The following is a 72089-nucleotide window of genomic DNA, read 5'->3' on the forward strand; positions in this document are numbered from 1 at the left end:
TCAAATCAAATTTCTATTTTTCACATGCTTCGTAAACAACAGCTGTAGACTAACAGTAAAAAGTTAATTTCTTGCAATTCTGCAGATTTTGCCATGAGGCAGATTTGTTTTGTGTGCAATTCTCTAACAAATTTCATGCAATTCTATTCATTTTGCCATGGGGCAGAGCGACAATTTTGCAGTTTTACAGCAAATTTCCTGCAATTCTACACATTTTGACATAGGGGTGGAGGCACGTTTGCAGTTCTTAATATGATAACTGATGAACAATGGGCCCCGCCCCGGTCAGTAATTGGACCATGCACACTACAAGTTTACATAGCTGGCCGCTAGACTAACTCACCAATGTATTTATTTTTTGCGGACATGTGTTAATTGAGCTACTGTTGATGAACAATCCCCAATAGACTCAGTGGTATAATCTAAAGCATCAACTCCATTGAATCCCCAGTAGACTCAGTGGTATAATCCAACACATATCTGGGGTTGTGGAGAGAGACAGATAACACAGTGAGTTGGAATGGTAGGGTTCCTTTTCCTGGATGTGTTTCTCGCTCTGTGTGTGTGTGTGTGTGTGTGTGTGTGTGTGTGTGTGTGTGTGTGTGTGTGTGTGTGTGATGACGGGGACCTCGTAGGATGGCAGTATCAATCTGAGGCCAAGTCTCCATTCGTCTGGTTTATCAACCTGAGCGTTGCTCTGCTGCTTTATGGGTCAGATTAGAGATGATCTGTCTTAATGTAAATGTGGCTCATCTAGCCTAGCGCTGCATGGCTTATTCTAACTCATATCTAGTCTAGCGCTGCATGGCTTATTCTAACTCATATCTAGCCTAGCGCTGCATGGCTTATTCTAACTCATATCTAGCCTAGCGCTGCATGGCTTATTCTAACTCATATCTAGCCTAGCGCTGCATGGCTTATTCTAACTCATATCTAGCCTAGCGCTGCATGGCTTATTCTAACTCATATCTAGCCTAGCGCTGCATGGCTTATTCTAACTCATATCTAGCCTTGCATGGCTTATTCTAACTCATATCTAGCCTTGCATGGCTTATTCTAACTCATATCTAGCCTAGCGCTGCATGGCTTATTCTAACTCATATCTAGCCTAGCGCTGCATGGCTTATTCTAACTCATATCTAGCCTAGCGCTGCATGGCTTATTCTAACTCATATCTAGCCTAGCGCTGCATGCCTTCTAACTCATATCTAGTCTAGCGCTGCATGGCTTATTCTAACTCATATCTAGCCTAGCGCTGCATGGCTTCTAACTCATATCTAGCCTAGCGCTGCATGGCTTATTCTAACTCATATCTAGCCTAGCGCTGCATGGCTTATTCTAACTCATATCTAGCCTAGCGCTGCATGCCTTCTAACTCATATCTAGTCTAGCGCTGCATGGCTTATTCTAACTCATATCTAGCCTAGCGCTGCATGGCTTATTCTAACTCATATCTAGCCTAGCGCTGCATGGCTTATTCTAACTCATATCTAGTCTAGCGCTGCATGCCTTCTAACTCATATCTAGCCTAGCGCTGCATGGCTTATTCTAACTCATATCTAGTCTAGCGCTGCATGCCTTCTAACTCATATCTAGCATAGCGCTGCATGGCTTATTCTAACTCATATCTAGCCTAGCGCTGCATGGTTTATTCTAACTCATATCTAGCCTAGCGCTGCATGGCTTATTCTAACTCATATCTAGCCTTGCATGGCTTATTCTAACTCATATCTAGCCTAGCGTTGCATGGTTTATTCTAACTCATATCTAGTCTAGCGTTGCATGGTTTATTCTAACTCATATCTAGCCTAGCGCTGCATGCCTTCTAACTCATATCTAGCCTAGCGCTGCATGGCTTATTCTAACTCATATCTAGCCTAGCGCTGCATGGCTTATTCTAACTCATATCTAGCCTAGCGCTGCATGGCTTATTCTAACTCATATCTAGCCTAGCGCTGCATGGCTTCTAACTCATATCTAGCCTAGCGCTGGCCAGGCCTAAAAGGAGAAGCAACCTTCTGTCTTCCAGAGGAGAGCTGATTCTACCTCACACCTTGTGCTGCATGCCTTATTTTAACTCATATCTAGCCTAGCGCTGGCCAGGGCTAAAAGGAGCTCCAACCTTCTGTCTTCCAGAGGAGAGCTGATTCCACCTCACACCTTGCGCTGCATCAGGCCTGGGGAGGAGGAGAGGAGCAGAGACATGGCTACTTTATCATCTTTGGCATGCCTCAGAATCTAAAAGGAGAACCAAAGCTCTCTCATGATGTATAGTTGTAACTTTAAACCTGTAACTAATGTCCTCCACTTTATCACTCGAACTCACACACACCTGACCTTGTCCTTACCCAGAGCTTCATGTCTGATACTGTAAGGAGAACCCAGCCTGTCTTCATATATAGCTAACCTGGAATTAATCTCCACCACTTCATCAAACTTAATCAAATAAAAAAATAAATCAAAACATGTAAAAAATTGATATCATCCACCAAGTGCATTAATCCCTCATTAGAATGAAGACATACTTGACCCTAAATCAAACAGGCCACGGCTGCGGATACGGAGCTTCTAGGCAGCCCAGCATGTACAGTGAGAGAAAAAAGTATTTGATCCCCTGCTGATTTTGTACGTTTGCCCACTGACAAAGACATGATCAGTCTATAATTTTAATGGTAGCTTTATTTGAACAGTGAGAGACAGAATAACAACAACAAAAATCCAGAAAAACGCATGTCAAAAATTTTATACATTGATTTGCAATTTAATGAGTTTGTTACCTGTATAAAAGACACCTGTCCACAGAAGCAATCAATCAATCAGATTCCAAACTCTCCACCATGGCCAAGACCAAAGAGCTCTCCAAGGATGTCAGGGACAAGATTGTAGACCTACACAAGGCTGGAATGGGATACAAGACCATCGCCAGGCAGCTTGGTGAGAAGGTGACAAGTTGGTGCGATTATTCGCAAATGGAAGAAACACAAAATAATTGTCATTCTCCCTCGGCCTGGGGCTCCATGCAAGATCTCACCTCGTGGAGTTGCAATGATCATGAGAACAGTGAGGAATCAGCCCAGAATTACACGGGAGGATCTTGTCAATGATCTCAAGGCAGCTGGGACCATAGTCACCAAGAAAACAATTGGTAACACACTACGCCGTGAAGGACTGAAATCCTGCAGCGCCCGCAAGGTCCCCCTGCTCAAGAAAGCACATATACAGGCCCGTCTGAAGTTTGCCAATGAACATCTGAATGATTCAGAGGAGAACTGGATGAAAGTGTTGTGGTCAGATGAGACCAAAATCGAGGTCTTTGGCATCAACTCAACTCGCCGTGTTTGGAGGAGGAGGAATGCTGCCTATGACCCAAGAACACCATCCCCACCATCAAACATGGAGGTGGAAACATTATGCTTTGGGGGTGTTTTTCTGCTAAGGGGACAGGACAACTTTACCGCATCAAAGGGACGATGGACGGGGCCATGTACCGTCAAATCTTGGGTGAGAACCTCCTTCCCTCAGCCAGGGCATTGAAAATGGGTCGTGGATGGGTATTCCAGCATGACAATGACAATGACCCAAAACCCACGGCCAAGGCAACAAAGGAGTGGCTCAAGAAGAAGCACATTAAGGTCCTGGAGTGGCCTAGCCAGTCTCCAGACCTTAATCCCATAGAAAATCTGTGGAGGGAGCTGAAGGTTCGAGTTGCCAAACGTCAGCCTCGAAACCTTAATGACTTGGAGAAGATCTGCAAAGATGAGCGGAACAAAATCCCTCCTGAGATGTGTGCAAACCTGGTGGCCAACTACAAGAAACGTCTGACCTCTGTGATTGCCAACAAGCGTTTTGCCACCAAGTACTAAGTCATGTTTTGCAGAGAGGTCAAATACTTATTTCCCTCATTAAAATGCAAATCAATTTATAACATTTTTAACATGCGTTTTCCTGGATTTTTGTTGTTGTTATTCTGTCTCTCACTGTTCAAATAAACCTACCATTAAAATTATAGACTGATCATGTCTTTGTCAGTGGGCAAACGTACAAAATCAGCAGGGGATCAAATACTTTTTTCCCTCACTGTATATCAGGACCGGTAACCAGAGTCTGACGAGTTCCTTATGCATCGCCCGACACGTTATTATTCAACTACTGCTTTAGACTGTCTCCTATTGGTGATGATCATCTTCATAGTTAACTACTGCTTTAGACTGTCTCCTATTGGTGATGATAATCTTCATAGTTAACTACTGCTTTAGACTGTCTCCTATTGGTGATGATCATCTTCACAGTTAACTACTGCTTTAGACTGTCTCCTATTGGTGATGATCATCTTCATAGTTAACTACTACTTTAGACTGTCTCCTATTGGTGATGATCATCTTCATAGTTAACTACTGCTTTAGACTGTCTCCTATTGGTGATGATAATCTTCATAGTTAACTACTGCTTTAGACTGTCTCCTATTGGTGATGATCATCTTCATAGTTAACTACTGCTTTAGACTGTCTCCTATTGGTGATGATCATCTTCATAGTTAACTACTGCTTTAGACTGTCTCCTATTGGTGATGATAATCTTCATAGTCAACTACTGCTTTAGACTGTCTCCTATTGGTGATGATCATCTTCATAGTTAACTACGGCTTTAGACTGTCTCCTATTGGTGATGATAATCTTCACAGTTAACTACTGCTTTAGACTGTCTCCTATTGGTGATTATAATCTTCATAGTTAACTACTGCTTTAGACTGTCTCCTATTGGTGATGATCATCTTCATAGTTAACTACTGCTTTAGACTGTCTCCTATTGGTGATGATAATCTTCATAGTTAACTACTGCTTTAGACTGTCTCCTATTGGTGATGATAATCTTCATAGTTAACTACTGCTTTAGACTGTCTCCTATTGGTGATGATCATCTTCATAGTTAACTACTGCTTTAGACTGTCTCCTATTGGTGATGATAATATTCATAGTTAACTACTGCTTTAGACTGTCTCCTATTGGTGATGATCATCTACATAGTTAACTACTGCTTTAGACTGTCTCCTATTGGTGATGATAATCTACATAGTTAACTACTGCTTTAGACTGTCTCCTATTGGTGATGATAATCTTCATAGTTAACTACTGCTTTAGACTGTCTCCTATTGGTGATGATAATCTTCATAGTTAACTACTGCTTTAGACTGTCTCCTATTGGTGATGATAATCTACATAGTTAACTACTGCTTTAGACTCTCTCCTATTGGTGATGATAATCTTCATAGTTAACTACTGCTTTAGACTGTCTCCTATTGGTGATGATAATCTTCATAGTTAACTACTGCTTTAGACTGTCTCCTATTGGTGATGATAATCTTCATAGTTAACTACTGCTTTAGACTGTCTCCTATTGGTGATGATCATCTTCATAGTTAACTACTGCTTTAGACTGTCTCCTATTGGTGATGATAATCTTCATAGTTAACTACTGCTTTAGACTGTCTCCTATTGGTGATGATCATCTTCATAGTTAACTACTGCTTTAGACTGTCTCCTATTGGTGATGATCATCTTCATAGTTAACTACTGCTTTAGACTGTCTCCTATTGGTGATGATCATCTTCATAGTTAACTACTGCTTTAGACTGTCTCCTATTGGTGATGATCATCTTCATAGTTAACTACTGCTTTAGACTGTCTCCTATTGGGATGATCATCTTCATAGTTAACTACTGCTTTAGACTGTCTCCTATTGGTGATGATAATCTTCATAGTTAACTACTGCTTTAGACTGTCTCCTATTGGTGATGATCATCTTCATAGTTAACTACTGCTTTAGACTGTCTCCTATTGGTGATGATAATCTTCATAGTTAACTACTGCTTTAGACTGTCTCCTATTGGTGATGATCATCTTCATAGTTAACTACTGCTTTAGACTGTCTCCTATTGGGATGATCATCTTCATAGTTAACTACTGCTTTAGACTGTCTCCTATTGGTGATGATAATCTTCATAGTTAACTACTGCTTTAGACTGTCTCCTATTGGTGATGATCATCTTCATAGTTAACTACTGCTTTAGACTGTCTCCTATTGGTGATGATAATCTTCATAGTTAACTACTGCTTTAGACTGTCTCCTATTGGTGATGATAATCTTCATAGTTAACTACTGCTTTAGACTGTCTCCTATTGGTGATGATCATCTTCATAGTTAACTACTGCTTTAGACTGTCTCCTATTGGTGATGATCATCTTCATAGTTAACTACTGCTTTAGACTGTCTCCTATTGGTGATGATAATCTTCATAGTTAACTACTGCTTTAGACTGTCTCCTATTGGTGATGATCATCTTCATAGTTAACTACTGCTTTAGACTGTCTCCTATTGGTGATGATAATATTCATAGTTAACTACTGCTTTAGACTGTCTCCTATTGGTGATGATCATCTACATAGTTAACTACTGCTTTAGACTGTCTCCTATTGGTGATGATCCTCTTCATAGTTAACTACTGCTTTAGACTGTCACCTATTGGTGATGATAATATTCATAGTTAACTACTGCTTTAGACTGTCTCCTATTGGTGATGATCATCTACATAGTTAACTACTGCTTTAGACTGTCTCCTATTGGTGATGATCCTCTTCATAGTTAACTACTGCTTTAGACTGTCACCTATTGGTGATGATAATCTTCATAGTTAACTACTGCTTTAGACTGTCTCCTATTGGTGATGATAATCTACATAGTTAACTACTGCTTTAGACTGTCTCCTATTGGTGATGATAATCTTCATAGTTAACTACTGCTTTAGACTGTCTCCTATTGGTGATGATAATCTTCATAGTTAACTACTGCTTTAGACTGTCTCCTATTGGTGATGATAATCTACATAGTTAACTACTGCTTTAGACTCTCTCCTATTGGTGATGATAATCTTCATAGTTAACTACTGCTTTAGACTGTCTCCTATTGGTGATGATAATCTTCATAGTTAACTACTGCTTTAGACTGTCTCCTATTGGTGATGATAATCTTCATAGTTAACTACTGCTTTAGACTGTCTCCTATTGGTGATGATCATCTTCATAGTTAACTACTGCTTTAGACTGTCTCCTATTGGTGATGATCATCTTCATAGTTAACTACTGCTTTAGACTGTCTCCTATTGGTGATGATCATCTTCATAGTTAACTACTGCTTTAGACTGTCTCCTATTGGTGATGATAATCAATGGACAGAAGCTATGTAGACAGCAGAGTAGAGCAGTGGAAACACTGGACAGAAGCTACAGTGGGGGAAAAAAGTATTTAGTCAGCCACCAATTGTGCAAGTTCTCCCACTTACAAAGATGAGAGAGGCCTGTAATTTTCATCATAGGTACACGTCAAATATGACAGACAAATTGAGAGAAAAAAAATCCAGAAAATCACATTGTAGGATTTTTAATGAATTTATTTGCAAATTATGGTGGAAAATAAGTATTTGGTCACCTACAAACAAGCAAGATTTCTGGCTCTCACAGACCTGTAACTTCTTCTTTAAGAGGCTCCTCTGTCCTCCACTCGTTACCTGTATTAATGGCACCTGTTTGAACTTGTTATCAGTATAAAAGACACCTGTCCACAACCTCAAACAGTCACACTCCAAACTCCACTATGGCCAAGACCAAAGAGCTGTCAAAGGACACCAGAAACAAAATTGTAGACCTGCACCAGGCTGGGAAGACTGAATCTGCAATAGGTAAGCAGCTTGGTTTGAAGAAATCAACTGTGGGAGCAATTATTAGGAAATGGAAGACATACAAGACCACTGATAATCTCCCTCGATCTGGGGCTCCACGCAAGATCTCACGCCGTAGGGTCAAAATGATCACAAGAACGGTGAGCAAAAATCCCAGAACCACACGGGGGGACCTAGTGAATGACCTGCAGAGAGCTGGGACCAAAGTAACAAAGCCTACCATCAGTAACACACTACGCCGCCAGGGACTCAAATCCTGCAGTGTCAGACGTGTCCCCCTGCTTAAGCCAGTACATGTCCAGGCCCGTCTGAAGTTTGCTAGAGTGCATTTGGATGATCCAGAAGAGGATTGGGAGAATGTCATATGGTCAGATGAAACCAAAATAGAACTTTTTGGTAAAAACTCAACTTGTCGTGTTTGGAGGACAAAGAATGCTGAGTTGCATCCAAAGAACACCATACCTACTGTGAAGCATGGGGGTGGAAACATCATGCTTTGGGGCTGTTTTTCTGCAAAGGACCAGGACGACTGATCCGTGTAAAGGAAAGAATGAATGGGTCATGTATCGTGAGATTTTGAGTGAAAACCTCCTTCCATCAGCAAGGGCATTGAAGATGAAACGTGGCTGGGTCTTTCAGCATGACAATGATCCCAAACACACCGCCCGGGCAACGACGGAGTGGCTTCGTAAGAAGCATTTCAAGGTCCTGGAGTGGCCTAGCCAGTCTCCAGATCTCAACCCCATAGAAAATCTTTGGAGGGAGTTGAAAGTCCGTGTTGCCCAGCGACAGCCCCAAAACATCACTGCTCTAGAGGAGATCTGCATGGAGGAATGGGCCAAAATACCAGCAACAGTGTGTGAAAACCTTGTGAAGACTTACAGAAAACGTTTGACCTGTGTCATTGCCAACAAAGGGTATATAACAAAGTATTGAGAAACTTTTGTTATTGACCAAATACTTATTTTCCACCATATTTTGCAAATAAATTCATAAAAAATCCTACAATGTGATTTTCTGGAATTTTTTTTCTCATTTTGTCTGTCATAGTTGACGTGTACCTATGATAAATTACAGGCCTCTCTCATCTTTTTAAGTGGGAGAACTTGCACAATTGGTGGCTGACTAAATACTTTTTTTCCCCACTGTATGTAGACAGCAGAGTAGAGCAGCAGATACATACAAAATCTATCCTGCACATTTGCAGAAATCTCCGTATCAATAGCCAAGGCAAGTCAGGTTCCAGAAATTCCAGAACCGCAGCCTCTCATCCTCTTCCTCATCCTCATCCTCATATCCACATCTTCATCCTCTTATCCTCTTCCTCATCTCATCCTCATCCACTCTGAATTCAATATGCCCTCATCCTGTAATAGAGAAACCAGACTTTCTGCTAAGCCACACCCACTTATCTAAAACTTTATTTCATTAGATAAAACGTGAGGCTTTGCGTACTTCCAATTGAAATATCCCATCATGCCCTAATCCCAAACCCCTGCTGTGTTCACACCTCTCTTCCTTCCCCCTGAGTGTACTCTCTCCTTCCATCTTTCGACAAGACTTCACCCCTCTCTCCCTCAGCAGGCTCAATCCCTCTTTAGACAAGATTTCTCCACTCCCTCTCAAGGATCACATCCCCCATTCCACAATGAATGTTATTTCTTTGATCCTCTCCTCTGTTCTCGTCCAGGTTACGGCCTGGGATATCTTCCTTAAAGAACAGAAGAAGAGGGTGGAGACCGAGGGAAGAAAGTTTTCTTCCGTCTTTAAATGAAGCTGCGTCCAAACAGAGCGGTTTCAAATCAGATCATTTAAATTCACTTAGCCCCTCATTAACCCTCTCTCGGTTTCACTGAGCTCCCCGCTAATGAAAGTTAGTCCAAAAGGAGAACAGTCTAGAACATATTCAGCACCCAGGCAGGCACGTCATTAGACAGGTGGCGTGCCTAAAACGGTTCACATGAATAGACTTCCAGCTGATTATATGCTGTAGATACCATGATAAAGGGCACACAGGACCTGGAGTTTTTTTTGTCCTTTAATATTGACGACGTGCCCAGAAAGAGAATCTGTAGTGGTGTAATACAGTTACCCTGTAAGTCAGAGCTGTTAGTCAGAGCAGTTAGTCAGAGCTGTTGGCCAGAGCTGTTGGCCAGAGCTGTTGGCCAGAGCTGTTGGCCAGAGCTGTTGGCCAGAGCTGTTGGCCAGAGCTGTAAGTCAGAGCTGTTAGTCAGAGCTGTAAATCAGAGCTGTTAGTCAGAGCTGTTAGTCAGAGCTGTAAATCAGAGCTGTTAGTCAGAGCTGTTAGTCAGAGCTGTTAGTCAGAGCTGTTAGCCAGAGCTGTAGGCCAGAGCTGTAGGCCAGAGCTGTAAGTCAGAGCTGTTAGTCAGAGCTGTAAGTCAGAGCTGTTAGTCAGAGCTGTAAATCAGAGCTGTTAGTCAGAGCTGTTAGTCAGAGCTGTTGGCCAGAGCTGTTGTCCAGAGCTGTAGGCCAGAGCTGTAGGCCAGAGTGCCAAAGACCAATTTCCATTTTGTGAGAACCTAACGCACAATAAAGTTTTTGTATTTTAGCTCATCTGAATAACAATTCATCATGTTTGATGGTGTATATGGTCTTTAATCATGCCTCAACATCTTCAACAAGATGTCCAACCATACGTGTTTATAATGGGTTTCATTCTCTCTTTACAGCAAGGACAGTAATTGGATGAGACGGAAAACTGAATTGAGCGCTTTATATTGTGTATAATATAGTATTCTCATAACTACAAGTTTAAAACTACTTCTCATGCTCGTTCTAATTTCATGACAGTTTTCTGTTTTCATTAAGACTGACTCATCAACACTCACTCAATTATTACAGGATAATAATGTCACATTGTTTGGATGAAACAATACCGGTTAACGGTCTCAAGGCACAAAGAGTAAGATAATCCAGAAGTACTGTATGAACTGTATACAGTGAAATGGCCGGCTCTTTCCTTCACTTGATCTGGGTCATCTTCTCAAATGAACACATTCCTGACAAGTACAGTAACAGATGTCTTTGAGGAACCTGTAAGCAATCTGCACAGTGATAGGCTGATTTTGGTGAGGTTTCGGATTGGTCACTTTGAATTGGTAACCATGGTTTCAGGCCATGGGCATCTGGTGATAGGCTGCGTAGTGACCAGTCACGTAATGGTAGATCTGGAAGAACAGAGAAACATGGAATAAGAAAAGAGGATTCATTAAAACAGTTAAAACACTGAGCTAGATAGAGTGGACCATTTAATTATGACCCCGTTGTTAATAAAAGGTCTGGAACAGTGACATGTAGAGGTTAAAAGGTCATGACTAACGGACAAACTAAACCATAATTGTAGAGGTTAAAAGGTCATGACTAACTGACAAACTAAACAATAATTGTAGAGGTTAAAGGTCATGACTAACAGACAAACTAAACCATAATTGTAGAGGTTAAAGGTCATGACTAACGGACAAACTAAACCATAATTGTAGAGGTTAAAGGTCATGACTAACAGACAAACTAAACCATAATTGTAGAGGTTAAAGGTCATGACTAACGGACAAACTAAACCATAATTGTAGAGGTTAAAGGTCATGACTAACAGACAAACTAAACCATAATTGTAGAGGTTAAAGGTCATGACTAACGGACAAACTAAACCATAATTGTAGAGGTTAAAGGTCATGACTAACAGACAAACTAAACCATAATTGTAGAGGTTAAAGGTCATGACTAACAGACAAACTAAACCATAATTGTAGAGGTTAAAGGTCATGACTAACAGACAAACTAAACCATAATTGTAGAGGTTAAAGGTCATGACTAACAGACAAACTAAACCATTATTTTCCTACAGTACCAAGCCATTCTGCTCTCAGCACTAATGTTATGGGACTTGTGTTGATAGGACCTGAGTGTGTGTGTGTGTGTGTGTCTCTGTGTGTGTGTGTATGTGTGTGTGTGTGTGTGAGTGTGTCTGTGTGTGTGTGTGTGTGTGTGTGTGTCTGTGTGTCTGTATGTGTGTGTGTGTGTGTGTGTGTGTGTGTGTGTCTGTGTGTGTCTGTGTGTCTGTGTGTCTGTGTCTGTGTGTGTGTGTGTGTGTGTGTGTCTGTGTGTGTGTGTCTGTGTGTGTGTGTGTGTGTGTGTGTGTGTGTGTCTGTGTGTGTGTGTCTGTGTGTGTGTCTCTGTGTGTGTGTGTGTGTGTCTGTGTGTGTGTGTGTGTGTACCTGTCTCTCTATGTCAGCCAATAGACTACTAGCGCCCAGTCTGAAGAGGTGAGGGCTCAGCCACTCGTCTCCCAGCTCTTCCTTCATCAGTGTCAGCCACACCAACGACTCCTTGGCTGTACGGATCCCTCCAGCAGGCTTAAAACCAACCTAGGGTACGATTCACAGGACAGGAACGACCAGCTTCGTCAGTAAGGCAACAATAAGACTTCATGAGGGGCAGGGCCAGTCAACAGGGAACATTGTTTAGGTAACTACATACATTTATATCTGATGTACATATCGTCTGTTGAATGGTATTGATTAGAACTGAACGGAATGAAATTCAGCTGACTTGACTGGATGGATTCTAAGAGAAGCACACACACACTAAAACCCACACCTTATGTCCAGTCTTCAGGAAGTAGTCCCGGATGGCTCTGACCATCACTATGGCGACAGGGTACGTAGCGTTGACAGACTCCTTCCCTGTTGACGTCTTGATGAAGTCTGACCCTGTTGTTACACACACACACACAGTTAAAGACATGACCTCATTTCCTCAACTGACCTTAATGACCTCTGTTTTAGAATAAGGCTGTAACATAACAAAAATGTGGAAAAAGTCAAGGGGTCTGAATACTTTCCCGAATGCAATGTATAACATGCGAGACAACATCCGGTGGACAATTTTGTGCTATTGTCACCATTACAATTCATTCTAGCCATCAATATGGAATCTATTCAGCTTTTCAACATCGTACAATTCCAGAAAGTTCCCATCCAAGCAGGATGAGCTATAGAAATAGGAAACTAGACTTATAGATGACCTAAAATACAGTACACACATTTAAAACACTCTACAATTCCAGAAATACATGTGATTGTATGAAAATAGGAAACTGGGATTTAGAGATGTCATCAGACTGGACTAAAATACAATACAATATAGTATTACTATAGTACTACTATAGTATAAGAGGTACAGCTATTTCTAAAGTATCTGACTGAAACAGGACTTTCCACTGATGGCCGACCTGCTCTCAGGGTCTCCTGGGACGTTCCACTGAGGACCGACCTGCTCTCAGGGTCTCCAGAGACGTTCCACTGAGGCCCGACCTGCTCTCAGGGTCTCCAGAGACGTTCCACTGAGGGCCGACCTGCTCTCAGGGTCTCCAGAGACGTTCCACTGAGGGCCGACCTGCTCTCAGGGTCTCCAGAGCCAGAGGAGAACATATGGTGTCTGTGACACTGTGGCAGGGCTAACAGAGGGTGTGTGCTGCCTGCTTCATCAATATAACCCTTCATTTATCCTCTTCCCTCCCTTCCCTTCATCTCTCCATTTCTCTACTTCCTTTCCTTCTGAGACAATTATGTCTTTATCAGCTTTCTGGATAAAAATAGAAGATGAAATGACAGGCTTTTAAATAGATGAACCACGAGCCCTGGTGAAACATCACCATCCCTCCATCCTCCTTTCCTTCTGTCTCCTCCCCCTGGTCTCTAATGACAGTTCATTACCAGGCTGATGAACACTTTACGCTCCATTACAGACATGTACTATGTATTTTTACATTACCAGGCTGATGAACACTTTACGCTCCATTACAGACATGTACTATGTATTTTTACATTACTAGGCTGATGAACACTTTACGCTCCATTACAGACATGTACTATGTATTTTTACATTACCAGGCTGATGAACACTTTACGCTCCATTACAGACATGTACTATGTATTTTTACATTACCAGGCTGATGAACACTTTACGCTCCATTACAGACATGTACTATGTATTTTTACATTACCAGGCTGATGAACACTTTACGCTCCATTACAGACATGTACTATGTATTTTTACATTACCAGGCTGATGAACACTTTACGCTCCATTACAGACATGTACTATGTATTTTTACATTACCAGGCTGATGAACACTTTACGCTCCATTACAGACATGTACTATGTATTTTTACATTACCAGGCTGATGAACACTTTACGCTCCATTACAGACATGTACTATGTATTTTTACATTACCAGGCTGATGAAGACTTTACGCTCCATTACAGACATGTGTTTTTACATTACCAGGCTGATGAAGACTTTACGCTCCATTACAGACATGTGTTTTTACATTACCAGGCTGATGAACACTTTACGCTCCATTACAGACATGTACTATGTATTTTTACATTACCAGGCTGATGAAGACTTTACGCTCCATTACAGACATGTGTTTTTACATTACCAGGCTGATGAACACTTTACGCTCCATTACAGACATGTACTATGTATTTTTACATTACCAGGCTGATGAACACTTTACGCTCCATTACAGACATGTACTATGTATTTTTACATTACCAGGCTGATGAACACTTTACGCTCCATTACAGACATGTACTATGTATTTTTACATTACTAGGCTGATGAACACTTTACGCTCCATTACAGACATGTACTATGTATTTTTACATTACTAGGCTGATGAACACTTTACGCTCCATTACAGACATGTACTATGTATTTTTACATTACCAGGCTGATGAACACTTTACGCTCCATTACAGACATGTACTATGTATTTTTACATTACCAGGCTGATGAACACTTTACGCTCCATTACAGACATGTACTATGTATTTTTACATTACCAGGCTGATGAACACTTTACGCTCCATTACAGACATGTACTATGTATTTTTACATTACTAGGCTGATGAACACTTTACGCTCCATTACAGACATGTACTATGTATTTTTACATTACCAGGCTGATGAACACTTTACGCTCCATTACAGACATGTACTATGTATTTTTACATTACCAGGCTGATGAACACTTTACGCTCCATTACAGACATGTACTATGTATTTTTACATTACCAGGCTGATGAACACTTTACGCTCCATTACAGACATGTACTATGTATTTTTACATTACCAGGCTGATGAACACTTTACGCTCCATTACAGACATGTACTATGTATTTTTACATTACCAGGCTGATGAACACTTTACGCTCCATTACAGACATGTACTATGTATTTTTACATTACCAGGCTGATGAACACTTTACGCTCCATTACAGACATGTACTATGTATTTTTACATTACCAGGCTGATGAACACTTTACGCTCCATTACAGACATGTACTATGTATTTTTACATTACTAGGCTGATGAACACTTTACGCTCCATTACAGACATGTACTATGTATTTTTACATTACCAGGCTGATGAACACTTTACGCTCCATTACAGACATGTACTATATATTTTTACATTACCAGGCTGATGAACACTTTACGCTCCATTAAGACATGTACTATGTATTTTTACATTACCAGGCTGATGAACACTTCACGCTCCATTACAGAACACTTTACGCTCCATTACAGACATGTACTATGTATTTTTACATTACTAGGCTGATGAACACTTTACGCTCCATTACAGACATGTACTATGTATTTTTACATTACCAGGCTGATGAACACTTTACGCTCCATTACAGACATGTACTATGTATTTTTACATTACCAGGCTGATGAACACTTTACGCTCCATTACAGACATGTACTATGTATTTTTACATTACTAGGCTGATGAACACTTTACGCTCCATTACAGACATGTACTATGTATTTTTACATTACCAGGCTGATGAACACTTTACGCTCCATTACAGACATGTATTTTTACATTACCAGGCTGATGAACACTTTACGCTCCATTACAGACATGTACTATGTATTTTTACATTACCAGGCTGATGAACACTTTACGCTCCATTACAGACATGTACTATGTATTTTTACAGTCATATTTTTTCTTTCTTTCCTTTTTTATTTATGTCTTTGTGTCTCTCGCTCTCTTCCTCCTCTCACCCCCTTTCTCTCTCTCCCCCTCCCTCTCTCTACCCCATAACGTCCTCTCTCTCTCTCTCCCTCCCTCTCTCTCTCTTCCACATAACGTCCTCTCTCTCTCTCTCCCTCCCTCTCTCTCTCTTCCCCATAACGTCCTCTCTCTCTCTCGCCATCTTTCCCTCTCTCTCATTCTCTCTCTCTCTCTCCTCAGACAGAGGAGTAATTCCGTAGATTGGTTATGGGGATGTTAATGACCTGATAATGGATAGAGGTTATTAAACGAGGATGGTGGTAATGGCGCTCTTTTCATTTGGCTAGCGTGGGCAAGCAGGCAGTGTGTGTGTGTGTGTGTGTGTGTGAGAGTGTGTGTGTGTGTGTGTGAGTGTGTGTGTGTGTGTGTGTGTGTGTGTGTGTGTAGGGGAGTAAAATAGCCTCCGTCATAGATTAATAGGCAAAATTATCATTCAATTTCTGGAATCTCATACGCAATTTATAGAACAAGGGGAGATTAAGGAGCAAGCGCGCCGACAAAAGCAATGTATTTTAATAACGATCTCTATCGGACCGGCTGACAATTTGGTACAGTAATCGGCTTATTATGTGACGGGTAGTTAAGTGTACAGTTCAGTGTGTGTGTGTGTGTGTGTATAAAAGAGAGAGCGTTCATCAGGTTAGCTAAGTACAAAGACAGAGCAGCCTGAACAACAGCGCCTCCCACAGGAGAACATGACAAACTGCACCATGTGTAATACAATATCACTGGGCCTGATTCAGAGGTGAGATGAGAGCACATACAACTCTTGATTTTCGCAAATCATTCATCAACAACGACGACAGAAAATGGGAGTTGGATCTCGAGTCAGAATAGCGCCCTGTGTGTGTGTGTGTGTGTGTGTGTGTGTGTGTGAGAGACGTGTGTGTGTGTGTGTGTGTGTGTGTGTGTGTGTGTGTGTGTGAGAGACTGTGTGTGTGTGTGTGTGTGTGTGTGTGTGTGTGTGTGTGTGTGTGTGTGTGTGTGTGTGTGTGTGAGACTGTGTGTGTGTGTGTGTGTGTGTGTCTGTGTGTGTGTGTGAGAGAGAGAACACGCTCACCAGCCATCATAGCCACCAGACTAGCCTTGTAGACGTTAGTGTACGTCCCCAGCTCTCCTATAGCCAGGATGGACTTCATGTGAGCCTCCCCACAGGCCTCTCTGAACTGACACACCTCATCATACACGGCTGAAGAGAGAGAGAGAGAGAGAGAGAGAGAGAGAGGTCATTTAAAATGGACACTCCACCACACACCTTCACTGTCATAGCAACGTCATAGCTCATACTGTCATAGCAACGTCATAGCTCATACTGTCATAGCAACGTCATAGCTCATACTGTCATAGCAACGTCATAGCTCATACTGTCATAGCAACATCATAGCTCATACTGTCATAGCAACATCATAGCTCATACTGTCATAGCAACATCATAGTTCATACTGTCATAGCAACATCATAGTTCATACTGTCATAGCAACATCATATTTCATACTGTCATAGCAACATCATAGTTCATACTGTCATAGCAACATCATAGTTCATACTGTCATAGCAACACCATAGTTCATACTGTCATAGCAACGTCATAGCTCATACTGTCATAGCAACATCATAGCTCATACTGTCATAGCAACATCATAGCTCATACTGTCATAGCAACATCATAGCGCATACTGTCATAGCAACATCATAGCGAATACTGTCATAGCAACATCATAGCTCATACTGTCATAGCAACATCATAGCGCATACTGTCATAGCAACATCATAGCGCATACTGTCATAGCAACATCATAGTTCATACTGTCATAGCAACATCATAGTTCATACTGTCATAGCAACATCATAGTTCATACTGTCATAGCAACATCATAGTTCATACTGTCATAGCAACATCATAGTTCATACTTTGTACACAATGTTTGTGTCAACTATGTTATAGAAGCAGCTGAAAGTATCATGTATGTTTTCAGGTTCCAGCTGACTGTATGTTTTCACGTTCTAGCTGACTGAATGTTTTCATGTTCTAGCTGACTGTATGTTTTCACGTTCTAGCTGACTGAATGTTTTCACGTTCTAGCTGACTGAATGTTTTCATGTTCTAGCTGACTGTATGTTTTCACGTTCTAGCTGACTGAATGTTTTCACGTTCTAGCTGACTGAATGTTTTCATGTTCTAGCTGACTGTATGTTTTCATGTTCTAGCTGACTGAATGTTTTCATGTTTTAGCTGACTGTATGTTTTCACGTTCTAGCTGACTGTATGTTTTCATGTTCTAGCTGACTGAATGTTTTCATGTTCTAGCTGACTGTATGTTTTCACGTTCTAGCTGACTGAATGTTTTCATGTTCTAGCTGACTGAATGTTTTCATGTTCTAGCTGACTGTATGTTTTCATGTTCTAGCTGACTGAATGTTTTCACGTTCTAGCTGACTGAATGTTTTCACGTTCTAGCTGACTGTATGTTTTCATGTTCTAGCTGACTGTATGTTTTCATGTTCTAGCTGACTGAATGTTTTCATGTTCTAGCTGACTGAATGTTTTCACGTTCTAGCTGACTATGTTTTCACGTTCTAGCTGACTGAATGTTTTCATGTTCTAGCTGACTGAATGTTTTCATGTTCTAGCTGACTGTATGTTTTCATGTTCTAGCTGACTGTATGTTTTCATGTTCTAGCTGACTGTATGTTTTCATGTTCTAGCTGACTGTATGTTTTCATGTTCTAGCTGACTGTATGTTTTCATGTTCTAGCTGACTGTATGTTTTCATGTTCTAGCTGACTGTATGTTTTCATGTTCTAGCTGACTGAATGTTTTCACGTTCTAGCTGACTGTATGTTTTCACGTTCTAGCTGACTGTATGTTTTCACGTTCTAGCTGACTGTATGTTTTCATGTTCTAGCTGACTGTATGTTTTCAGGTTCCAGCTGACTGTATGTTTTCAGGTTCCAGCTGACTGTATGTTTTCATGTTCTAGCTGACTGAATGTTTTCATGTTCTAGCTGACTGAATGTTTTCACGTTCTAGCTGACTGTATGTTTTCACGTTCTAGCTGACTGTATGTTTTCAGGTTCCAGTTGACAGTATGTTTTCAGGTTCCAGTTGACAGTATGTTTTCAGGTTCCAGTTGACAGTATGTTTTCAGGTTCCAGTTGACAGTATGTTTTCAGGTTCCAGTTGACAGTATGTTTTCATGTTCTAGCTGACTGTATGTATGTAAGTAACAGGCTGTTCTGAAGGCAAGGGGGGGTCCGACCCGGTACTGGTGTACCTAATAAACTGGCCAGTGAGTGTATATAATAATATATACCATACCTTCCCACTGTCCAGTGAGGGCCAGAGTCCTGTTGATGACTATATCTATCTCCATAGCTCCATCCTCTACGGCCATACGGACCTCCTCTAGCCTGGTCTTCAGAGGGGTCTGGCCTGCAGGGAAACCTGTCGCCACTGAGGACAGAGATAGACGTCACTGACTTTGCTGAGTCGGTCTCCATAGTTTTTCATGTCTAAAACATCCTGTTATTTCATTCGTGTTGTGGCTGTATGAGTCGCCTATGTGTGTTATAAATCATATATATCTATATTAATCGATCAATAAATAAATCAAAATAACAAAAGAAACGCACAACCAATCAGAGGATGACAGACGTGACAACTGTACTTCATTAGTGACAACATACACCCGGACTGTCCAACTAGAGAATGACACGGAGGTAGACTTCCTCCTCTCTCTTACCTGAGGCCACAGGTAGGCTGGAGTTGGCTGCTTTCAGGGACTTCACAGCATCAGCCACACGAGACGGGTACACACACACTGCTGCAGTAGTCACACCTAGATACACAGACACAACCAGAACATATAGTTACATACACCTCTTAGCTAACTGAGACAGGTACACACTGCTGCAGTAGTCACAGATACAACTTCACTCTTTGCCACCACCAAAGATAGGCCTATCATGAGAAACATAGTAGTACGTCGCCCTCTAGTGGGTAAATATTTCATGAGTTAAGGAGTACGTCGCCCTCTAGTGGGTAAATATTACATGAGTTAAGGAGTACGTCGCCCTCTAGTGGGTAAATATTACATGAGTTAAGGAGTACGTCGCCCTCTAGTGGGTAAATATTTCATGAGTTAAGGAGTACGTCGCCCTCTAGTGGGTAAATATTACATGAGTTAAGGAGTACGTCGCCCTCTAGTGGGTAAATATTACATGAGTTAAAGAGTACGTCGCCCTCTAGTGGGTAAATATTACATGAGTTAAGGAGTACGTCGCCCTCTAGTGGGTAAATATTGCATGAGTTAAGGAGTATGTGGCCCTCTAGTGGGTAAATATTACATGAGTTAAGGAGTACGTCGCCCTCTAGTGGGTAAATATTACATCAGTTAAGTCGTGACTTAAAGAACAAGTATGAAGTATAGAACATCAGTCATGTTCAGGAGGATGTAGCGCTAACATGCTAACACATTTCATACACATGCTTTATGAAGAGCCATGTAAAGCTAGTCTGTCTCTGGAGCAAGGGTGAGGTGGAGAGAGGGCGAGACGCGGACAGACCGTCGGACAGACGCCCCCCACCCACGCCATACCTTCGTTATGCATGTCCATGCTCTTCAGCAGGTCAGTGCGTACAGGCTGGGTAGCCTTCATACACAGCCGGTGGACGTTGCCAGGCGTGTCGTCACCAGCCAGGGTCGTCAGGTCAATACAGGTCACCGCCCGCAGCAGCCACGCCGCCTGGAGACAAGACAGAGAGCATCATGGGTTAATGTAGTGACACAGAGCCAGATGTCAACTCATACCGCGGTGTATAACTGTTTGTTCTCAATACAAGGGGTTGGGTGTGGACAACACTTCAACACTAGATAACATACAAAACCATACTGTACATCCCAATCCTTATTCTAACAGTAGGATACAAACTGAGCATCCTGTATATCCTTATTCTAATCGTAGGATACAAACTGAGCATCCTGTATATCCTTCTTCTAATAGTACAATACAAACTGAGCATCACTTTATCATTTCATCTTGTGTCTTCTTATGAGATTTATAGGAAAACATTGGAGATGAAGGTATTGCGCACACACACACACACACACACACACACACACACACACACACACACAGAGAGACCAATGCTACCCCCAAAGCCCCTACCTGCCACTGTTTCTTGTTCTTGTTGCGTCCTTGGATCTGCTGAGCTCTCTTCAGCACTGCCTGGGTGTTCACGCGCACCTTGGACACCCACTCCAGGTCTGACACACACACACACACACACACACAGACACACACACAGACACACACACACACACACACACACACACAGACACACACACAGACACACACACACACACACAATAACAGCAACATCAATATGGAAGGTTGATAAGAAACACTGAAGTTGGTATGTGGTCGCTGCCCACAACGCTTCCATATAAGTTTATATTGGAGGTATATGCAGGCCTATTTCTCACCGAATCCACTATTCTGTTCAGATATCTACCGAATATCAAGTAGGCTTACAGTAGTTAACAAACCGATGGTTAGGCCTGTATCGGAAATGTTTTCCGGGGTCTTAGTACAGTCAAACAACAAGAGATCACCGATAGATTAGTCACATGATTCACCCTGGCTGCACTGAGGTGTCATTGGAAACATATTAGCCAGGACATCATGAGAGTCAAGACCACCAACATACAGTAATTCAGCGTGTAACTAGCTACTATATTTACAGTGTTCACTAGACATGATACAAAGTATCTCTCTACATGTTACCTAACTAGACACATATTAAAAACGGTTGACATGCAAAATGTGCAGTGATTGTAAAATACATTGTGTACTTAAATTTACATCACGTGAGAGCGGTACTTCTTACATGCATTTGTTTGATTGAAACCAAACTCTTTCAGTTAGGCTTAAGTGTCACAGTCAAAACATTGTTTAGGACATTCTTGATAATCATAAAACACACTATGGTAGCAGCTAAAAGTTTATACTATCTGGATGCACGTGCTAACACAATCGATAGCTATTTAGCTGGATTTGACTAATGTTGCAGGATAAACGTGTATTTCCCACAATAAGGAAGCGAGTCTTACCAAGGGGAATTCCCGGGTTTCTTGCAGACATGATTAACGACGATTTAACGAACGAACGGTGTTATTTTTTCCAGCAGATTCACCTAGCTAGCTAATTTGCTACCAGAAGAGTTTACGGTCCATGGACCTCTTCCTGAATGTATAGTCACCGCCCCCCTCAATCCACCAATCACGGTTCAGCTCGAAGGGGCGTCATAATATGTACGTTTGAAGGATCTTTATCAATAAAAAAAGATGAACGATTACATATTTTCAATGATAATAGATATTTTTCGTAAGAATTTTTTTAACCAACAGTTCTACTTAAATATTCTGTATTTATTGTGCCAATAACTGATCCCTTTAATTGATTTTTGAAATATTCCAAATCAAAGCAATCGATTTGATATAATATAATATAGGCTATTTCTTAGTCCTTCATGTAACTAACCACATTTTAGTTCCTGCCTGTCTATCAAGCACATAGACATGACATCCGTCACCTGTTGCCGAAACCAGAACACGACCAGAATACTATGGAACAAGTTGAACCGACCGACACCATGCATTTCTACAGCGCAGTCAATCTGCCAAGATGCCAACAGCCTGTGGGCAAACCTGAGAAGTAGTACGTAAGCTATGGATGAAAACCAGACCTGATCTGGGATGCGTCCCATCCTAAATGGCTCTCTGTTCCCTATACAGTGCACTACTTTGGACCAGGGCACTCTATAAAGGGAATAGGGTTCCATTTGGGACCCAGACCTGACCTGGAGTCAGATCTGAGAGGAAGATCGAGTGAATGCTTTATTGCCATATCAGAGGCATCTCATTGGGCTGGGTAATCAGTGACTCAATCAGTAATTATGGTGATGGAAAGGAGACTTGACAGGCCTGCAGAGAGTGAGAGAGAGAGAGCGGGGGGAGGGGGAGAGAGAGGGGGAGGGAGAGAGAAAGAGAGAGAAGGTGAGAGAGAAAGAGGGTGAGACAGAGAGAGAGAGAGGGTGAGTGAGACAGAGAGAGAGCGAGAGAAAGAGAGAGAGAGAAAGAGAGGGAGAGAGAGGGTGAGAGAGAGAGAGAGAGAGAGAGAGAGAGAGAGAGAGAGAGAGAGAGAGAGAGAGAGCGAGAGAGAGGAAGAAGCTAAGTGCCAAGCTGGCATGCTCCACCATGGTTAATCCAACATTGTCTCTAGTACTGATTCTGTTTCTAGCTGTCTGGTTCTGATTCTAGCTGTCTGGTTCTGATTCTGTTTCTAACTGTCTGGTTCTGGTTCTGATTCTAACTGTCTGATTCTATTCCTAACTGTCTGTTTCTAGCTGTCTGGTTCTGATTCTCATTTTTTATTTGTTTGTTTTTTTACCCCCTTTTTTCTCCCTAATTACGATCTTGTCTCATCGCTGCAACTCCCCAACGGGCTCGGGAGGCGAAGGTCGAGTCATGCGTCCTCCAAAACATGACCTGCCAAACCGCGCTTCTTAACACCCGCCAGCTTAACCCGGAAGCCAGCCGCACCAATGTGTCGGAGGAAACACCGTTCACCTGACAACCGGGGTCAGCTTGCAGGGGCCCAGCCAGCCACAAGGAGTCGCTAGAGTGCGATGAGCCAAGTAAAGTAGGGTACTGGGCGGAGGCCGGCTAGTGGTGACTGTTTAACAGTCTAATGGCCTGGAGATTTGATGCACATGTACTGTCCTCGCCTTCTAGATGGTAGCGGGGTGAACAGGCCGTGGCTCGGGTGGTTGAGGTCCTTGATGATCTTCTTGGCCTTCCTGTGACACCGGGTGCTGTAGATGTCCTGGCGGGCAGGCAGTGTGCCCCTGGTGATGCGTTGGGCTGACACACCACCCTCTGGAGAGCCCTGCGGTTGCGGACGGTGAAGTTTCCTACAGGATTCTCTCAACGGTGCATCTGTATACATTCATGAGGGTCTTAGGGCCAAGGCGAATTTCTTCAGCCTCCTGAGGTTGAAAAGGTGCTGTTGCGCCTTCTTCACCACACTGTCTGTGTGAAGGAACCATTTCAGGTCGTCAGTGATGTGCACTCCGAGGAACTTGAAGCTTTTGACACTCTCCACTGCGGCCCCGTCGATGTGGATGGGTGCGTGCTCTCTCTGCTGTCTCCTGTAGTCCTGTAGTGTGTGTGTGTGTGTGTGTGTGTGTGTGTGTGTGTGTGTGTGCTAACTGTGGCTTGGGAGCGGAGTGGCAGAGTCCTGTGCTGGCCCCAAAGCATTCCACCACCAACCCTGTTGCCATGGCACCGCCCCACAATATTATGGAGCAGCCATATGTTAGGAGACCTTGTAATGTTTTATAGCCTTTTGTGAAAATCTATTAAATGGTATAAAGTTTCTTAGTTCCTTAGTCGCCCTGTTTCTAACTGCCTGGTTCTGATTCTGTTTCTAACTGCCTGGTTCTGATTCTGTTTCTAACTGCCTGGTTCTGATTCTTTTTCTAGCTGTCTGGTTCTGATTCTGTTTCTAGCTGTCTGGTTCTGATTCTGTGTCTAACTGTCTGGTTCTGATTCTGTGTCTAACTGTCTGGTTCTGATTCTGTTTCTAACTGTCTGGTTCTGTTTCTAACTGTCTGGTTCTGATTCTGTGTCTAACTGTCTGGTTCTGATTCTGTTTCTAACTGTCTGGTTCTGATTCTGTGTCTAACTGTCTGGTTCTGATTCTGTGTCTAACTGTCTGGTTCTGATTCTGTGTCTAACTGTCTGGTTCTGATTCTAACTGTCTGGTTCTGATTCTGTTTCTAGCTGTCTGGTTCTGATTCTGTTTCTAACTGTCTGGTTCTGATTCTGTTTCTAGCTGTCTGATTCTCTTTCTAACTATCTGGTTCTGATTCTGTTTTTAGCTGTCTGGTTCTGATTCTGTTTCTAACTGTCTGGTTCTGATTCTGTTTCTAGCTGTCTGATTCTAACTGTCTGGTTCTAACTGTCTTGTTCTGATTCTGTTTCTAGCTGTCTGGTTCTGATTCAGTTTCTAACTGTCTGATTCCATTTCTAGCTGTCTGGTTATGATTCTAACTGTCTGATTCCATTTCTAGCTGTCTAGTTATGATTCTAACTGTCTGATTCCATTTCTAGCTGTCTGGTTCTGTTTCTGACTGTCTGAATCTGTTTCAAACTCTTTGGTTCTGATTCTCATTTTTTCTTTGTTGTTTTTTTTACCCCCTTTTTTCTCCCTAATTACGATCTTGTCTCATCGCTGCAACTCCCCAACTGGCTCCGGAAGCGAATGTCGAGTCATGCGTCCTCCGAAACATGACCCACCAAACCGCGCTTCTTAACACCCGCCCACTTAACCCGGAAGCCAGCCGCACCAATGTGTCGGAGGAAACACCGTTCACCTGACAACCGAGGTCAGCTTGCAGGCGCCCAGCCAGCCACAAGGAGTCGCTAGAGCGCGATGAGTCAAGTAAAGCCCCCCCCGGCCAAACCCTCCCCTAACCACGCTGGGCCAATTGTGCGCCGCCCTATGGGACTCCCGATCACGGCCGGTTGTGATACAGCCCGGGATTCGAACCTGGGTCTGTAGTGACGCCTCTAGCACTACGAGGCGTCTAGAGTGACGCCTCTAAACTGCTGCGCCACTCGGGAGGCCCAGTGGTGTGTGAGTTTTGATGAGGTGGTCTGTGTTTCAAACAGTGGTGTGTGAGTTTTGATGAGGTGCTCTGTGTTTCAAACAGTGCTGTGTGAGTTTTGATGAGGTCATCTGTGTTTCAAACAGTGGTGAGTTTTGATGAGGTACTCTGTGTTTCAAACAGTGGTGTGTGAGTTTTGATGAGGTGCTCTGTGTTTCAAACAGTGGTGTGTGAGTTTTGATGAGGTGCTCTGTGTTTCAAACAGTGGTGAGTTTTGATGAGGTGCTCTGTGTTTCAAACAGTGGTGTGTGAGTTTTGATGAGGTGCTCTGTGTTTCAAACAGTGCTGTGTGAGTTTTGATGAGGTCATCTGTGTTTCAAACAGTGGTGAGTTTTGATGAGGTGTTCTGTGTTTCAAACAGTGGTGTGTGAGTTTTGATGAGGTGCTCTGTGTTTCAAACAGTGGTGTGTGAGTTTTGATGAGGTGCTCTGTGTTTCAAACAGTGCTGTGTGAGTTTTGATGAGGTGGTCTGTGTTTCAAACAGTGGTGAGTTTTGATGAGGTGCTCTGTGTTTCAAACAGTGGTGTGTGAGTTTTGATGAGGTGCTCTGTGTTTCAAACAGTGGTGTGTGAGTTTTGATGAGGTGCTCTGTGTTTCAAACAGTGCTGTGTGAGTTTTGATGAGGTCATCTGTGTTTCAAACAGTGGTGAGTTTTGATGAGGTACTCTGTGTTTCAAACAGTGGTGTGTGAGTTTTGATGAGGTGCTCTGTGTTTCAAACAGTGGTGTGTGAGTTTTGATGAGGTGCTCTGTGTTTCAAACAGTGGTGAGTTTTGATGAGGTGCTCTGTGTTTCAAACAGTGGTGTGTGAGTTTTGATGAGGTGCTCTGTGTTTCAAACAGTGCTGTGTGAGTTTTGATGAGGTCATCTGTGTTTCAAACAGTGGTGAGTTTTGATGAGGTGTTCTGTGTTTCAAACAGTGGTGTGTGAGTTTTGATGAGGTGCTCTGTGTTTCAAACAGTGGTGTGTGAGTTTTGATGAGGTGCTCTGTGTTTCAAACAGTGCTGTGTGAGTTTTGATGAGGTGGTCTGTGTTTCAAACAGTGGTGAGTTTTGATGAGGTGCTCTGTGTTTCAAACAGTGGTGTGTGAGTTTTGATGAGGTGCTCTGTGTTTCAAACAGTGGTGTGTGAGTTTTGATGAGGTGCTCTGTGTTTCAAACAGTGGTGAGTTTTGATGAGGTGGTCTGTGTTTCAAACAGTGGTGAGTTTTGATGAGGTGCTCTGTGTTTCAAACAGTGGTGAGTTTTGATGAGGTGCTCTGTGTTTCAAACAGTGGTGAGTTTTGATGAGGTGCTCTGTGTTTCAAACAGTGGTGAGTTTTGATGAGGTGCTCTCTGTTTCAAACAGTGCTGTGTGAGGTGAGGTTACTGGTCAAATACACACACAAAAAAATACTCACACACCACTCACAGACCACCTCATCAAAACTCACCACTGTTTGAAACACAGACCACCTCATCAAAACTCACCACTGTTTGAAACACAGACCACCTCATCATTAAACTACTTATGTCTGCATACTAACAAAATAAACATAACACAGTTTCATTAATCAATATATATATTTATGTTTTACAAAGAATTCGATGACTGGATTGGCTGTTCTGTGTTCTTTTGTCAATAACAAAGTAAAGTTGTTCTCAGTGCAGTATTCCATTGTGTCCACTAGATGGAGGTACACGCACGGTATTGGAGTTTCACGCGGCCAGTCCATGTCAATTGGCCAGTCAATCAGTTCAAAGATTATGATTTCCCAAAGATTGCAGAAAAAAATATTGATAGAATAATTTAGGACCGTTGCCATCACTGACTGTGACGATATTAAACCATGTAAGACCTTAAACACACAACATGGTTGGTTTTACATTTTAGCCAACCATGTGCAATTGCGAGCCATGATCACCTGGCAATTAGCTGAAATAAAGTTGAAGCGGCAATGCCATTTTACCAGCGCACATTGGTGCGTTTTCTTCCACTTTGGGAGCTCAAGCCAGGGTGCCATCCAGCAACGATTTTGGTAAGAGTTTACACAGATTTTACATTGCAAATCCACAAGGTCGATTCCCTTGCACACCGATAATGTCGCAGGGGGAGCTGATAAAATTGCGACCGACAGATGGTCTATAACAGTCCGGATTGGCTATAAATGACATTAACAACGTCAGTACAAACGGATATCTTTCTATTTGCGGAACGACAATGAAATAGCGTTGCACTGCTCATCGTCCTCGGTCAGCATTGTAGGCCAAGCTCCTGTTTAGTTCTGTGATAGACCTTTCCCCATCAGGCATTTCAATGTTGAGGCATATCAATGTAGGATCCGGTCTGAGGTCATCTGAAGTCCGACTGATCGTGTACGTCAGTATAATTCTGTTATTATATGTTTATAAGTCAGCATATGAAGCCTATGACATCATGAACATTCCTTGAACGTGTTCTACGTCGTTCTACAGGTATGTGATTCTCACCAACTCACCTGAGGACAACAACATAACCCTTCAACAATGACCTGCTCAGTAGGTGAGGCTACTGAATGTCCAGGTTAACTCTGTTTAGGTGAGGTTACTGAATGTCCAGGTTAACTCTGTTTAGGTGAGGCTACTGAATGTCCAGGTTAACTCTGTTTAGGTGAGGTTACTGAATGTCCAGGTTAACTCTGTTTAGGTGAGGTTACTGAATGTCCAGGTTAACTCTGTTTAGGTGAGGTTACTGAATGTCCAGGTTAACTCTGTTTAGGTGAGGTTACTGAATGTCCAGGTTAACTCTGTTTAGGTGAGGCTACTGAATGTCCAGGTTAACTCTGTTTAGGTGAGGCTACTGAATGTCCAGGTTAACTCTGTTTAGGTGAGGCTACTGAATGTCCAGGTTAACTCTGTTTAGGTGAGGTTACTGAATGTCCAGGTTAACTCTGTTTAGGTGAGGTTACTGAATGTCCAGGTTAACTCTGTTTAGGTGAGGTTACTGAATGTCCAGGTTAACTCTGTTTAGGTGAGGCTACTGAATGTCCAGGTTAACTCTGTTTAGGTGAGGTTACTGAATGTCCAGGTTAACTCTGTTTAGGTGAGGTTACTGAATGTCCAGGTTAACTCTGTTTAGGTGAGGTTACTGAATGTCCAGGTTAACTCTGTTTAGGTGAGGTTACTGAATGTCCAGGTTAACTCTGTCGAGGTGAGGTTACTGAATGTCCAGGTTAACTCTGTCTAGGTGAGGCTACTGAATGTCCAGGTTAACTCTGTTTAGGTGAGGTTACTGAATGTCCAGGTTAACTCTGTTTAGGTGAGGTTACTGAATGTCCAGGTTAACTCTGTTTAGGTGAGGTTACTGAATGTCCAGGTTAACTCTGTTTAGGTGAGGTTACTGAATGTCCAGGTTAACTCTGTTTAGGTGAGGCTACTGAATGTCCAGGTTAACTCTGTTGAGGTGAGGTTACTGAATGTCCAGGTTAACTCTGTCGAGGTGAGGTTACTGAATGTATTCAATCAAAAATGTGTCTTCCGCATTTAACCCAACCCCTCTGAATCAGAGAGGTGCGGGGAGTTGCCTTAATCGACGTCCACAGTGCCCGGGGAGCAGTTGTTGGGGGTTAACTGCCTTGGTCCTCAGTAGCTCAGCTGGTAGAGCACGGCGCTTGTAACGCCAGGGGTAGTGGGTTCGATCCCCGGGACCACCCATACGTAAAAATGTATGCACACATGACTGTGAGTCGCTTTGGATAAAAGCGTCTGCTAAATGGCATATTATTATTATTATTATTGATCAAGGGCAGAACAGTAGATGTTTCCACCTTGCCAGCTCGAGGATTCGAACCAGCATCCTTTCGGTTACTGGCCCAACCCTCCTAACCGCTGGGCTACCTGCCGAGACACAGCCTTACAGGATAGGGAATTAGCCTGCTGACTGATTGGAGAAAGGGTTAAAGAAAATTTACTAAATGTTTTCCACACCTGTTTGTGTGTGTGTCTAAAAAATGGCTCTATTTTAGTGACTTCCATTTGGATCATCTAATGTGTAATAAGTTGTTTTACAGGAGGTTTGTTTATTAATACAGGAGAGAGGATGTGTAATAAGTTGTTTTACAGGAGGTTTGTTTATTAATACAGGAGAGAGGGTGTGTATTAAGTTGTTTTACAGGAGGTTTGTTTAATAATACAGGAGAGAGGATGTGTATTAAGTTGTTTTACAGGAGGTTTGTTTAATAATACAGGAGAGAGAGGATGTGTATTAAGTTGTTTTACAGGAGGTTTGTTTAATAATACAGGAGAGAGGATGTGTATTAAGTTGTTTTACAGGAGGTTTGTTTAATAATACAGGAGAGAGAGGATGTGTATTAAGTTGTTTTACAGGAGGTTTGTTTAATAATACAGGAGAGAGGATGTGTATTAAGTTGTTTTACAGGAGGTTTGTTTATTAATACAGGAGAGAGGGTGTGTATTAAGTTGTTTTACAGGAGGTTTGTTTATTAATACAGGAGAGAGGGTGTGTATTAAGTTGTTTTACAGGAGGTTTGTTTAATAATACAGGAGAGAGGATGTGTATTAAGTTGTTTTACAGGAGGTTTGTTTAATAATACAGGAGAGAGAGGATGTGTATTAAGTTGTTTTACAGGAGGTTTGTTTAATAATACAGGAGAGAGGATGTGTATTAAGTTGTTTTACAGGAGGTTTGTTTAATAATACAGGAGAGAGGATGTGTATTAAGTTGTTTTACAGGAGGTTTGTTTAATAATACAGGAGAGAGAGGATGTGTATTAAGTTGTTTTACAGGAGGTTTGTTTAATAATACAGGAGAGAGGATGTGTATTAAGTTGTTTTACAGGAGGATTGTTTATTAATACAGGAGAGAGGATGTGTATTAAGTTGTTTTACAGGAGGTTTGTTTAATAATACAGGAGAGAGGATGTGTATTAAGTTGTTTTACAGGAGGTTTGTTTATTAATACAGGAGAGAGGATGTGTATTAAGTTGTTTTACAGGAGGTTTGTTTATTAATACAGGAGAGAGGATGTGTAATAAGTTGTTTTACAGGAGGTTTGTTTATTAATACAGGAGAGATGATGTGTAATAAGTTGTTTTACAGGAGGTTTGTTTATTAATACAGGAGAGAGGATGTGTATTAAGTTGTTTTACAGGAGGTTTGTTTAATAATACAGGAGAGAGGATGTGTATTAAGTTGTTTTACAGGAGGTTTGTTTAATAATACAGGAGAGAGGATGTGTATTAAGTTGTTTTACAGGAGGTTTGTTTATTAATACAGGAGAGAGGATGTGTATTAAGTTGTTTTACAGGAGGTTTGTTTATTAATACAGGAGAGAGGATGTGTAATAAGTTGTTTTACAGGAGGTTTGTTTATTAATACAGGAGAGAGGATGTGTAATAAGTTGTTTTACAGGAGGTTTGTTTATTAAAACAGGAGAGAGAATGTGTATTAAGTTGTTTTACAGGAGGTTTGTATATTCATTATGAATGCTACTTTCACATTTCTCAAGGGGCTTCTTGTCATGCCAAGCGGCTATTCTAAACCAACCAACATGGAGTGTGTCCCAAACAACACCCTAAACCCTATATAGTGCACTACGTTTACTACAGACTCTGGTCAGAAGTAGTGCACTATATAGGGAATAGGGTGCCATTTGGGATGCAGACATGGGCTCAGAATGTCCCGTTGACTCTTAGCAGTGGAACTGCCAGAGAATGTGCGGAGGCATTTGTGAATAGCACGCCTGTCTATGATTCAGACAGAAATGTGAATGGTGCACAGTTACTCCGTTTAGAGGCTGGTCACACTCACACACTCACACACACACACACACACACACACACACACAAGCACACACACACACACACACACACACACACACACTCACAAGCACACTCACAAGCACACACACACACACACACACACTCACAAGCACACTCACAAGCACACACACACACACACACACTCACAAGCACACACACACACACACACACACTCACAAGCACACACATACACACACACATACACACTCACTCACTCACACTCACACACACACTCACACACACACACACTCACAAGCACACTCACAAGCACACACACACACACACACACTCACAAGCACACACATACACACACACATACACACTCACTCACTCACACACTCACACACACACACACACACACTCACAAGCACACACATACACACACACATACACACTCACTCACACTCACAAGCACACACATACACACACACATACACACTCACACACTCACTCACTCACACTCACACACACTCACAAGCACACACACACACACACACACTCACAAGCACACACATACACACACACATACACACACACACACACACACACACACACACACACACACACACACACACTCCACAGGGCTGGTTAATGCACCAACTGCAGAGGGAGGTTCTGCTGCCGTGCTTCTCTTCACCCATTATGGTGGCATCCCAAATGGCACCCTATTCCCTATGTAGTGCACTACTTTAGACCAAGGCCCATAGGACTCAGGTTAACAGTAGTGCACTATATAGGGAATATGGTGCCATTTGGGACGCAACCCAAGTCTGGACTTCATTAACATGAGGTCATTTACACAGCCAAGGAGGAGGAGAGGGGAGGAGAGAGGAGGAGAGGGGAGGGGAAGGAGGGGGCAAACTGAAACCAAAATGACTCACAGGGAGAGAGAGGAGAGAGGAGAGAGAGAGAGAGAGAGAGTAGAAATTGTTCCTCGATGACTTTGTTCTGAGGTCCTGCCAAGAGAGTGTGTCTGTGAGAGAGAGGGGGAGAGAGAGGAGAGAGAGAGAGAGGGGAGAGAGAGATAGGAGGAGCGAGAGAGAGAGAGAGAGAGAAGGAGAGTGAGAGGGTAGAGAGTGGGAGTAGAAGGAAGCAGAGAGAGAGAGACAGAGAGAGAGAGATAGAGTGTGAGAGGGGAAAATTGTTCCTCGATGACGGTGTTCCCCTGGCCGGTGTCCTGCCGCAGCACGCGAGCTTGGGGACAGCGATGTGAGTCACGACCTCCTCAGCCCCGCCCGTGTGTGTTTGTATGTGTCTGTGTGTGACTCAGTGGACCACTGTCACAGAATAAACAGTCTGCCATCCCCGGTACGGCCACCCATGTGACCTCCGCCCACACACCACTCACACACATTCATTCATAAACTCACACACACACCGACATTCATACATTTGCACACACTCACGTACGCACACAGAAAGTTTGAGGCTCTTTCTCTGACTGACACCGCCACAATCCTTTTACATCCAACCTCACTCACTCTCTCAGACCTGTACATCCTAACAGAGCAGGTTCCAGACACCTTGTAGAGCAGGTTTCTCCCTCCCTCCCCCCTCCCTCCCTCCCTCCCCAACTACCTCCTTCCTTCCTTCCTTCCTTCCATCCTTCCTTCCCTCCCTCCCTCCCTCCCCCCCTCCCTCCTTCCTTCCTTCCTTCCTTCCATCCTTCCCTCCCTCCCTCCATCCCTCCCTCCCTCCCTCCCTCCTTCCTTCCTTCCTTCCTTCCTTTTATCTCAGTTATGACTCATGATGACTGTGCCTTTCAAATTCATTCAAGGAGGAATCATTGGCCGGTCCATTGTTGATAACGCAGTCAGGATGAAGAGGGTATGGACAGTTAGTCACTGCACAAAGTCATTCATAAAAAGGAGGCATCACTATTGAAGTGTATTAAGTTACAGTGTGACTCATGTTTTGGAGAAGGATGTAGAATGTACAATTCTTCTGTTTTGGTTTAACCATAGAAATAGGATAATTCTATGGGTGTAACCTGGTATGCAGGTTGACTCACTCATATCCCCATAACCCACTGCAGTGAATCCCAGGACCTAAGGAATGCAGGGACCTTCTATGATAGGACAGAGTCTGTCCAGAGTGCGTTTCTCTGTAACAGAGAGCAGGATCTGGGGTGGTCTCTCTCTACCGTGGCCCTGCATGATAAACTGCAGCTGTCTACTGTTCTGATATTGTAAAAATAGAGACTCCCTACAGCCCCCTGTCTACTTCCCAAACTACAGCCCCCCCATATTTAACCTCAATATCCCACTCTCTGTGTCAGAAAGCCTTTACAGCCACCCAGACTGACTGAGCTGTTGGCCTTCTACTGGATTGAACACTGAACGTTCTACTGAAACAGAAGGTGAAAGACGTTGCGCTACACTACAAAATGGACAGTACACAAACACTATGCATAGCCCAACCAAAATGTCTGGCAATATGGGGACTGTATATACAGTGCATTCGGTAAGTATTCAGACCCCTTTGACTTATACCACATTTTGTTACGTTACAGCCTTATTCTAAAATGGATTAAATTTGTTTGTTTTTTTCCCTTCATCAATCTACACTCAATACCTCATAATGACAAAGCAAAAAACAGGTTTTTAGATAAAAAAAAAAAAATGTATTAAAAATAAAAAACGGAGTCTTCTTGGGTATGACGCTACAAGCTTGGCACACCTGTATTTGCGGAGTTTCTCCCATTCTTCTCTGCAGATCCTCTCAAGCTCTCTCAGCTATTTTCAGGTCTCTCCAGAGATGTTCGATCGGGTTCAAGTCCGGGCTCTGGCCGGGCCACTCAAGGACATTCAGAGACTTGTCCCGAAGCCACTCCTGCGTTGTCTTGTCTGTGTGCTTAGGGTTGTTGTCCTGTTGGAAGGTGAACCTTCGCCCCCAGTCTGAGGTCCTGAGCGCTCTGGAGCAGGTTTTCATCAAGGATCTCTCTGTACTTTGCTCCGTTCATCTTTCCCTCGATCCTGACTAGTCTCCCAGTCCCTGCCGCTGAATCGTTACCCGAGACCTAATGACAAAAACAACTGGACCAGACCCTTGGGACAAGTTAGAATTTCAGACCCAAACCCGATTGGTCCCGGGTCGGGTCAGGGGTATATTGGGTCCACCTGGACCCGTTAAGACCTCTACCTCATAGAGCAGCAGACTCTTGGTGCTGGATGGGTTTGGGCCAGTCAGGAACGTCCAGCGGAGCGTCAAGCTTCTCCTCAAGGTTTCCTGACTGACTGACATACACAGAAACACACACACACACACACAAACACACACACACACACACACACACACACACACACACACCCAAAACACACACACACACACACACACACACACACACACACACAGGCTGGCTGGGGCTCTATAAGTTTGTCAATGAAGGAGAAAGTTTATTGACCAACTGTGGAGAGCTCTCTCTGTGGTCTCTCTGTGCTCTCTCTGTGGTCTCTCTGTGGTCTCTCTGTACTCTCTCTGTGCTCTCTCTGTGCTCTCTCTGTGGTCTCTCTGTGGTCTCTCTGTACTCTCTCTGTACTCTCTCTGTACTCTCTCTGTGCTCTCTCTGTGGTCTCTCTGTGCTCTCTCTGTGGTCTCTCTGTGGTCTCTCTGTGGTCTCTCTGTGGTCTCTCTGTGGTCTCTCTGTGGTCTCTCTGTACTCTCTCTGTGGTCTCTCTGTGGTCTCTCTGTGGTCTCTCTGTGGTCTCTCTGTGGTCTCTCTGTGGTCTCTCTGTACTCTCTCTGTGGTCTCTCTGTGGTCTCTCTGTACTCTCTCTGTGGTCTCTCTGTACTCTCTCTGTGGTCTCTCTGTACTCCCTCTCTGCTCTCTCTGTGCTCTCTCTGTGCTCTCTCTGTGGTCTCGCTGTGGTCTCTCTGTGCTCTCTCTGTGGTCTCTCTGTACTCTCTCTGTGGTCTCTCTGTACTCCCTCTCTGCTCTCTCTGTGGTCTCTCTGTGGTCTCTCTGTGCTCTCTCTGTGGTCTCGCTGTGGTCTCTCTGTGCTCTCTCTGTGGTCTCTCTGTACTCTCTCTGTGGTCTCTCTGTACTCCCTCTCTGGTCTCTCTGTGGTCTCTCTGTGCTCTCTCTGTGGTCTCTCTGTGGTCTCTCTTTGCTCTCTCTTTGCTCTCTCTGTGGTCTCGCTGTGCTCTCTCTGTACTCTCTCTGTGGTCTCTCTGTACTCTCTCTGTGGTCTCTCTGTACTCTCTCTGTGGTCTCTCTGTGGTCTCTCTGTGGTCTCTCTGTACTCTCTCTGTGGTCTCTCTGTACTCCCTCTGTGGTCTCTCTGTGGTCTCTCTGTGGTCTCTCTGTGCTCTCTCTGTGGTCTCTCTGTACTCTCTCTGTGGTCTCTCTGTACTCCCTCTGTGGTCTCTCTGTGGTCTCTCTGTGCTCTCTCTGTGGTCTCTCTGTGGTCTCGCTGTGCTCTCTCTGTGCTCTCTCTGTGGTCTCTCTGTGGTCTCTCTGTACTCTCTCTGTGGTCTCGCTGTGCTCTCTCTGTGCTCTCTCTGTGGTCTCTCTGTGGTCTCTCTGCGCTCTCTCTGTACTCTCTCTGTGGTCTCTCTGTGCTCTCTCTGTGCTCTCTCTGTGCTCTCTCTGTGGTCTCTCTGTGGTTTCTCTCTGGTCTCCCTGTGGTCTCCATGTCGTCTCTCTGTGGTCTCTATGTGGTCTCTCTGTGGTCTCTATGTGGTCTCTGTGGTCTCTATGTGGTCTCTCTGTGCTCTCTCTGTGGTCTCTCTGTGGTCTTTCTGTGGTCTCTCTGTGCTCTCTCTGTGGTCTCTCTGTGCTCTCTCTGTGGTCTCTCTGTGGTCTCTCTGCGCTCTCTCTGCGGTCTCTGCGGTCTCTCTGTGGTCTCTCTGTGCTCTCTCTGTGGTCTCTCTGTGGTTTCTCTGTGGTCTCTATGTGGTCTCTCTGCGCTCTCTCTGCACTCTCTCTGCGGTCTCTCCGTGGTCTCTCTGTGGTCTCTCTGTGGTCTCTCTGTGCTCTCTCTGTGGTCTCTCTGTGGTTTCTCTGTGATCTCCCTGTGGTCTCTCTGTGGTCTCTCTGTGGTCTCTCTGTGGTCTCTCTGTGGTCTCTCTGTGCTCTCTCTGTGCTTTCTCTGTGGTCTCTCTGTGCTCTCTCTGCGGTCTCTCTGTGGGGCTGTGACTGTGCATGTTCTACCTTCGTTCACTGTCCCATGAGAGAGAGAGAGAGAGAGAGAGAGAGAGAGAGAGAGAGAGAGAGAGAGAGAGAGAGAGAGAGAGAGAGAGAGAGAGAGAGAGAGAGAGAGAGAGAGAGAGAGAGAAGCATCTGTGTGAGTATGACAGGAGAGAGAGAGAGAGAGAGAGCAGCATCTGTGTGAGTATGACAGGAGAACGTCTCAGCAGCATGGAAATATTCCGGCTCTTGGAAAAACATTCAGACTTCGAGGAAAAACTCCCAAACGTGCGGTTTATTGCACCCAGACACTGTGGGCTCAGCCAAAACAGGGGCGGCCATTTTGTCCTACCTATAACTCACTCTATTTATTCACTGTACTTTATGTTTCTGTGTTTGGCAGCGAGTGTTATAGGAAATAGGTGGAATTGCTGCCTTCCATATGATTGGGGAAATGGCATGCATCCCAAATGGCACCCTATTCGCTATATTGTCCACTACTTTTGACCAGGGCTCTATAGGGGAATAGGGGGGCATTTGGGACTCAGAAATGGAGTTCCCCCTCACACACAACAACCTGGAAGGAAACCAACTGTTTTCCTTCAACCTAGCTAGCTACTGACTGACTGATTGACTGACTGTTTTCCTTCAACCTAGCTAGCTACTGACTGACTGATTGACTGACTGTTTTCCTTCAACCTAGCTAGCTACTGACTGACTGACTGACTGACTGTTTTCCTTCAACCTAGCTAGATACTGACTGACTGATTGACTGTTTTCCTTCAACCTAGCTAGCTACTGACTGACTGACTGACGGATTGATTGACCTTTTTCCTTCAACCTAGCTAGATACTGACTGACTGATTGACTGTTTTCCTTCAACCTAGCTAGATACTGACTGACTGATTGACTGTTTTCCTTCAACCTAGCTAGATACTGACTGACTGATTGACTGTTTTCCTTCAACCTAGCTAGCTACTGACTGACTGACTGTTTTCCTTCAACCTAGCTAGCTACTGACTGACTGACTGTTTTCCTTCAACCTAGCTAGATACTGACTGACTGACTGACTGACTGTTTTTCTTCAACCTAGCTAGCTACTGACTGACTGACTGTTTTACTTCAACCTAGCTAGCTACTGACTGACTGACTGTTTTCCTTCAACCTAGCTAGATACTGACTGACTGACTGACTGACTGACTGTTTTTCTTCAACCTAGCTAGCTACTGACTGACTGACTGTTTTCCTTCAACCTAGCTAGCTACTGACTGACTGACTGTTTTCCTTCAACCTAGCTAGCTACTGACTGACTGACTGACTGTTTTCCTTCAACCTAGCTAGCTACTGACTGACTGACTGTTTTACTTCAACCTAGCTAGCTACTGACTGACTGACTGTTTTACTTCAACCTAGCTAGCTACTGACTGACTGACTGTTTTACTTCAACCTAGCTAGCTAGCTACTGACTGACTGGCTGTTTTCCTTCAACCTAGCTGCTGACTGACTGACTGACTGTTTTTCCTTCAACCTAGCTGCTGACTGACTGACTGACTGTTTTTCCTTCAACTTAGTTGCTGACTGACTGACTGAGGAGTTTATTGATTGGTATGAACAGAAGATGGAAATGTTCTCTAGATTTCAGAAGGCCTATGCCTGTGCTGTGTCTGGGCAGTGTGTTACAGTGAAAGTGATTGATTACTTTTACCCTCCCAAAATGGATGCTTTTTCTCTCTATGTGATCAGAAGTTTTACATTTTAAGGCTAAAATTACGTTTTTGCATCTGCCTATCCATTTTGAGATTTGTTGGTATTTTGGTGCATTAATATTAGTTTTTTCTAAAAGTCAACATAACCATTTCTAAAACTTAATGAAAATGTATATTTTCTTTTAGTTTATCATACTTCCGTTATCAACATTTGAATGAATTTTAAACACTTATAATGGACATACATCAATAATTTCAAAGCTCACAAAGCCCATTTCATAGAGTGCGTTACAAACTGGACTGTATTTAGTAACTTATTTTGAAGAGATTGTGATTGAGTTTTTAAAAAATAGGCGTTTTAGCGTTTGGTAGTCTAAATTCAGTGTACTAGGACTTTTAACGGCCATTTCCTGAAAGTCAGACTTACCACACGGCAAACACATTTTTTTTCATCAGCTTCAGAAACATCTGCATTAATCTGATATGGTGTGGTTTATCCTTGCGGCCCAGCTCATTGGCCTTGAGGTTAGAGTGATCCTAACCAGCTCACACAAGCCAAGGCTCCTCACTTCTCCTTAGATATATTCTAAATTGTTGATACAATATGTTGTGCATTTCTTATTCTAGATAACATTTTCTTTGGGGAAAAAAATGCACCAAAAATGCATTTTACGTACAGATCTTCAGTATTTTACAGATAGAAAGATGAAAAAATGTAGTCCGGTCCTTGGGGTTTTTTAAGAAGATTAAACCAAAATATTTAGGCTGACTTCATCCAGTGTCCAGAAAAATGTATTTGCGCGATATGCAAATATGTGCAACAAGATAACTAATGTAAAGCATACTGTGTCCATAATAAGTATATAGGTTATAGGTTGAGAGCTTTTGTGAAAAAGCACAGTTAGGAAAAATATGGCATATAGAAGCAAACCAGATGGACATCATGAAAATGATCGGAGGACGTTCAGGAGTAAAAACAAACCAAATATAATTATTGTAGAATTTGACTGTGTCCATGAAATGTATATAGTATGTATGGGCTGGAAGTAGAGGCCTAAGCGTTGTTGTTCACTAGTTTACTCCAATTGGGGAAGGGGTGGTGGGGTTGGAAAGTAATGAAGGGAAATATAATTTAAAAAAGGTTATGTGTGTGTGTGTATGGGTGTATGTATATATGTATGTATGTATGTGTATATATATATATGTGTGTGTATATGTGTATGTGTGTGTGTGTATATACAGCTGTGGAAAAAATTAAGAGACCATTGCACATTTTTCTTAAATCAGCATATCTACATGTATGTTGAATTCCAACACAGGCACACCTCATTCTACTGAATTAGGTACTGATTAGGTGATCACCTGAACCAAATCTTATTTAACGAGGAAAAGTATAAAAACCACTGCTGTGGTCATCACTATCCTCTTGCAATAGGACCAGCTGGATGGCAAAAACAGTGCTAATAGTACCTCAAAAGTAATATTAATCAAAAAATAACTATTGACCATGCCAAAAGAGTTGAAAAGGAAAGTTTTGAGTGAGGAAAAGAAGGGGTCAATTCTGGCTTTACTGGCAGAGGGATACAGTGAGCGTCAGGTTGCTTCCATCCTTAAAATGTCAAAGACGGCGGTTCATAAGAACAAGGTCAAGCAGCAGACATTGGAGACAACAACGCTACAGACCGGCAGAGGGCGAAAACGACTCTCTACTGACCGGGATGACCGCCAACTCATTCGAATGTCACTCAACAACCGTAGGATGACATCAAGTGACCTACAAAAAGAATCGCAAACGGCAGCTGGGGTGAAGTGCACGGCGAGGACGGTTCGAAACAGGCTCCTAGGGGCAGGGCTGAAGTCGTGCAAAGCTAGAAAAAAGCCCTTCATCAATGAGAAGCAAAGAAGAGCCAGGCTGAGGTTTGCAAAAGACCATAAGGATTGGACCGTAGAGAACTGGAGTAAGGTCATCTTCTCTGATGAGTCCAATTTTCAGCTTTGCCCAACACCTGGTCGTCTAATGGTTAGACGGAGACCTGGAGAAGCCTACAAGCCACAGTGTCTCACACCCACTGTGAAATTTGGTGGAGGATCGGTGATGATCTGGGGGTGCTTCAGCAAGGCTGGAATCGGGCAGATTTGTCTTTGTGAAGGACGCATGAATCAAGCCACGTACAAGGTTGTCCTGGAAGAAAACTTGCTTCCTTTTGCTCTGACATTGTTCCCCAACTCTGATGATTGGTTTTTCCAGCAGGACAATGTGCCATGCCACACAGCCAGGTCAATCAAGGTGTGGATGGAGGACCACCAGATCAAGACCCTGTCATGGCCAGCCAAATCTCCAGGCCTGAATCCCATTGAAAACTTCTGGAATGTGATCTAGAGGAAGATGGATGGTCACAAGCCATCAAACAAAGCCGAGCTGCTTGAATTTCTGCGCCAGGAGTGGCATAAAGTCACCCAACATCAATGTGAAAGACTGGTGGAGAGCATGCCAAGACGCATGAAAGCTGTGATTGAAAATCAGGGTTATTCCACCAAATATTAATTTCTGAACTCTTCCTAAGTTAAAACATTACTATTGTGTTGTTTAAAAATGAACATTAACTTATTTTCTTTGCATTATTTGAGGTCTGACAACACTGCATCTTTTTTTGTTATTTTGACCAGTTGTCATTTTCTGCAAAAAAATATACAATAAGTATTATATTTGTGTCTACATTCAACTGATAAAAGTTGATAATGATATGATTAAGGGGAGGGAATTACACTATGAGAGTGTGGTGCCTGGCCTTAGGAAGGAGCAACAGATTCACTGATTGGCTGTTACTGATTTCTCTGTAGGAGGATGGAACCACCCACAGAACAGCTTGCTATCACAGTGGCCAACATGGAAGCTTCAGGGTGAGGTATGCAGAAAACCCTCTCCCACACACACACACACACACACACACACACACACTATCAGAGTGATACCAGTGACCCTGGCGTTCTTAATGCGGATTAGCGTTAATTTAAACATCCGCTGTAGAAAGGGCTCTGTGCCGTGTGAGAGAGAGAGAGAGAGAGAGAGACACCTAGCCTGTCAGGCTTTGAAGTGAAATGTACCACAACCCCCAAACCCACCTCCCCCAACCCCTTTCCTAACCCAACCACACCACAACCCCCAAGCCCTGCTCCCACAACCCCTTTCCCAACCAGACCACAACCCCCAAACCCACCTCCCCCAACCCCTTTCCTAACCCAACCACACCACAACCCCCAAGCCCTGCTCCCACAACCCCTTTCCTAACCAGACCACACCACAACCCCCAAGCCCTGCTCCCACAACCCCTTTCCTAACCCAACCACACCAGGTCCCCAAACCAACCTCCCCCAACCCCTTTCCTAACCCAACCACACCACAACCCCCAAACCCTGCTCCCACAACCCCTTTCCTAACCCAACCACACCACAACCCCCAAGCCCTGCTCCCACAACCCCTTTCCCAACCAGACCACACCACAACCCCCAAGCCCTGCTCCCACAACCCCTTTCCTAACCAGACCACACCACAACCCCCAAACCCACCTCCCCCAACCCCTTTCCTAACCCAACCACACCACAACCCCCAAGCCCTGCTCCCACAACCCCTTTCCTAACCAGACCACACCACACCACAACCCCCAAGCCCTGCTCCCACAACCCCTTTCCTAACCAGACCACATCACAACCCCCAAACCCTGCTCCCACAACCCCAGTCCTAAACCAGACCACAACCCCCAAACCCACCTCCCCCAACCCCTTTCCTAACCCAACCACACCACAACCCCCAAACCCACCTCCCCCCAACCCCAGTCCTAAACCAGACCACAACCCCCAAACCCACCTCCCCCAACCCCTTTCCTAACCCAACCACACCACAACCCCCAAACCCACCTCCCCCAACCCCAGTCCTAAACCAGACCACAACCCCCAAACCCACCTCCCCCAACCCCAGTCCTAAACCAGACCACAACCCCCAAACCCACCTCCCCCAACCCCAGTCCTAACCCAACCAGACCACAACCCCCAAACCCACCTCCCCCAACCCCTTTCCTAACCCAACCAGACCACAACCCCCAAACCCACCTCCCCCAACCCCTTTCCTAACCCAACCACACCACAACCCCCAAACCCACCTCCCCCAACCCCTTTCCTAACCAGACCACAACCCCCAAACCCACCTCCCCCAACCCCAGTCCTAACCCAACCAGACCACAACCCCCAAACCCACCTCCCCCAACCCCAGTCCTAAACCAGACCACAACCCCCAAACCCACCCCCCCCCAACCCCAGTCCTAACCCAACCACACCACAACCCCCAAACCCACCTCCCCCAACCCCAGTCCTAACCCAACCACACCACAACCCCCAAACCCACCTCCCCCAACCCCAGTCCTAACCCAACCACACCACAACCCCCAAACCCACCTCCCCCAACCCCAGTCCTAAACCAGACCACAACCCCCAAACCCACCTCCCCCAACCCCAGTCCTAACCCAACCACACCACAACCCCCAAACCCACCTCCCCCAACCCCAGTCCTAACCCAACCACACCACAACCCCCAAACCCACCTCCCCCAACCCCAGTCCTAAACCAGACCACAACCCCCAAACCCACCTCCCCCAACCCCAGTCCTAACCCAACCACACCACAACCCCCAAACCCACCTCCCCCAACCCCAGTCCTAACCCAACCACACCACAACCCCCAAACCCACCTCCCCCAACCCCAGTCCTAACCCAACCACACCACAACCCCCAAACCCACCTCCCCCAACCCCAGTCCTAACCCAACCACACCACAACCCCCAAACCCACCTCCCCCAACCCCAGTCCTAACCCAACCAGACCACAACCCCCAAACCCACCTCCCCCAACCCCAGTCCTAACCCAACCACACCACAACCCCCAAACCCACCTCCCCCAACCCCAGTCCTAACCCAACCACACCACAACCCCCAAACCCACCTCCCCCAACCCCAGTCCTAAACCAGACCACAACCCCCAAACCCACCTCCCCCAACCCCAGTCCTAACCCAACCACACCACAACCCCCAAACCCACCTCCCCCAACCCCAGTCCTAACCCAACCACACCACAACCCCCAAACCCACCTCCCCCAACCCCAGTCCTAACCCAACCACACCACAACCCCCAAACCCACCCCCCCCCAACCCCAGTCCTAACCCAACCAGACCACAACCCCCAAACCCACCTCCCCCAACCCCAGTCCTAACCCAACCACACCACAACCCCCAAACCCACCTCCCCCAACCCCAGTCCTAACCCAACCACACCACAACCCCCAAACCCACCTCCCCCAACCCCAGTCCTAACCCAACCAGACCACCTCCCCCAAACCCACCTCCCCCAACCCCAGTCCTAACCCAACCAGACCACAACCCCCAAACCCACCTCCCCCAACCCCAGTCCTAAACCAGACCACCTCCCCCAAACCCACCTCCCCCAACCCCAGTCCTAACCCAACCACACCACAACCCCCAAACCCACCTCCCCCAACCCCAGTCCTAAACCAGACCACACCACAACCCCCAAACCCACCTCCCCCAACCCCAGTCCTAACCCAACCACACCACAACCCCCAAACCCACCTCCCCCAACCCCAGTCCTAAACCAGACCACAACCCCCAAACCCACCTCCCCCCAACCCCAGTCCTAACCCAACCACACCACAACCCCCAAACCCACCTCCCCCAACCCCAGTCCTAACCCAACCACACCACAACCCCCAAACCCACCTCCCCCAACCCCAGTCCTAACCCAACCAACCCCACCTGCTGCTGGTATATCTCCTATCTCCTCTGCTTCTACCTCCTCATCTCTCCTCTCCTCTACCCATGTCCTCTACACTACCCTCCTTCTCTCCCCTTCCTCGGTCTCCCCAAAATAAGGGAAAGAACATAGAGCGCATGCAGGGAGGTGCTCCTTAGAGAGAGAGAGAGAGAGGGGGAGAGGAGAGAGAGAGAGAGAGAGAGAGAGAGAGAGGGAGAGAGAGAGAGAGAGAGAGAGAGAGAGAGAGAGAGAGAGAGAGAGAGAGAGAGAGAGAGAGAGAGAGAGAGAGAGAGAGAGAGAGAGAGAGAGAGAGAGAGTAGAAATTGTTCCTCGATGACTTTGTTCTGAGGTCCTGCCAAGAGAGTGTGTCTGTGTGAGAGAGGAGAGAGAGAGAGAGAGAGAGAGAGAGAGAGAGAGAGTAGAAATTGTTCCTCGATGACTTTGTTCTGAGGTCCTGCCAAGAGAGTGTGTCTGTGAGAGAGAGAGAGAGAGAGAGAGAGAGAGAGAGAGAGAGAGAGAGAGAGAGAGAGAGAGAGAGAGAGAGAGAGAGAGAGAAGAAATTGTTCCTCGATGACTTTGTTCTGAGGTCCTGCCAAGAGAGTGTGTCTGTGAGAGAGAGAGAGAGAGAGAGAGAGAGAGAGAGAGAGAGGAGAGAGAGAGAGAGAGAGAGAGAGCGCTTTATGGTTGTGAGGTCTGGGGTCCGCTCACCAACCAACAATTCACAAAATTGGACAAACACCAAATTGAGACTCTGCATGCAGAATTCTGCAAAAATATCCTCTGTGTACAATGTAAACACCAAATAATGCATGAAGAGCAGAATTAGGCCGATACCCGCTAATTATCAAAATCCATAAAAGAGCTGTTCAATTCTACAACCACCTAAAAGGAACCGATTCCCAAACCTTCCATAACAAAGCCATCACCTACAGAGAGATTAACCTGGAGAAGAGTCCCCTAAGTAAGCTGGTCCTGGTCACAAACACAAACAGACCCCACAGAGCCCCAGGACAACAACAACAACAACAACAACACAATTAGACCCAACCAAATCATGAGAAAACAAAAACAGAATTACTTGACACATTGGAAAGAACAAACAAAAAAACTGAGCAAACTAGAATGCTATTTGGCCCTAAACAGAGAGTACACAGTGGCAGAATACTTGACCACTGTGACTGACCCAAACTTAAGGAAAGCTTTGACTATGTACAGACTCAGTGAGCATAGCCTTGCTATTGAGAAAGGCCGCCGTAGGCAGACCTGGCTCTCAAGAGAAGACAGGCTATGTGCACACTGCCCACAAAATGAGGTGGAAACTGAGCTGCACTTCCTAACCTCCTGCCAAATGTATTACCATATTAGAGACACATATTTCCCTCAGATTACAGCGATCCACAAAGAATTCGAAAATAAACCCAATTTTGATAAACTCCCTTATCTACTGGGTGAAAAACCACAGTGTGCCATCACAGCTGTAAGATTTGTGACCTGTTGCCACAAGAAAAGGGCAACCAGTGAAGAACAAACACCATTGTAAATACAACCCATATTTATGTTTATTTATTTTCCCATTTGTACTTTAACTATGTGTACATTGTTACAACACTGTATATATACATAATATGACATTTGAAATGTCTTTATTCTTTTGGAACTTCTGAGTGTAATGTTTACTGTTAATATTTATTGTTTATTTCACTTTTGTTTACTATCTACTTCACTTGCTTTGGCAATGTTAACATACGTTTCCCATGCCAATAAAGCCCTTAAATTGAAATTGAAATTGAATTGAGAGAGTGGAGAGAAGAGAAGTGCCTTCAACGAAAGCAGCAGGGCCGTATCAGAGAACAAGAGAAGAAGGCAATACTTCCTACAATGTTGAACCCCTTGACTATTCCATTTCTCCCCAATCACATTGCAGATCGCAGACTTCCGAAATGTGTTTTGATGGGGGGCCCTCCTAATCCAGAGGCTGTGGTGGTGAACTCCTTTTGGCTTTGGGGGGCCCAGCCACCACCAGCCACCCCTGTAACCATATGTAACCATTCATACCACCAGCCACCCCTGTAACCATATGTAACCATTCATACCACCAGCCACCCCTGTAACCATATGTAACCATTCATACCACCAGCCACCCCTGTAACCATATGTAACCATTCATACCACCAGCCACCCCTGTAACCATATGTAACCATTCATACCACCAGCCACCCCTGTAACCATATGTAACCATTCATACCACCAGCCACCCCTGTCACCATATGTAACCATTCATACCACCAGCCACCCCTGTCACCATATGTAACCATTCATACCACCAGCCACCCCTGTCACCATATGTAACCATTCATACCACCAGCCACCCCTGTCACCATATGTAACCATTCATACCACCAGCCACCCCTGTAACCATATGTAACCATTCATACCACCAGCCACCCCTGTCACCATATGTAACCATTCATACCACCAGCCACCCCTGTAACCATATGTAACCATTCATACCACCAGCCACCCCTGTCACCATATGTAACCATTCATACCACCAGCCACCCCTGTCACCATATGTAACCATTCATACCACCAGCCACCCCTGTAACCATATGTAACCATTCATACCACCAGCCACCCCTGTCACCATATGTAACCATTCATACCACCAGCCACCCCTGTCACCATATGTAACCATTCATACCACCAGCCATCCCTGTCACCATATGTAACCATTCATACCACCAGCCATCCCTGTCACCATATGTAACCATTCATACCACCAGCCACCCCTGTCACCATATGTAACCATTCATACCACCAGCCACCCCTGTAACCATATGTAACCATTCATACCACCAGCCACCCCTGTAACCATTGTGATGTCACGAGAGGCTACACAGCTTTCAGCGGGATTGCTCAAGTAGTGCAAGGAGACCAGGTTCAACCAAAACAAGGATTTTATTAAAGGTCTTGGGAAACTAACGAAATTATAACACAATTCTGTTCTCTTGTGGCTCTTTAAGGGTTAACAGTTCAGGGATGTCTCTTCCACATCCAAAATCATAACTCTCACTCGCTCAAATAACTTTTCCCCAGTCTTACTGTATTCCACGTTGCAGCTAGTGGCCAACCCAGCAAAACGTCCTTCCAAATGTCCCACACGTATTTCCACAGGTGCATATATCCAAAGGTGAGTATTTCCCAAAGGTAAGTATCTCCAAATCCTTATATTCCTCATGGAAGTGGACGTGCAGCACTCTTGTCCTCCAGAGAGCCCAGCTTGGAGACCGTGTCTCTTCCCTTCAACAAACCTTCAGCTCATCAGCTCCTGATTGGTTTCAGCTGCGTGGGAAGATTGGCCATAGAGGGTTGGAGTTCCCGACCATACCAGCAGATGGAGCCATAGCTGTCTGGGTTTGCAGCCATCTCAGGGGGATGTAACGTCCCTCCAGGACGCAGCCTCTCGTGACATCACACATCCCCCTCCTCGGGACCGACGTCCTCGTCGGGGTAAAGGCAGCGAAGAAGGCATCACGCCGGGAGAGGGCGTCCGCATTGCCGTGGTGCTTGCCAGACTGCTCTCTCTTCAACTCCTCCAACTCTAGGACCAGGGACTCAGCCTCCTGTTGTCTCTCCTTGAGTTTCTTACTGAACGCATCAGCCTTGGTTTTAGCAGAGTTTAGCTTCTGTTGAGCAGCTTTCAGTTCCTTCTCTCTCTCTGCCTCCGCATTCTTCATCTTGTTCTCCAACACCTTGTACTTCTCCTCTGCCTTCTTCTGGACCTCCTTACTACTGCGCAGGGTCTCCTCACACTCCTCGATGGTCCTGCGCAGCCTCTCCAGCTCCTCCTGTTGCTTAGGGAAGGAGCTCTGTTGGAGTTTAGCCTGGAGGATATCTAACTCTTCTGTCTTCATGTCTAACTGTTGCTTTAACAAACGATACCTCTCAGCGGTCCCCTTCAGACCAGACAGTTCTTTGTCCAGATTCTGTAGCTCCGTCTCGGTGTTGGTCTGGGCACCTGCCATCCCTATCAGAGCCCGGGCGGGAGTGAGTAACTCGGAGGATTGCACCGGAGCCTTCCCAGGATGAGGCTTGCCTCTCCGTTTCCGAGGTACTCGGGTTATCCTCTCCTGAGACTCTCTCCAGAGTGGGTAAAAGGCTGGGCAGTCTCGTCCAATTAGGACAGGGACGGGAGGGAATCAACCACCCCCGCCGTCGTGTGTATGGTTCCCCGTGTGCTGGTCATTGTAAGTTCAGTAATGGGGTATTCTCTGGTGTCCCCATGGACACAGGAAACTGGGAGGACTTTCCCCGGGGTCAGACACGTTGGGCCCACCAAATCCTTACGCACCAGGGTGGCCCGGCTACCAGAATCCAGTAAGGCCTCCACATCATGGTGATTCACAGTTACCGGGCAGGTGGGGGGTCGATCTGGGCCGCCATCTACGACTCCCAAGAGCGAGGCAACACGGTGTGTGGGTGCTGAGCTGGAGGACTCCGCAGTGGGCATAGGTTCATCGGCTGGTTTCCCACACTGCCAGGAGATATGTCCCATCTCCCCACACCGGTAACACTGTCGAGTTTCCCCCTCCTGGTGTACTCTTCTTGGACCCGCCTGGTTTCTGGCTCCCCCTGGAGCCGGGATAAGTCCTGACGTGGCTGGGTTCGAGACCTTGGGGTCCTTTGGACGGGTTCTTCCCATTTGTGGTGGGGCCGCACTCCTGGGGTCTTTTCGGGAAGCATTCAGCATCTCCGCTGTGGCCTGGTACTTTTCCACAGCTTCCACGGTCAGATCAGCCGTGGTCAAGGCCTGTTGACTGATGAACCGTTTTGCCTCATAAGGCAGGGCGCGTAGGTAACGATCCACCACAACGGCCTCCACCACCGCCGCTGCTGTATTCCTCTGCGGATCCAGCCATTTCCTTGCGATTCGGACAAGTTCATGCATCTGCGCCCGAGGAGGTTGGTCTGGTTGGAAGGTCCAGCTGTGAAAGCGCTGGGCCATACCAAACTTTGTGAGTCCATATCTGCTGAGGATCTCAGACTTCAGGGCATCATAGTCAGTAACCTGGTCAGGGCCCAGGTCCCGGACAGCATTCAGTGATTCCCCGGTTAGAAAGGGGGCTAACAGACCAACCCACTGTTGCTTGGGCCAGGCTTCCCTAGTGGCCGTGGCCTCAAATGCATGCAGGTATGCCTCAATGTCATCGGTAGCTCCCATCTTAGATATAAAGTCACTTGCCTTTATTGGGCGGGTATTTTGGACCACCCTCTGTCTCTGCAACTGCAATTCCTCTGCCTTCAGAAGGTTGGCTTTCTTTTGCTCCTCCAAGAGAGCCACGTTTGCTTGCATCTGGGCTTGCTGGCCAGCAACAAGGGCTTTCAATATGTCCTCCATTTCAGTCGGCGGGGAGCCTACGGCCAACTTGGAAAACTGGGTGATCAAACCTTCGGTATCCTCCTCTGACATGCACTATTAACGCTTGAGCGTGCCCGTATTCTCCACCATCTGTGATGTCACGAGAGGCTACACAGCTTTCAGCGGGATTGCTCAAGTAGTGCAAGGAGACCAGGTTCAACCAAAACAAGGATTTTATTAAAGGTCTTGGGAAACTAACGAAATTATAACACAATTCTGTTCTCTTGTGGCTCTTTAAGGGTTAACAGTTCAGGGATGTCTCTTCCACATCCAAAATCATAACTCTCACTCGCTCAAATAACTTTTCCCCAGTCTTACTGTATTCCACGTTGCAGCTAGTGGCCAACCCAGCAAAACGTCCTTCCAAATGTCCCACACGTATTTCCACAGGTGCATATATCCAAAGGTGAGTATTTCCCAAAGGTAAGTATCTCCAAATCCTTATATTCCTCATGGAAGTGGACGTGCAGCACTCTTGTCCTCCAGAGAGCCCAGCTTGGAGACCGTGTCTCTTCCCTTCAACAAACCTTCAGCTCATCAGCTCCTGATTGGTTTCAGCTGCGTGGGAAGATTGGCCATAGAGGGTTGGAGTTCCCGACCATACCAGCAGATGGAGCCATAGCTGTCTGGGTTTGCAGCCATCTCAGGGGGATGTAACGTCCCTCCAGGACGCAGCCTCTCGTGACATCACACCATATGTAACCATTCATACCACCAGCCACCCCTGTAACCATATGTAACCATTCATACCACCAGCCATCCCTGTCACCATATGTAACCATTCATACCACCAGCCACCCCTGTCACCATATGTAACCATTCATACCACCAGCCACCCCTGTCACCATATGTAACCATTCATACCACCAGCCACCCCTGTCACCATATGTAACCATTCATACCACCAGCCACCCCTGTAACCATATGTAACCATTCATACCACCAGCCACCCCTGTAACCATATGTAACCATTCATGCCACCAGCCACCCCTGTCACCATATGTAACCATTCATACCACCAGCCACCCCTGTAACCATATGTAACCATTCATACCACCAGCCACCCCTGTCACCATATGTAACCATTCATACCACCAGCCACCCCTGTAAACATATGTAACCATTCATACCACCAGCCACCCCTGTAACCATATGTAACCATTCATACCACCAGCCACCCCTGTCACCATATGTAACCATTCATACCACCAGCCACCCCTGTAACCATATGTAACCATTCATACCACCAGCCACCCCTGTCACCATATGTAACCATTCATACCACCAGCCACCCCTGTCACCATATGTAACCATTCATACCACCAGCCACCCCTGTAACCATATGTAACCATTCATACCACCAGCCACCCCTGTCACCATATGTAACCATTCATACCACCAGCCACCCCTGTAACCATATGTAACCATTCATACCACCAGCCACCCCTGTCACCATATGTAACCATTCATACCACCAGCCACCCCTGTAACCATATGTAACCATTCATACCACCAGCCACCCCTGTCACCATATGTAACCATTCATACCACCAGCCACCCCTGTCACCATATGTAACCATTCATACCACCAGCCACCCCTGTCACCATATGTAACCATTCATACCACCAGCCACCCCTGTAACCATATGTAACCATTCATACCACCAGCCACCCCCTGTAACCATATGTAACCATTCATACCACCAGCCACCCCTGTCACCATATGTAACCATTCATACCACCAGCCACCCCTGTAACCATATGTAACCATTCATACCACCAGCCACCCCTGTCACCATATGTAACCATTCATACCACCAGCCACCCCTGTCACCATATGTAACCATTCATACCACCAGCCACCCCTGTCACCATATGTAACCATTCATACCACCAGCCACCCCTGTAACCATATGTAACCATTCATACCACCAGCCACCCCTGTAACCATATGTAACCATTCATACCACCAGCCACCCCTGTAACCATATGTAACCATTCATACCACCAGCCACCCCTGTCACCATATGTAACCATTCATACCACCAGCCACCCCTGTAACCATATGTAACCATTCATACCACCAGCCACCCCTGTCACCATATGTAACCATTCATACCACCAGCCACCCCTGTAACCATATGTAACCATTCATACCACCAGCCACCCCTGTAACCATATGTAACCATTCATACCACCAGCCACCCCTGTAACCATATGTAACCATTCATACCACCAGCCACCCCTGTAACCATATGTAACCATTCATACCACCAGCCACCCCTGTCACCATATGTAACCATTCATACCACCAGCCACCCCTGTAACCATATGTAACCATTCATACCACCAGCCACCCCTGTAACCATATGTAACCATTCATACCACCAGCCACCCCTGTAACCATATGTAACCATTCATACCACCAGCCACCCCTGTAACCATATGTAACCATTCATACCACCAGCCACCCCTGTCACCATATGTAACCATTCATACCACCAGCCACCCCTGTAACCATATGTAACCATTCATACCACCAGCCACCCCTGTCACCATATGTAACCATTCATACCACCAGCCACCCCTGTAACCATATGTAACCATTCATACCACCAGCCACCCCTGTAACCATATGTAACCATTCATACCACCAGCCACCCCTGTCACCATATGTAACCATTCATACCACCAGCCACCCCTGTCACCATATGTAACCATTCATACCACCAGCCACCCCTGTAACCATATGTAACCATTCATACCACCAGCCACCCCTGTAACCATATGTAACCATTCATACCACCAGCCACCCCTGTAACCATATGTAACCATTCATACCACCAGCCACCCCTGTAACCATATGTAACCATTCATACCACCAGCCACCCCTGTCACCATATGTAACCATTCATACCACCAGCCACCCCTGTCACCATATGTAACCATTCATACCACCAGCCACCCCTGTAACCATATGTAACCATTCATACCACCAGCCATCCCCTGTAACCATATGTAACCATTCATACCACCAGCCACCCCTGTAACCATATGTAACCATTCATACCACCAGCCATCCCCTGTAACCATATGTAACCATTCATACCACCAGCCACCCCTGTAACCATATGTAACCATTCATACCACCAGCCACCCCTGTCACCATATGTAACCATTCATACCACCAGCCACCCCTGTCACCATATGTAACCATTCATACCACCAGCCACCCCTGTAACCATATGTAACCATTCATACCACCAGCCACCCCTGTAACCATATGTAACCATTCATACCACCAGCCACCCCTGTCACCATATGTAACCATTCATACCACCAGCCACCCCTGTAACCATATGTAACCATTCATACCACCAGCCACCCCTGTAACCATATGTAACCATTCATACCACCAGCCACCCCTGTAACCATATGTAACCATTCATACCACCAGCCACCCCTGTAACCATATGTAACCATTCATACCACCAGCCACCCCTGTAACCATATGTAACCATTCATACCACCAGCCACCCCTGTAACCATATGTAACCATTCATACCACCAGCCACCCCTGTAACCATATGTAACCATTCATACCACCAGCCACCCCCTGTAACCATATGTAACCATTCATACCACCAGCCACCCCTGTAACCATATGTAACCATTCATACCACCAGCCACCCCTGTCACCATATGTAACCATTCATACCACCAGCCACCCCTGTCACCATATGTAACCATTCATACCACCAGCCACCCCTGTAACCATATGTAACCATTCATACCACCAGCCACCCCTGTCACCATATGTAACCATTCATACCACCAGCCACCCCTGTAACCATATGTAACCATTCATACCACCAGCCACCCCTGTAACCATATGTAACCATTCATACCACCAGCCACCCCTGTCACCATATGTAACCATTCATACCACCAGCCACCCCTGTAACCATATGTAACCATTCATACCACCAGCCACCCCTGTCACCATATGTAACCATTCATACCACCAGCCACCCCTGTCACCATATGTAACCATTCATACCACCAGCCACCCCTGTAACCATATGTAACCATTCATACCACCAGCCACCCCTGTCACCATATGTAACCATTCATACCACCAGCCATCCCTGTCACCATATGTAACCATTCATACCACCAGCCATCCCCTGTAACCATATGTAACCATTCATACCACCAGCCATCCCCTGTCACCATATGTAACCATTCATACCACCAGCCATCCCTGTCACCATATGTAACCATTCATACCACCAGCCACCCCTGTAACCATATGTAACCATTCATACCACCAGCCATCCCTGTAACCATATGTAACCATTCATACCACCAGCCATCCCTGTAACCATATGTAACCATTCATACCACCAGCCACCCCTGTAACCATATGTAACCATTCATACCACCAGCCATCCCTGTAACCATATGTAACCATTCATACCACCAGCCACCCCTGTCACCATATGTAACCATTCATACCACCAGCCATCCCTGTCACCATATGTAACCATTCATACCACCAGCCATCCCTGTCACCATATGTAACCATTCATACCACCAGCCATCCCTGTCACCATATGTAACCATTCATACCACCAGCCATCCCTGTAACCATATGTAACCATTCATACCACCAGCCACCCCTGTCACCATATGTAACCATTCATACCACCAGCCATCCCTGTCACCATATGTAACCATTCATACCACCAGCCACCCCTGTAACCATATGTAACCATTCATACCACCAGCCACCCCTGTAACCATATGTAACCATTCATACCACCAGCCACCCCTGTCACCATATGTAACCATTCATACCACCAGCCACCCCTGTCACCATATGTAACCATTCATACCACCAGCCACCCCTGTCACCATATGTAACCATTCATACCACCAGCCATCCCTGTCACCATATGTAACCATTCATACCACCAGCCACCCCTGTAACCATATGTAACCATTCATACCACCAGCCATCCCTGTAACCATATGTAACCATTCATACCACCAGCCATCCCTGTCACCATATGTAACCATTCATACCACCAGCCACCCCTGTAACCATATGTAACCATTCATACCACCAGCCACCCCTGTCACCATATGTAACCATTCATACCACCAGCCACCCCTGTCACCATATGTAACCATTCATACCACCAGCCACCCCTGTAACCATATGTAACCATTCATACCACCAGCCACCCCTGTAACCATATGTAACCATTCATACCACCAGCCACCCCTGTCACCATATGTAACCATTCATACCACCAGCCATCCCTGTCACCATATGTAACCATTCATACCACCAGCCACCCCTGTAACCATATGTAACCATTCATACCACCAGCCACCCCTGTAACCATATGTAACCATTCATACCACCAGCCACCCCTGTAACCATATGTAACCATTCATACCACCAGCCACCCCTGTAACCATATGTAACCATTCATACCACCAGCCACCCCTGTCACCATATGTAACCATTCATACCACCAGCCATCCCTGTAACCATATGTAACCATTCATACCACCAGCCATCCCTGTCACCATATGTAACCATTCATACCACCAGCCACCCCTGTCTCCATATGTAACCATTCATACCACCAGCCACCCCTGTCACCATATGTAACCATTCATACCACCAGCCATCCCTGTCACCATATGTAACCATTCATACCACCAGCCACCCCTGTAACCATATGTAACCATTCATACCACCAGCAACCCCTGTAACCATATGTAACCATTCATACCACCAGCCACCCCTGTAACCATATGTAACCATTCATACCACCAGCCACCCCTGTCACCATATGTAACCATTCATACCACCAGCCACCCCTGTCACCATATGTAACCATTCATACCACCAGCCATCCCTGTCACCATATGTAACCATTCATACCACCAGCCACCCCTGTAACCATATGTAACCATTCATACCACCAGCCACCCCTGTAACCATATGTAACCATTCATACCACCAGCCACCCCTGTAACCATATGTAACCATTCATACCACCAGCCACCCCTGTCACCATATGTAACCATTCATACCACCAGCCACCCCTGTCACCATATGTAACCATTCATACCACCAGCCACCCCTGTAACCATATGTAACCATTCATACCACCAGCCACCCCTGTAACCATATGTAACCATTCATACCACCAGCCATCCCTGTCACCATATGTAACCATTCATACCACCAACCACCCCTGTAACCATATGTAACCATTCATACCACCAGCCATCCCTGTAACCATATGTAACCATTCATACCACCAGCCACCCCTGTCACCATATGTAACCATTCATACCACCAGCCATCCCTGTAACCATATGTAACCATTCATACCACCAGCCACCCCTGTAACCATATGTAACCATTCATACCACCAGCCATCCCTGTCACCATATGTAACCATTCATACCACCAGCCACCCCTGTCACCATATGTAACCATTCATACCACCAGCCATCCCTGTCACCATATGTAACCATTCATACCACCAGCCACCCCTGTAACCATATGTAACCATTCATACCACCAGCCATCCCTGTAACCATATGTAACCATTCATACCACCAGCCATCCCTGTAACCATATGTAACCATTCATACCACCAGCCATCCCTGTAACCATATGTAACCATTCATTCCACCAGCCACCCCTGTAACCATATGTAACCATTCATACCACCAGCCACCCCTGTCACCATATGTAACCATTCATACCACCAGCCATCCCTGTAACCATATGTAACCATTCATACCACCAGCCACCCCTGTAACCATATGTAACCATTCATACCACCAGCCACCCCTGTAACCATATGTAACCATTCATACCACCAGCCATCCCTGTAACCATATGTAACCATTCATACCACCAGCCATCCCTGTAACCATATGTAACCATTCATACCACCAGCCACCCCTGTAACCATATGTAACCATTCATACCACCAGCCACCCCTGTCACCATATGTAACCATTCATACCACCAGCCATCCCTGTCACCATATGTAACCATTCATACCACCAGCCATCCCTGTCACCATATGTAACCATTCATACCACCAGCCACCCCTGTAACCATATGTAACCATTCATACCACCAGCCACCCCTGTAACCATATGTAACCATTCATACCACCAGCCATCCCTGTAACCATATGTAACCATTCATACCACCAGCCACCCCTGTAACCATATGTAACCATTCATACCACCAGCCACCCCTGTCACCATATGTAACCATTCATACCACCAGCCACCCCTGTCACCATATGTAACCATTCATACCACCAGCCACCCCTGTCACCATATGTAACCATTCATACCACCAGCCATCCCTGTCACCATATGTAACCATTCATACCACCAGCCATCCCTGTCACCATATGTAACCATTCATACCACCAGCCATCCCTGTCACCATATGTAACCATTCATACCACCAGCCATCCCTGTCACCATATGTAACCATTCATACCACCAGCCATCCCTGTCACCATATGTAACCATTCATACCACCAGCCATCCCTGTCACCATATGTAACCATTCATACCACCAGCCATCCCTGTCACCATATGTAACCATTCATACCACCAGCCATCCCTGTAACCATATGTAACCATTCATACCACCAGCCACCCCTGTAACCATATGTAACCATTCATACCACCAGCAACCCCTGTAACCATATGTAACCATTCATACCACCAGCCATCCCTGTCACCATATGTAACCATTCATACCACCAGCAACCCCTGTAACCATATGTAACCATTCATACCACCAGCCATCCCTGTCACCATATGTAACCATTCATACCACCAGCCATCCCTGTCACCATATGTAACCATTCATACCACCAGCCACCCCTGTAACCATATGTAACCATTCATACCACCAGCCACCCCTGTCACCATATGTAACCATTCATACCACCAGCCATCCCTGTCACCATATGTAACCATTCATACCACCAGCCATCCCTGTCACCATATGTAACCATTCATACCACCAGCCACCCCTGTCACCATATGTAACCATTCATACCACCAGCCATCCCTGTAACCATATGTAACCATTCATACCACCAGCCACCCCTGTAACCATATGTAACCATTCATACCACCAGCCATCCCTGTCACCATATGTAACCATTCATACCACCAGCCATCCCTGTCACCAGGGCCTTTATTCAAAGTGTCTCCGAGTAGAAGTGCTGATCAAGGATCAGTTTTTACATTTAAATCACAATAAATACGATAATAATAATAATAATAATTATAATAATAATAATAATAATAATAATAATAATAATATGCCATTTAGCAGATGCTTTTATCCAAAGCGACTTACAGTCATGCGTGCATACATTATTTTTTTTTGTACGGGTGGTCCCGGGGATCGAACCCACTACCTTGGCGTTACAAGCGCCGTGCTCTACCAGCTGAGCTACAGAGGACCACGGGGGGGGGGGACCTGATCCCAGATCTGCAGTCCTATCCTGATATCTTTTATGATTACAGGCCCAGAAGCTGGTGGTGGGACTGCACAGCTTTAGGCTTTTGCGGGGTCCAGTCCAGTCTAGCCACCCCTCTGTACCAGCGGATGGAGCAGTCTCCCTGCCAGCCAAACAGCAAGGCTGGATCATACCAAATGGAGAGTTTGAATTAGACAGGGGAGTAGACAGTGAACTACAGTACCAGACAAAAGTTTGGACACACCTACTCATTCAAGGGATTTTCTTAATTTTTTTTTACTATTTTCTACATTGTAGAATAATAGTGAAGACGTCAAAACTATGAAATAACACATATGGAATCATGTAGTAACCAAAAAAGTGTTAAACAAATCAAAATATATTTTAACTTCAAATAGCCACCCTTTGCCTTGATGACAGCTTTGCACATTCTTGGCATTCTCTCAACCAGCTTCACCTGGAATGCTTTTCCAACAGTCTTGAAGGAGTTCCCACATATGCTTAGCACTTGTTGGCTGCTTTTCCTTCACTCTGCCGTCCGTCTCATCCCAAACCATCTCAATTGGGTTGAGGTCGGGTGATTGTGGAGGCCAGGTCATCTGATGCAGCACTCCATCACTCTCCTTCTTGGTAAAATAGCCCTTACACAGCCTGGAGGTGTGTTTTGGGTCATTGTCCTGTTGAAAAACAAATGATAGTCCCACTAAGCCCAAACCAGATGGGATGGCGTATCGCTGCAGAATATTGTGGTAGCCGTGCTGGTTAAGTGTGCGTTGAATTCTAAATAAATCACAGACAGTGTCACCAGCAAAGCACCTCCACACCATAACATCTCCTCCTCCATGCTTTACGGTGGGAAATACACATGCGGAGATCATCCGTTCACCCACACCGCGTCTCACAGACACAGCGGTTGGAACCAAAAATCTCAAATTTGGACTCCAGACCAAAGGACACATTTCCACCGGTCTAATGTCCATTGCTCGTGTTTCTTGGCCCAAGCAGGTATCTTCTTATTATTGGTGTCCTTTAGTAGTGGTTTCTTTGCAGCAATTTGACCATGAAGGCCTGATTCACACAGTCCCCTCTGAACAGTTGATGTTGAGATGTGTCTGTGACTTGAACTCTGTGAAGCATTTATTTGGGCTGCAATTTCTGAGGCTGGTAACTAATGAACTTATCCTCTCCAGCAGAGGTAACTCTGGGTCTTCCATTCCTGTGGTGGTCCTCTTGAGAGCCAGTTTCATCATAGCGCTTGATGGTTTTTGCGACTGCACTTGAAGAAACTTTCAAAGTTCTTAACATTTTCTGGATTGACTGACCTTCATGCCTTAAAGTAATGATGGACTGTCGTTTCTCTTTGCTTATTTGAGCTGTTCTTGCCATAATATGGACTTGGTCTTTTACCAAATAGGGCTATCTTCTGTATACCCCCCTTACCTTGTCACAACACAACTGATTGGCTCAAACACATTAAGAAGGAAAGAAATTCCACAAATTACCTTTTAAGAAAGCACACCTGTTAATTGAAATGCATTCCAGGTGACTACCTCATGAAGCTGGTTGAGAGAATGCCAAGCGTGTGCAAAGCTGTCATCAAGGCAAAGGGTGGCTATTTGAAGAATCTCAAATATAACATATATTTTGATTTGTTTAACACTTTTTTTGGTTATTACATGATTCCATATGTGTTATTTCATCGTTTTGATGTCTTCACGATTATTCTACAATGTAGAAAATAGTAAAAAATAAAGAAAAACCCTTGAATGAGTAGGTGTGTCCAAACATTTGACTGGTAGTGTATAATCAAATCAAATCAAACCAAATGTTATTTGTCACATGCGCCGAATACAACAGTGAAATGCTTACTTACAAGCCCTTAACCAACAATGCAATTTTAAGAAAGAATACCAAAAGAAATACCAAAAAAAACATTATATTAAAAAATTCTAAGAAATAAAAGGAACAGATAATTAAAGAGCAGCGGTAAAATAAAAATAGCGAGAGATCTATAAATTGAGCTTTTATAAGCACCCTATTTGGATATCATGGTAAAGCCATCTTAAATATAAGTGTGGATGCTCTAAAAAAAAACAGAGACCTCTGAGTAACAACGAGGTGAAATGATTTGAGCGGAGCCCAGTACAGAAATAAAAAAAAAACTTTTGCATAATTGTTATTCTAAATACCGGCAGCACATTATTGAACCATCACAATGAAACAAGCTGAAATCACTTCAGAGGTATTCATTGGCTCTGAAGGACAGTGTCAGTGAGGAGAGCGAGGACCCTGTGGTGAGACTTCCTTGTTGTTATTTGACCCCTGCCGTCTCGCCGCGGTCCCATTGGAACAGAGGTCATAGGTCATGGGGTTGTTCTGCCGGGTGGTTTCCTGAATACCTCCGTCTGTAGGAAGTCTGTAGGAAGATATCTGCTGCATCAAATCAGTGTCCCAAATAGGATAGAGACAATGTTCCGTCTAAGCTGCATGTGCGTCCAGCTCCCGGAGCACGGAACAGTTGCCTGCCCACGCAGAGAAGCATGAGATTGAACTTCACTAAAACGTACACTATCTTTCCTGGCTTTAAACAGATACAATGTTTCCCTCTACTGTGGAAATGTGGGATTTAATCAACATAATATCAGTTCCTTTCAAGACTGAGCTGGTGATTTTTGTTGTAGGCTGAGGAGCGTAACGCATCAGAGTAGCCTCGGTCAGAGAGTAGCCTCGGTCAGAGAGTAGCCTCGGTCAGAGAGTAGCCTCGGTCAGAGAGTAGCCTCGGTCAGAGAGTAGTCTCGGTCAGAGAGTAGCCTCGGTCAGAGAGTAGCCTCGGTCAGAGAGTAGCCTCGGTCAGAGAGTAGCCTCGGTCAGAGAGTAGCCTCGGTCAGAGAGTAGCCTCGGTCAGAGAGTAGTCTCGGTCAGAGAGAGCCTCGGTCAGAGAGTAGCCTGGATGCTCATTTGAGATCACAGAGCAGAGCCTCCTGTAGCCTCCTGTATCAACCTGTAGCCACCTGTATCAACCTGTATCAACCTGTAGCCACCTGTATCAAACTGTATCAACCTGTAGCCACCTGTATCAACCTGTAGCCACCTGTATCAACCTGTATCAACCTGTAGCCACATGTAGCCACATGTAGCAACCTGTATCAACCTGTCTCAACCTGATTCAAACTGTATCAACCTGTCTCAACCTGTAGCCACCTTTATCAACCTGTAGCCACCTTTATCAACCTGTAGCCACCTTTATCAACCTGTAGCCACCTGTATCAACCTGTAGCCACCTGTATCAACCTGTAGCCACCTGTATCAACCTGTCTCAACCTGTATCAACCTGTAGCCACATGTAGCAACCTGTATCAACCTGTATCAACCTGTATCAACCTGTATCAACCTGTATCAACCTGTAGCCACATGTAGCAACCTGTATCAACCTGTCTCAACCTGATTCAAACTGTATCAACCTGTCTCAACCTGTAGCCACCTTTATCAACCTGTAGCCACCTTTATCAACATGTAGCCACCTTTATCAACCTGTAGCCACCTGTATCAACATGTAGCCACCTGTATCAACCTGTCTCAACCTGTATCAACCTGTAGCCACATGTAGCAACCTGTATCAACCTGTAGCCACATGTAGCAACCTGTATCAACCTGTCTCAACCTGATTCAAACTGTATCAACCTGTCTCAACCTGTAGCCACCTTTATCAACCTGTAGCCACCTGTATCAACCTGTAGCCACCTGTATCAACCTGTATCAACCTGTAGCCACCTGTAGCAACCTGTAGCCACCTGTATCAACCTGTAGCAACCTGTAGCCACCTGTATCAAACTGTAGCCACCTGTATCAACCTGTAGCCACCTGTATCAACCTGTAGCCACCTGTATCAACCTGTAGCAACCTGTAGCCACCTGTATCAACCTGTATCAACCTGTAGCCACCTGTATCAACCTGTATCAACCTGTAGCCACCTGTATCAACCTGTAGCAACCTGTAGCCACCTGTATCAACCTGTAGCCACCTGTATCAACCTGTATCAACCTGTAGCCACCTGTATCAACCTGTATCAACCTGTATCAACCTGTAGCCACCTGTATCAACCTGTAGCCACCTGTATCAACCTGTAGCAACCTGTAGCCACCTGTAGCAACCTGTAGCCACCTGTATCAACCTGTATCAACCTGTAGCCACCTGTATCAACCTGTAGCCACCTGTAGCAACCTGTAGCCACCTGTATCAACCTGTATCAACCTGTAGCCACATGTATCAACCTGTATCAACCTGTATCAACCTGTAGCCACCTGTATCAACCTGTAGCAACCTGTAGCCACCTGTATCAACCTGTAGCCACCTGTATCAACCTGTATCAACCTGTAGCCACCTGTATCAACCTGTATCAACCTGTAGCCACCTGTATCAACCTGTAGCAACCTGTAGCCACCTGTAGCAACCTGTAGCCACCTGTATCAACCTGTATCAACCTGTAGCCACCTGTATCAACCTGTAGCCACCTGTATCAACCTGTAGCCACCTGTATCAACCTGTAGCCACCTGTATCAACCTGTAGCCACATGTACACATTTGCTGATATTCTTTGCTAGTTAGTGAGTTAACAATGAATGGATGTGTGATTTGTGTTACATAATGTGTGTGTGTGTGTGTGTGTGTGTGTGTGTGTGTGTGTGTGTGTGTGTGTGTGTGTGTGTGTCAATTCATACCACTGTGCTATTAAACACCGGTGTCATTTGATGTCAAGGATTTGAAGTGATTAGGTCAGGAATGCCTGACCTGTAAAGCTCTGTTAAACAGCAAGGTAGTCTTTAGACACAGGCTGCTGCATGGTTGGTCCCTGACCCCCCGCTGTACACACACAGACTAACTATACCCACCACAACTCTGTTAAGACAACACGGGCAAACGACAGGGGGGGAGATTGATAGTAGTGATAGCAGACCCCACCTTTACTTTACCTTACCTGACTGGTGTGAACCTCCACCTGTTTACCTGACCGGCGTCCTGATACCAGGCTCCCTATCCAGTCTGGACCCCCCACGCACTGCCCGTCTGTCTGCCCGGCAACCAGGTGCTTTCTGTGTCTGTGTTTGTGGACAAACAGACTAACAGAGACCCAGTGTAGCGTAGGAGAGGTGGAAGAGTCAGGCTGGCCCAGGCCAGGTCACCAGGGTCCTGGGAACGGGAGGGAGAGACCTTCACCTGTTCCCCTCCTGCATGGTCCTCTGACTGGGGGTGGGATGGGGGGCTGGGGGGGCTGGGAGACCCACCCACAGACGTATAGCATGGAGACTGTTGTATTATTAGAGATAGAAAGAGGAGAGGAGAGGAGGGAGGGAGGGAGGGAGGGAGGGAGAGAGAGAGAGAGAGAGAGAGAGAGAGGGAGGTGATTGAGTTATTCCATGGCTTATCTATCTTATCTTGTTCCGATGCTAACAGCTTTATAGCTATCAGATGCTGCTGGGTGGTGAATGTTGAAGGGTTTCCGATTTCACAGCTCTCTCTCTCTCTCTCTCTCTCTCTCTCTCTCTCTCTCTCTCTCTCTCTCTCTCTCTCTCTCTCTCTCTCTCTCTCTCTCAGTCTCTCCTCAAAAATCTCCACCAGCAAGCTACCTCTTAAAGCGGCAATATGTGAGTTATAGAAAAGTGAGTTATAGATCTGTCATTCTCATTGAAAGCAGGTCTAAGAAGCGGTAGATCTGTTCTATGTGTGATATTTCTATGCTTCCCTTAAGTTTTCATTTTTGCGTCTTTTACTTTCGGTTTTGTACACCAGTTACTAAAAGGCTGAAAATACAATATTTTGGGTTATTGAAAAAATATTTCAGTATTCCCTACACTATACATTGCTTGTTCATATCAAATCAAATCAAATTGTATTGGTCGCATACTGTCAAAAGCTGATGTGTATGCGGTGGTGAAGTCAGGCGCAGGACACAGAGGATAAGTCAAGACGACTTTACTAACAAACTAAATACGCACAAATAAACGTCTCCAACACTGGGAGGGAAAAACACCATATGCGTAATAGACACGATGAGCAAAATACCGACACATACATCCAAGACACGCGGACAATAACATACAAAGGCAAAACATAAAACAGGTGAACTTATACGTGACATAATCAATACAGAATATGAAACAGGTGTACCAACTATCGTTCAATCTCCTCAGGACTTTAAATGGCCCCACAAACCGCCGACCCAGCTTCCGGCAGGGCAGGCGAAGGGGCAGGTTTCGAGTCGAGAGCCAGACTCGATCTCCAGGTGCGTACACTGGACCCTCACTGCGGTGGAGATCGGCGCTCGCCTTCTGCCTACGGATAGCCCACTGCAGATGGACATGGGCAGCGTTCCACGTCTCCTCCGAGCGCCAAAACCACTCATCCACCGCAGGAGCCTCGATCTGGCTCTGATGCCATGGTGCCAGAACCGGCTGATACCCCAACACATACTGGAAAGGGGTCAGATTCGTAGAGGAATGGCGAAGAGAGTTCTGGGCAATCTCTGCCCAGGGGATATACCCCGACCACTCCTCCTGCCGGTCCTGGCAATAAGATCTCAGAAACCTACCCACATCCTGGTTCACTCTCTCCACCTGCCCATTACTCTCAGGGTGGAAACCCGAGGTAAGGCTAACCGAGACCCCCAAGCATTCCATGAACGCCCTCCAGACTCTAGAGGTGAATTGGGGACCCCGATCAGACACTATATCCTCGGGTACCCCGTAGTGCCGGAAGACGTGGGTAAACAAAGCCTCAGCAGTCTGTAGGGCAGTAGGGAGACCCGGCATTGGGATGAGACGACAGGCCTTAGAGAACCGATCCACAACGACCAGAATAGTGGTATTCCCCTGGGAAGGGGGAAGGTCCGTGACAAAGTCTACCGATAGGTGAGACCACGGTCGTTGTGGAACGGGTAGGGGTTGTAACTTCCCCCTGGGCAGGTGTCTAGGCGCCTTACACTGAGCGCACACCGAGCAGGAGGAGACATAAACCCTCACGTCCTTAGCCAATGTTGGCCACCAGTACTTTTCACTAAGGCAGTGCACTGTCCGGCCAATACCAGGATGTCCAGAGGAGGGTGACGTATGAGCCCAATATATGAGACGATCACGAATCTCGAGCGGAACGTACGTCCGCCCCACTGGACACTCTGGAGGAGTAGGGTCGGTGCGTAACGCCCGCTCGATTACCGCATCGACCTCCCACACCACCGGTGCCACCAGACAAGACTCCGGCAGTATGGGAGTGGGCTCAATGGACCTCTCCTCTGTGTCATATCGCCGGGACAGGGCGTCTGCCTTACCGTTCTGGGACCCTGGGATGTAAGTGAGCTTAAAAACAAACCGGGCCAGAAACATGGCCCACCTAGCCTGACGAGGGTTCAGTCTCCTAGCTGCCCGGATGTACTCCAGGTTACGATGGTCAGTCAGAATGAGAAAAGGGTGTTGAGCCCCCTCAAGCCAATGCCTCCACACCTTTAGGGCTTGAACCACGGCTAGCAGCTCCCTGTCCCCCACGTCATAATTACGTTCCGCCGGGCTGAGCTTCTTAGAGTAAAAAGCGCAGGGCCGGAGTTTAGGAGGCGTGCCTGAGCGTTGAGACAGTACAGCCCCAATACCGGCCTCTGACGCGTCCACCTCCACCTGGAACGCTAAAGCGGGGTCCGGATGCGCCAGCACCGGAGCCGAGGTGAACAGGTCCTTCAGTTTTCCAAACGCCCTGTCCGCCTCAGCCGACCACTGCAAACGCACCGGGCCCCCCTTCAGCAGGGAGGTGATGGGAGCTGCTACCTGTCCAAAACCCCGGATAAACCTCCGGTAGTAATTGGCAAAACCCAAAAACCGCTGCACTTCCTTAACTGTGGTTGGAGTCTGCCAATTACGCACGGCTGAAACGCGGTCAATCTCCATCTCCACCCCTGACGCGGACAATCGATGGCCCAGGACATTTCTCTGCCTTGACGTACAAGTCATGCTCCAACAGCCTACCCAACACTCGACGCACCAGGGCTACATGCTCGGCTCGTGTAGAAGAGTAAACTAGGATGTCGTCAATGTACACTACCACACCCTGCCCATGCAAATCCCGGAAGATCTCGTCCACAAAGGATTGGAAGACTGAAGGAGCATTCATTAACCCGTATGGCATGACGAGATACTCATAGTGACCCGAGGTGGTACTAAATGCTGTCTTCCATTCATCTCCCTCCCTAATGCGCACCAAGTTGTAGGCGCTCCTGAGATCCAGTTTTGTGAAGAAACGCACTCCGTGTAATGATTCCGTCATACTCGCAATCAGAGGGAGAGGATAACTGTATTTAACAGTGATCTGATTGAGACTACGGTAATCAATACACGGGCGCAACCCTCCATCCTTCTTCTTCACAAAAAATAAACTCGAGGACGCAGGAGAAGTGGAGGGCCGTATGTATCCCTGTCTCAGAGACTCGGCTATGTATGTCTCCATAGCCGCCGTCTCCTCTTGAGACAGAGGATACACATGACTACGCGGAAGTGCAGCACCTGCCTGGAGGTCTATCGCACAATCCCCCTGTCTATGAGGTGGCAATCGCGTCGCCCTAGTCTTGCTGAACACGAGTACCAAATCATCATACTCAGGAGGAATGTGCATTGCGGGCACTTGGTTCAGACTTTCCACCGTGGTCGCCCCTACGGAAACACCTAGACACCGCCCGACACACTGGTCAGACCACTCCTTGAGAGCCCTCTGTTGCCACGAAATGGTGGGGTCATGGGCGATTAACCAAGGAAGCCCCAGCACCACGGGATATGCAGGAGAGTCGATCAGATACAACTGAATGATCTCCTCATGACCCCCCTGCGTCTTCATCTTTAGTGGCGCTGTGACCTCCCTAATCAACCCAGATCCCAACGGACGGCTATCTAGGGCATGGATAGGAAAGGGCACATCAACTGGTAGGAGGGGAATCCCTAACTTAACACAAAAATTACGATCAATAAAATTCCCAGCTGCGCCTGAATCGACTAGCGCCTTATGCTGGGAATGAGATGCAACCTGGGGAAATACTACTGGTATACACAGGTGAACAACAGAGAGCTCTGGGTGAGATGGGCGCCTACTCACCTGGAATGACTCCCCAGTGCGTGACCTGTTGCCTCGATCCCCTGGAGGCCCTCCCCAGCACCTAACCGCAGTGTGTCCTCCACGGCCACAGTTGGTGCAGAGGACGGCCTCCCTCCGGATCTCTCTCCTCCTCTCTCTAGCGCCAGCACCCCCGAGCTCCATAGGGCTCGGCTCGGAGGTGTTGGGGGATGGAATGGACGGCCCCAACTCCGGACGTCCGCGGGTAGCCAGCAGGGTATCCAGACGGATTGACCACCAACTGATCAAAGTTTAGATTGGTGTCCCTGCAGGCCAACTCTCGTCTAACGTCCTCTCGCAGGCTGCACCGATAGTGGTCGATGAGGGCCCTCTCATTCCACCCCGCATCCGCTGCTAGAGTCCGGAAGTCCAGGGCGAACTCCTGTGCGCTCCTCTTCCCCTGTCGGAGGTGGAACAGACGCTCCCCCGCCGCTTTACCCTCTGGGGGATGATCGAAAACAGCCCTGAAGCGGTGGGAGAACTCCGCGTAGCTGATGGTGGCGGCGTCTATTCCCCTCCATTCGGCATTGGCCCACTCCAAAGCCTTGCCGGATAGACAGGAGATGAGGGCGGACACGCTCTCGTATCCCGAGGGCGACGGGTGTATGTTTGCCAGGTAGAGTTCCACTTGAAGTAGGAACCCCTGACACCCGGCTGCGGTGCCATCATACGCCCTCGGGAGCGAGAACCGAATCCCACTGGACTCCGGAGATGGTATGATGGGGCTGGCCGATGGTGGTGGTAATGTAGGAGGAGGTGTGGGCAAGCCTCCTCTTTCCCATCGGCGCAGGGTGTCCATCACGTCTTGCATAGCGGAGCCGAGTCGATGGATCATGGCATCCTGGCAGCTGACCCGATCCTCCAGTGACTCGGTCACCGCCGCTGCTCCTGCTGACTCCATGGGTGGTGTGTTATTCTGTCAAGGTGCTGATGTGGATGCGGTGATGAAGTCAGGCGCAGGACACAGAGGATAAGTCAAGACGACTTTACTAACAAACTAAATACGCACAAATAAACGTCTCCAACACTGGGAGGGAAAAACACCATATGCGTAATAGACACGATGAGCAAAATACCGACACATACATCCAAGACACACGGACAATAACATACAAAGGCAAAACATAAAACAGGTGAACTTATACGTGACATAATCAATACAGAATACGAAACAGGTGTACCAACTAGACATGACAAAACAAACATCGAAAACATCAAGCGGTAGCAGCTAGTACTCCGGGGACGACGAACGCCGAAGCCTGCCCGAGCAAGGAGGAGGGGCAGCCTCGGCGCCATCCGTGACACACACACATATTAGCAGATTTTATTGCGGGTGAAGGGAAATACTTGTTTTGTTACATAAACTGAAATTAGGCGAACTATTAGAATTAGACCCTCCTCCTGTTGGCTACACTATACCTAGACCCTCCTCCTGGCTACACTATACCTAGACCCTCCTCCTGGCTACACTATACCTAGACCTTCCTCCTGGCTACACTATACCTAGACCCTCCTCCTGGCTACACTATACCTAGACCCTCCTCCTGTTGGCTACACTATACCTAGACCCTCCTCCTGGCTACACTATACCTAGACCCTCCTCCTGTTGGCTACACTATACCTAGACCCTCCTCCTGGCTACACTATACCTAGACCCTCCTCCTGTTGCCTACACTATACCTAGACCCTCCTCCTGGCTACACTATACCTAGACCCTCCTCCTGGCTACACTATACCTAGACCCTCCTCCTGGCTACACTATACCTAGACCCTCCTCCTGCTGGCTACACTATACCTAGACCCTCCTCCTGGCTACACTATACCTAGACCCTCCTCCTGTTGGCTACACTATACCTAGACCCTCCTCCTGGCTACACTATACCTAGACCCTCCTCCTGTTGGCTACACTATACCTAGACCCTCCTCCTGTTAGCTACACTATACCTAGACCCTCCTCCTGGCTACACTATACCTAGACCCTCCTCCTGGCTACACTATACCTAGACCCTCCTCCTGTTGGCTACACTATACCTAGACCCTCCTCCTGTTGGCTACACTATACCTAGACCCTCCTCCTGTTGGCTACACTATACCTAGACCCTCCTCCTGTTGGCTACACTATACCTAGACCCTCCTCCTGGCTACACTATACCTAGACCCTCCTCCTGTTGGCTACACTATACCTAGACCCTCCTCCTGTTGGCTACACTATACCTAGACCCTCCTCCTGGCTACACTATACCTAGACCCTCCTCCTGTTGGCTACACTATACCTAGACCCTCCTCCTGTTGGCTACACTATACCTAGACCCTCCTCCTGTTGGCTACACTATACCTAGACCCTCCTCCTGGCTACACTATACCTAGACCCTCCTCCTGGCTACACTATACCTAGACCCTCCTCCTGTTGGCTACACTATACCTAGACCCTCCTCCTGTTGGCTACACTATACCTAGACCCTCCTCCTGTTGGCTACACTATACCTAGACCCTCCTCCTGTTGGCTACACTATACCTAGACCCTCCTCCTGTTGGCTACACTATACCTAGACCCTCCTCCTGGCTACACTATACCTAGACCCTCCTCCTGGCTACACTATACCTAGACCCTCCTCCTGGCTACACTATACCTAGACCCTCCTCCTGGCTACACTATACCTAGACCCTCCTCCTGGCTACACTATACCTAGACCCTCCTCCTGTTGGCTACACTATACCTAGACCCTCCTCCTGGCTACACTATACCTAGACCCTCCTCCTGGCTACACTATACCTAGACCCTCCTCCTGTTGGCTACACTATACCTAGTCCCTCCTCCTGTTGGCTACACTATACCTAGACCCTCCTCCTGGCTACACTATACCTAGACCCTCCTCCTGTTGGCTACACTATACCTAGACCCTCCTCCTGGCTACACTATACCTAGACCCTCCTCCTGTTGGCTACACTATACCTAGACCCTCCTCCTGTTGGCTACACTATACCTAGACCCTCCTCCTGTTGGCTACACTATACCTAGACCCTCCTCCTGTTGGCTACACTATACCTAGACCCTCCTCCTGTTGGCTACACTATACCTAGACCCTCCTCCTGGCTACACTATACCTAGACCCTCCTCCTGGCTACACTATACCTAGACCCTCCTCCTGGCTACACTATACCTAGACCCTCCTCCTGGCTACACTATACCTAGACCCTCCTCCTGGCTACACTATACCTAGACCCTCCTCCTGGCTACACTATACCTAGACCCTCCTCCTGGCTACACTATACCTAGACCCTCCTCCTGTTGGCTACACTATACCTAGACCCTCCTCCTGGCTACACTATACCTAGACCCTCCTCCTGGCTACACTATACCTAGACCCTCCTCCTGGCTACACTATACCTAGACCCTCCTCCTGTTGGCTACACTATACCTAGACCCTCCTCCTGTTGGCTACACTATACCTAGACCCTCCTCCTGTTGGCTACACTATACCTAGACCCTCCTCCTGGCTACACTATACCTAGACCCTCCTCCTGTTGGCTACACTATACCTAGACCCTCCTCCTGGCTACACTATACCTAGACCCTCCTCCTGGCTACACTATACCTAGACCCTCCTCCTCCTGGCTACACTATACCTAGACCCTCCTCCTGTTGGCTACTCTATACCTAGACCCTCCTCCTGTTGGCTACTCTATACCTAGACCCTCCTCCTGTTGGCTACACTATACCTAGACCCTCCTCCTGTTGGCTACTCTATACCTAGACCCTCCTCCTGTTGGCTACTCTATACCTAGACCCTCCTCCTGTTGGCTACTCTATACCTAGACCCTCCTCCTGTTGGCTACACTATACCTAGACCCTCCTCCTGTTGGCTACTCTATACCTAGACCCTCCTCCTGTTGGCTACTCTATACCTAGACCCTCCTCCTGTTGGCTACACTATACCTAGACCCTCCTCCTGGCTACACTATACCTAGACCCTCCTCCTGGCTACACTATACCTAGACCCTCCTCCTGTTGGCTACACTATACCTAGACCCTCCTCCTGGCTACACTATACCTAGACCCTCCTCCTGTTGGCTACACTATACCTAGACCCTCCTCCTGGCTACACTATACCTAGACCCTCCTCCTCCTGGCTACACTATACCTAGACCCTCCTCCTGTTGGCTACTCTATACCTAGACCCTCCTCCTGTTGGCTACACTATACCTAGACCCTCCTCCTGGCTACACTATACCTAGACCCTCCTCCTGTTGACTACACTATACCTAGACCCTCCTCCTGTTGGCTACACTATACCTAGACCCTCCTCCTGGCTACTCTATACCTAGACCCTCCAACATATAGGTCCAGCGTCAGCCCCAACCCTAGGCCTGTACACCACCCAGGACAGAAAACACCCCTACCAGCCTGGAACAAGAAAAAAACAGATGCTGCACTGTCCCCTCCTCTCCACAGAAAAGACACCCCCTCCCCACTGATGCTGCACTGTCTCCTCCTGCCCACAGAACAGACACCCCCTCCCCACAGATGCTGCACTGTCCCCTCCTCTCCACAGAACAGACACCCCCTCCCCACTGATGCTGCACTGTCTCCTCCTGCCCACAGAAAAGACACCCCCTCCCCACTGATGCTGCACTGTCTCCTCCTGCCCACAGAACAGACACCCCCTCCCCACTGATGCTGCACTGTCTCCTCCTGCCCACAGAAAAGACACCCCATCCCCACTGATGCTGCACTGTCTCCTCCTGCCCACAGAACAGACACCCCCTCCCCACTGATGCTGCACTGTCTCCTCCTGCCCACAGAACAGACACCCCCTCCCCACTGATGGATCAAGCTGCGACCCGTATCTGTTGGTAGCGATGTGAATAATCCTCCAGTGTAGATCCCCTTTAACAAACATCGTCAGCATAAGCCGACAATTAAACGGTCTACCCACTT

General features: G+C 46.1%; 1 protein-coding gene across 2 annotated transcripts; it reads right to left on the bottom strand.

Moving 5' to 3' along the window:
• Positions 1 to 10326: 10326 nt before the first annotated feature.
• Positions 10327 to 22113, bottom strand: dera (deoxyribose-phosphate aldolase (putative)). 2 transcript variants are annotated; one of them, XM_041869242.2, is made up of 10 exons: positions 21967 to 22113; positions 21023 to 21120; positions 20451 to 20599; positions 19760 to 19777; positions 19597 to 19673; positions 19173 to 19307; positions 16914 to 17042; positions 12349 to 12461; positions 11967 to 12116; positions 10327 to 10919 (listed from the first exon to the last, which is right to left on the bottom strand). In XM_041869242.2, exons 1-10 carry the CDS (start codon positions 21995 to 21997, stop codon positions 10863 to 10865), a joined length of 957 nt encoding a protein of 318 aa, XP_041725176.1. In that variant the 5' UTR covers positions 21998 to 22113; the 3' UTR covers positions 10327 to 10862. The 2 variants fall into 2 exon arrangements, with proteins under 2 accessions (XP_041725176.1, XP_041725174.1); XM_041869240.2 differs by lacking the exon at positions 19760 to 19777 and having other exon boundaries at positions 19597 to 19692; positions 20452 to 20599.
• Between the last annotated feature and the right edge of the window lie 49976 nt (positions 22114 to 72089).

This window comes from Coregonus clupeaformis, unplaced genomic scaffold, assembly GCF_020615455.1.
Source record: "Coregonus clupeaformis isolate EN_2021a unplaced genomic scaffold, ASM2061545v1 scaf0454, whole genome shotgun sequence".
Lineage (NCBI taxonomy): Eukaryota > Metazoa > Chordata > Actinopteri > Salmoniformes > Salmonidae > Coregonus > Coregonus clupeaformis.

What these genes read in the sequence shown, in the direction of transcription:
- dera (XM_041869240.2), bottom strand. Translation starts at nt 21,997, where the DNA reads ATGTCTGCAAGAAACCCGGGAATTCCCCTTG. An exon ending in AGAACAAGAAACAGTGGCAG is followed by an intron (nt 20,600 to 21,022) that starts GTAGGGGCTTTG and finishes TCTTGTCTCCAG; the next exon opens with GCGGCGTGGCTGCTGCGGGC. An exon ending in CCTCACTGGACAGTGGGAAG is followed by an intron (nt 17,043 to 19,172) that starts GTATGGTATATA and finishes CTCTCTCTTCAG; the next exon opens with CCGTGTATGATGAGGTGTGT.